Source organism: Dasypus novemcinctus, chromosome 29, assembly GCF_030445035.2.
Source record: "Dasypus novemcinctus isolate mDasNov1 chromosome 29, mDasNov1.1.hap2, whole genome shotgun sequence".
Lineage (NCBI taxonomy): Eukaryota > Metazoa > Chordata > Mammalia > Cingulata > Dasypodidae > Dasypus > Dasypus novemcinctus.
Genome location: NC_080701.1, coordinates 11059787 through 11131875, shown reverse-complemented (window position 1 = coordinate 11131875; position 72089 = coordinate 11059787). Strand labels below are relative to the sequence as shown.

The following is a 72089-nucleotide window of genomic DNA, read 5'->3' as shown; positions in this document are numbered from 1 at the left end:
TCAGTAAGGTGTTCCTTGACCATCCTAGTAAATATCGCCACGTGTACCAGCCCCCTGTGCTCTCAAGAGTCTCCTACTTGCCTCGCCTTTTTTCCATGGCACTTAGACCTCCTCATTTACTAAGTCACAGAGTTATGATCTTTGCTTTCCTTATGCCTCTCCTCACAAGATTGTGCACACCCCAAAGGGAGGGATTTTACCTGTTATTTTTCACTGAAACAGTGCCCAGTATGTCACAGGCACTCAAAATGAGTTGTTGAATGAATGAATGAATACAGACATTTACCCCTTGTTTTGCAAACTGCAAGCTAGTTAACCAGCATAGTTCTAAGCATGGACCTGAAGAGTCACTGGATCCCTAAGCTGGGTCTTCTAACTGACAAGTCAATTTCTTTGCAGCTATTGTTCATCTCTGCCTCAGCATTCTTTGACCTCATTCTGCAGCTGGAAGTTGATGGGGGAAGAACATTCCAGAGCTGAGCAATGTATACAAAAAGAAGAAATAAACTGCTACCAGGCCCATGGGGAAAAATGTTTACCTTCAAGAGTAATCAAAGAAATATAAATCAAAGCAAGGGGAGTGTTTTTTAGCTACTACATTAGCAAATGATAATACTCAAAGCTGGCAAAGGAGCAGAGGAAAATGCACTTTGGGACATCACCTTTTAGAAATAGAGCCCTTTTGGAAAATTATTTGGAATATGTGCTCAAAAGTCTTTAAAGGGGATTGTGGGTCAAGTGGGTAGACAGATAAAGCTTAGCTCTTACTGAAACGACTGGGAGGAAGTCTAGGGCTGCCTTGGTGACCTGCTTTGGAGTTCAGCAGACCAGGAAACTGCTTCACAACTAACAGGAGAGCTGCGGACAGAAAGGAGGAAGCCAAAACAGCAAACTGGAACACAAGCAATGGCAAGAAAATAGAAGAAGAGGAATAAAGTGTCAAAGTGAAACCTTACCACACTCAGAAACAACAAAATAAAACCGTACAGCAAAGAGAGAAGCCAATCAACACACCAAGATAAACAGATGACTACATACCAACAAAAAAATACAAGCCATCCTAAGAAACAGGAAGACATGGCCCAGTCCAATGAACAAACTAAAAACCAAAAGGAGATGCAGAACATGGAACAACTAATCAGAGCTGTTGAAACAAATATCATGAATCAACTAAATGAAGTGAAGGAAGAGATTAAGGCTATTAAGAAGACACTGGGAGAACATGCTGAAGAAATTGTAACATTTAAAAAGATAATGATATGATGGTGATGAATGGCACAATCCAAGAAATCAAAAATACACTGAAAGCACACAACAGCAGATTTGAACAGGCAGAGGAAAGAATTAGTGATGTGCAAGACAGTACATCTGAAATCAAACAGGTAATAGAACAGATAGATAAAAAGATAGAAAAAATCCAGCAGGAACTCAGGGACTTGAACAACAACATGAAAAGCAAAAATATATGCATTATGGGCATCCCAGAGGAAGAAGAGAAGGGAAAGGGGACAGAAGGCGTGTTGGAGGAAATAATGGCTGAAGACTTCCCAACCCGAGATGGATGTACATGTCCAAGAAAAACAGCGCATCCCAAAACAGCATAAATCCCAGCAAGCCTACTCTAAGACATACTTGTCAAATTGTCCAATACTCAAGACAATGAGAGAATACTGAATGCAGCAAGAGAAAAGAGAACCATCACATACAAGGGAAGCACAATAAGATCAAACGCTGATTTCTCATCTGAAACAATGGAGGCAAGAAAGCAGTGGTATGTATTTAAAAGAAAAATACTTCCAGCCAAGAATTCTCTAACCAGCAAAACTGGAATTTAAAAATGAGGGAGAGTTCAAAATATTCACAGACAGGGAAGCAGACTTGGCCCAATGAATAGGGCATCTGCCTACCACATGGGAGGTCCGCAGTTCAAACCCCGGGCCTCCATGACCCATGTGGAGCTGGCCCATGTGCAGTGCTGATGCTCTCAAGGAGTGTCTTGCCACACAGGGGTGTCCCCTGTGTAGGGGAGCCCCATGCACAAGGAGTGTGCCCCATAAGGAGAGCTGCCCAGAGTGAAAGAAAGTGCAGCCTGCCCAAGAATGGCGCCTCACACACGGAGAGCTGACACAAGATGACGCAACAATAAGAAACACAGATTCCCGGTGCCGCTGATAAGGATAGAAGCGGACACAGAAGAACACACAGCGAATGGACACAGAGAGTAGACAATTGGGGGGGAGGGGTGGGGGAAGAAGAGAGAAATAAATAAAAAAAAGAAAAAACATATATTCACAAACAGAATCTAAGAGAGTATTGCGACGGTTTGCTCGGTTGGTAGAGGTGGGGTCTGGCTGCGGACAAGGGGTCGGTCCAGCTCTGGACGAGGGGTCGGTCCTGCTTGGGACGAAGGGTCGGTCCCATTTGGGACGAGGGGTCGGTCTGGCAGCAGACGAGGGATTGGTCTCACAAGGGGTTGCGCGGTTTGGCTGACGGGGTCGCCCGGTGAAGCCGGCGACGAAGGGGTCGCCCAGAGAAGCAGGCGACGAACTGGGGACAAGGGAGGCCAGGCCCTTGTCGGGGGCTCTCAGGAATGGAGGGCGCACGGCAGAAGAACTACCGCGGAGACAAGGTAAACACGCAAGTCCACTTTATTGAGGGAGAGGCAACAGTTTTATAGGGGCTGGGGAAGGCTGATTGGTCGAAGCCATGCCCTGTTCTGATTGGTTGCCAGAGAAAGGTCAGTGGGCGGTGCTGGATGGGGGAGGGGTGGTGGTTAGGGATTGGCTGTTGCTGTTGCTGGGGGAAGGGGCAGGGTTTAGGGATTGGTGGCTGCTGTTGCTGGGGTGGAGGGCAGACTGGATTTTCCCGCCCACGCCTGGCTGTTGCTGCTGTCGGGGGGAGTGAAAAGGGCAGACTGGATTTCTCCTCCCACGCCTGGCTGTTGCTGCTGTCGGGGGAGGGGAAAAGGGCAGACTGGAATTTTCCGCCCTGCGCCTGCGCAGGGAGAAAGAAGAAGAAGGGTGCTGCCCCACAGGCATCGTGTGGCGCCATCCGGGAGGAGGGGCGGCCGTGGAAGCATGGCTGCCGAGAAGGGGAGACCCGAGGGCACTCTGCGCCCATGCCAAGCTCCCTTCAGGGGTGGCGGTGAGTCCGACCAGCCACCCTATTATGGGGGCAGCGGCTTGGCCTGCCGCGGCTGCTCCCCCGCCAGGCCAGCAAACCACACTTCAGCCCGAGGGGTGACCGCAGAGTATATTAATAAGAAACCTGCACTTTAAGAAATCCTAAAGGGCGCTCTACAGGTTGAAAGGAAAAAACAGGAGACAGAGAGATGGACAAAAGTGTAAGAACAACTAAAAAGACAAAAAGAGAAATAAAAACAATATATAACATACATAAACCCAAAGAAAATATGGCTAATTCAAGTAATTCATGATTGTAATAGCATTGAATGTTAATAGACTAAACTCACCAGTCAAGAGACAACGACTGGTAGAACGGATAAGGAAACATGACCCACTTATATGCTCTCTGCAAGAAAGCCACCTTAGACCCAGCGATTCAAGGAGGCTGCAAGTGAATGGTTGGAAAACAATTTTACAAGCAAATAATAACCAAAAAAGGGCAGGAGTAGCTATAGCAATATCAGACAAAATAGATTTTAAATGCAAAACTATTGTAAGAGACAAAGACAGACACTATGTATTAATAAAAGAGGTAATCGTTCAAGAAGAAGGAACAATCATAAACATTTATGCACCTAACCAGGGAGCCTCAAAAAACATGAGGCAAACACTGGAAAAACAAAGTGCAGAAATAGATGCCTCGACAATTACACTGGGGGATTTTAAAAGTCTTTAAAACATTCAGGAATTCGTTTGTGGGAATGTATTCTAAATGTGGAAAAAGCCTTATGGACAAAGATTTTTTAAAATTACAGCTCAATTTATAAAGGCATGATAGGGAAGCATCCTAAATGCGAGACAATAAGAAAATGTTAAAGGGAACTATATATGGCCCATTGACAGGGCTCCGTTTTAAATGACTCGTTGATAGTTTAACGGTCGGGAGGAAATGCTAGCATAACGCAATAACCCCTCACCCCAGGCTGTTAGGGAATAGCATTGGAAGGAGGTGGGCCCGATAGGAGGAGCCGGCTGCCAGGCGGTGTCCCAGCACAGACTCCAGCCCCTCTGACCGCAGGGAGAGCCCGACGCCCCAGGGACTCATGGCGACATCCTCCCTCTCGTGTATAAGACAGTCTTGCTCTGCAGAAACCCATCAACTTCCAGACTCTAGACACTTTCTCCTTGGGGCTCCGGAACCCTCAGGCACAGAGGACCCAATGTCCCGCCCTGACACCCCGTTGGTCCTGAGGTACACGTAGCCATCAGGCCCCGGCTGACCCTCGCTCCCTTTTTTTTTCCTGTTCACGGCAAAAGGATCTATTGACTCTCGAGCTCTGTCATCAAGGGGTTAGAAGTGCTTTTCTGCACCAACTGGTGATGTAACTAGAAAGAGTCCTTGAAGAAAAGGGTCAAGTCAGACCAGCAGAAGATCCCAGCCCACATGTAGGATCAGGTGTTAAAAACTGCTTTTTGACTTTGAATAAAAGAGGGAAGTGGCAAAGTCAAATGAGTTTAAATGGCTAAGAGTCTTCAAAAAAGAGTCAGGAGGTCATAAGAGGGGTCACGCTTACGCACTCTTCAGGAGGACCCCAGAAACAGCCAAAGTGGATACAAGCCCAGGTACTGGTTCTCCGGAGGGCTACGGAGGCCCACAGAGATGTGGTCATGACAGATGGCTCTGGAGCTCAGTACCATGTCAGTGGGCCCTACTTTAGAATTTGTGTCCCTGAGTGTGATAGAGCTGAACTCAGATGGGACCTTCCTACACATGTCTCTTCTGTCACTTTTACTGAACCTGTGGTTGGTGCTAGGGATGGTGTATGCTCAGGAGACTTGAATCTCTGGACTGTGCATGTGCCAGCTGGGCCCTGAGCCTCAGCAGAGTGGCGACTCCTACTCTCTGGTTCGTTGGACTTATGCAGGTCAGCTAACAGGGAGGTGAAGATGGTCAACCACCACACAAGGGAACTGAGAGGACCTACAACTGAGAGCAGGAGAATGGCATCCATCATCCATGTGGAATCTAAGCCCCCTCTTGATTTAGAGGTGGAGTGGACATAACCATCCCACAACCCACAGAATGGAGGAATAAAATATGAATTAGAGTGGACTTACTGATATTCTACTATAAAACTTTTGTGACTGCTAATAGAAGAAATTGTAGCATTGATGTGGAGAAAAGGGCCACAGTAGTTGCTGAGGGCAGGGAGAGGGAAGAAGAGATGTGATGAGGGGGCATTTTTGGGACTTGGAGATTGTCCTAAATGATATTGCAGGGTCAGATGCTGGACATTATATATCCTGCCATAACCCACTGAATGTACTGGGGGAGAGTGTGAACTACAGAGTAAACTATTATCCACGTGGGGCAGCAGTGCTCCAAAATGTGTTCACCAAGTGAAATGAGTGTGCCACAATGATGAGGAGGTTGTTGGTGTAGGAGGAGTGGGGTGAGAGGTGGGGGATATACAGGAACTCCTTATATTTTTATAATGTAACCTTTTTCGTGATGTATGTATCTTCAAAAAAATACAATTTACAAAAATGATTGGGGTAGAGAAGTGGGGTGTGGGTTATATGGGAACCTCTTATTTTTTTTTAATGTAATGTTCTATGTGATCTATTAACTTTAATTTTAAAAGTTTTATTTAAAAAATAAAATAAAAAACAAAAAATAACTATAAAAATAAAAGTGCTTTTCTGGGGGCAACAGAGGACTGAGTGCTGGGCTACTTTTCAGAAGAGGGTTCTTTAAGCCAAGTCTTCCAAAATTCTGAAATGCGTTTTCTGGGTAAATCTCTTTACTTCAGTATTCCACATGTTAGCTAAAGTTAACAGATTTAACCCCTTGACAGCTGTGCCCCGGCGTCCACTCTGGACCTGCCCAAATGCTTAAGGCAGTTCTTCGCGGGAAGAACGCACTCGAAGTGTCCGCGCTCAAGATGTTTGACTGAGGCTGCTGCTACGTGCCACTCCGGCCAGACTGCTGCCGGGGCTGGTGACAGCACCTGCCAGCCTCCTAGGGGACAAAGGCTCAGGACACGAGTCCAGTTCGATTAAGAACAGAAGGAGGGTCTTGCACACTCAAGATGTGATTCTGGATTCTGTTGGTAGCAAGTGACAGAAAGCCAACTCTAGCTGGCTTAAACATAAAGGGTGTTTTACTGAAAAAATATAGGGGTAGCTCCCAGAATAAGAGGAAGAGCTCTCTGTTCAATCACAGTCAGAAAGAGAGGTAAGAAGCCCTGCTCCAGCCCCACTGTCAGCTCTGGCTCTCTCTCTCCCTTTGTCTCTCTCTCCCTGTCTCCTCCTCCCTCCCTCCCTCTCTCTCTCTTCCTCTCTGTCCGTCTGTCTCTCTCTCTGCCTGCCTCCCTCCCCCCCTTTCTCTCCCCCCTGTCCTCCTCTCTTCCTTCCTCCTCTCCCACTGTTTGCTTCTGTGGGCTCCTCCTTCTCCCCAGCTGCCGACTGGCTGCCTCCTGACCCTGCAGCAACAGCACAGAGCTGCCAGCTCACACGCTCACAGCTTTGGAACTACAGAAAGAAGCGTCTGCCCACCACGCCATCCCATTTAGAAACGTCCAAGCTCCGGAGTGCACATTCAGACCCCTCCATCCACCACGGTGGGTGGCAATGTGAGGTGGGGGCACAGAAATGGAAGATAAGCTTTAAAAAGTTAACATGTACTGAAACTTACTCTGTGCTGCGCACTGTTCCACTCTTTGGCTAGCAAACGCTGGCCTAGCTCTACTTTAGGTGCGTTCTAGATAGTAACAATTTAATCCTCACAGCAGCCCTCTAGGCAGGTGCTATGCAATTCCCATTTTACAGAGGAGCCAACTGAGGCAGGAGGAGTCCAAGAAGCTTGTCAAGTTGGCATGGCTGGTCCGTGGAAGAGCTGGGACGTGACCCCGGCAGCTGGTTCCTAAGTCCCATGGTTCAGCCTGTACTGGGTCCCCCTTTGCACGTCTCACTCCACTGTACGGTAAGAAGTAAAAGGATGTCCATTTCATAGAGGGAGAAGGAGGCACAGAAGGTGGTGGCCACGTGCCCCGGATCACACAGCCACCAGCGGTGGAGGCAGGCTTCCGGTCCCTCAGCTGGGCTGCAGGTGGGGCCCTGGAGAAGGGAGAGCACAGAAGTAAGCGGCCACTCGTCCTGCACCCAGCGGAGGGCCAGAGCCAGCCACTCTCAGGGACTGTGTGTAGCCCCCACCCTGAGCTGGGGACTCGGGCGGTGCTCGGCGGAATGAGAGCCAGGGTGGGGAGCAGGGGAGAGAGCCGAGGGCTAGGGTTAGCGGCCGCCAGAAAGAGGCTGCCTGGGGACGGCCACTTCTCCGTGCGGTCCCCACAAGGACAGAAGGTCACGCTGGGGAAACAGCTGGGCTGCCTTCCCAGTTCTTGCAGGGCTAGGTCCTTGCCCAAGAAAACCCCAGAACTGTGTTCACATAGAGTCCCTCTGAAATGCCTTCCTTGCCTTATGGTTGAATGTCCTGCTTTTGTGACGGATGTAGAGAAGACACGGCCGCTCAAGCAACGTTTTGCGGGTCTTCAGAAAATCTGCTTTACCTCTTACCCAAGGAACATGATAACCGCCCGGAACTTAGAGCCAAAGAATATGTGTCTCTCCAGACAAACGTGTAAGCTTCCTTTAGACAGACAAGAACAACGAAGCACGGCATGTGGTCCTTTTTCGCACTGGCCCCTGTGAACCCTAAGTTAACTTTAGTGCTTAATTATTGCAATATCACCCCACATTCTTGATGTAGTTATGTCATGCCTCCTAATTGATTCGGATTTACCCTTTTGTCCTGGACTATCTTGCATTTATTTTAAACTTATTTTAACTGTGAAGTACGGCACACACACAAAGGAGTGCCCAAACCAAAAATGTCAAGTCCTGTGATTATCTCAAGATAAATACCCACATGACCAAGACTCAGGGCAAAAAGCTGACATTACAGCGCCCCAGTTCTTTCATTTTCCTCCCAAACATCATGCACCCCCCTCTCCATTACCCCCACCCCTCATTATTCTTCAATCACTGCCTTGCCTCTCTCTGTATTTCTACTACTAAGTGTGTATCCCTTAATATTATGCTTTGGTTTTGCATTTTTCCTTTTAAAAGCATAAGATGAAATCATGTAATATATGTCTTTTATGACTGGCTAATTTCACTCAATATTATATTCAAATATCTGTACACCATGTCATTATATATTTTTTCGGTTCATTCATTTTCATATCTGTATAGTATGCCAATACATGACGACCACAATTTATTTATCCATTCTACTATTGATAGACATAGGGTTGTTTCCAGTTTGAATCTACTACAAATAAAGCTAGACAAGTACACACGTTTCTGCTGGCTACACGCCTAGAAGTTGTGTTGTTTATCCATCAGGTACGTTCGACGTTAGTGGGCAATGCCATATTCTTCTATAGCAGTGGTACCGATTTAAATTTTCCACCAGCAGTGTATTTTCTCTCCCATTGTTCCACATCGTCACCAGCACATGAGATTGTTACTTGATAAAGTTTTTTTTCTAACTTTCTGGCGAGTATGTGGAGGTATTGGTTTCTCGTTGTGTTTTTGTATTTGAATTGTCCTGATTACCAATGTGGCAGAGCATCTTTCCATGTCTTTATGGGCCATTTGGAAATTCTTCTTTAAACCATCTTGCTTTATACTTGTTTTAACCTTCTAGTCCACCAAATCTGTTTGTCTGTTTGGAAAGGAAATGGCAATTAAACAAACATTTATATGTTTCAGTGTTTTGTACTGTTGTCCTTCTTAATGATCTGCTAGGTACTAGAGAATCCTGAAGCTTTTCAATTGCTGGGTCTAAGCGCTGGTATCTAACAAAGGAAGAAGGAATTTGGGTTGGATATCTGCGTAAGCCCAGTTAGACCTAAGCACCCTGGCTCGGTGAAATGGTGACAGTCAACAAGGTAGGAATCCTGGGTCCATTACTCAAAGAGTTTTCTGAAACATGGACAATTCCATGAGGAAGGAGACAAGTTATAGCCTGAAGAGTGGAGCCAAAAAGTCAAGAACAGGGGCAGAGCATTAAAATGGCAGGTTTCCAGATATCCAGAAAAAAATCAGAAAGAGCTGAAGAAGCAGGCAATATGGGGTTGGACCAGAATAGAAGAATCAGCATTTATTTTAAAATGAGGTGTGGGAGACAAAACAACAGTCCCCCAAAGATGTCGACCTCCTTATCTCTAGAACCCGTGAGTTTGTTAGGTTACCCAGCAAAGGGGAATTAAGATGGCGAACAGTTAAGGTTGACAAGGAGCTGACCTTGAGATGGGGAGAGTAGCCAGGATTATCCCGAGGGACCCAGTCTAATCACAAGAGCCCCCTAATGTGGTGTGGGGAGGCAGAAGAGTCAGTGTGCTAGCGAAGCAGCATGAGGAAGAAGCAATGGGCCACTGCTGGCTTGGAAGATGAAAGTGTGGGACCATGAGCCAAGGGGCATCTAGAAGCTGGAAACAGCAAGGAAGCACCTTCTCCCTCGAGCCTCCGGAAGGAACGCAGTCCTTCCACACCTTGCATTCAGCCTAGTGAGATCCATTTCTGACCTCTGACCTCCAGAAGGATAAAGTAACATGTTCATTTTGTTTCAAGCCACCAAGTGTGTAGTAATTTGTTACAGCAGCAGTAGGAAACTCATACACAGGAAAGGGAGGATGTCTGCTTAGATAACGCAAATAGTGCATATTAAAAAAAATTAAATAATGTAATGGCGTTTGAAGAACCAAGACAGTAGTTAAGATATTTAGCAACCCTGAGTACATGAATTTTGTACTTTCTAGGAACCTCGAAACATTGCAAATATCTCATTCTAAAGTTGACATTATTAGGGTATTAGATCATTGCCCATTTTCCATATCTTGGTAGAAAAATTATTTTTTAAACTGAGGTATAATTTACATGCAGTGATATGCACATATCTTAAGTGTAGAGCTTAATGAGTTTTCACAAATGCTCACATCTTTGCAATCAATATCCAAATCAAGAGAGAAAACATTTACCATTACTCCAGAAAGTTCCGTGGAGTGTGGAGCAGACTTTTCAGTGATTCTCCAACTCCTCTACAATCCCTCCCAAGGCAATCACTGATTTCATTTCTATTCCTAGACATTAGTTTTGCCTCTTCTAGATAATATCAAACAAATGGAATTACACGGAATCTACTCTTCTGTGCCTAGCAAGCAGGCTAACTTTGAAGTTAAAAACCCTAGTACAAATCCTCACCAATTTAGTGAGTTTGGCAAAGTGCTAGCCTTTCGGAGAAAATAAGAGTCTATCTACTTCTCAGAACTATTGTAATATAGGAAATATGATGAAAGCACCTAGTCATTTACTAAATGATGATAATGATAATGCACTTTTAAATACTCATTTTCAACTCAAAACGGAAATTGGATGCTAGCCATCTCTGAGTGTTAGGAAAATTATTGATTACTTTTTAAAATACTTTTGTATATTTCTCAAGTTTCTACATTAACACATATTCCTTTTAAAATAAAAAAGTCATTTTAAAATAAATTAGCACAAGAGTATCAACTATATCACAAGTTATTTTCCTTATTAATTTTAAAATAAAAATTTCTCCTCATATTGTTTTAATTAATATTTACAATCATCAAATACATATTTATGCAAACTATGGGTAGAGTTATATTCACCCCTACAGGAAAATCAGCAGAAAGTGAAGATAGTAAGAATACTCGACTGCTTTCTAATTTTCTAAACCTAAGGAATGACCACCATGGCATGAAATTGTCGTGATACCACACTTAGGGACAAGCCACATCATTGAGTGCACTACACCTAACTAATCAGATCCTATTCCAGGGGCAAGGTCTGTTACCTAGTCTTGTTTGTACCTCCAAGGGTTTAGATCCATAGCCAGCACATAGCAGGTGCTCAATAAAGGTTGGATAAATGGTTTTTCGATACCAGCTGTGATGTCACACTTCTCACTGGTCATCCTGTCATCAGCATGCACAAAATGTTCAGGTTCCGATACACTAGAACTGCACAACAACTGTTCTCTCTACTCATTGAATAAAAGTTAGGATTATTTTTAGATGTGAGTACTAACCATTTCAGTTTATAAAAACGATTTAACGTAAATCAGTTGCACAGATAATTGAATATTAACGATACCAATAAAATGTGAGTTATTTTATTAGAACTTTATTCTTGGTAGTTTACAAAATGCTGTTGCAGATCACCCACAATGTCGAGCCAGAGTGGACACAGAACTGCCAGATGATGTAACTGTCAGAGGCTGCAACCAGTGAGGGAACTGGGAGGGAAGAGGAGAGGAGGTTTTATGTGTTTGTTTGTTTGTCAAGTACTGGGGCAGGGGATTGAACCTGGGACCTCGTGTGTGGGAAGCCAGTGCTCAACCACTGAGCCACATCGGCCCCCCTAACCTGGTTTTATCACTTGTTTGCTTGTTGTTTTGCTTCTTTGTTTTAGGAGGCACCAGGAACTGAACCTGGGACTTCCCATGTGGGAAGCAGGTGCTCAACCGCTTGAGCCACATCCACGTCCCCCACCCCCCAAGAGGAGAGGTGTTTAATGTTATGAACTGAGAGGAAAAAGCTTCCCGTATGTGGTCTGTGTACACTGTCCTTCCCACTGCCACTGTCAAGGAGGAAGAAACCAGAGAATCTGAACAGAGAACGACCAAACATTGCCAGGAAGTCTTTTCGTTTCCTGGGCTGCCATAACAAAGTACCATAAACCAGGGGGCTTAATATAACAGAAATGTCTAGGCTCAGGAGGTGGGTTCTGGGGACGAGGATCTGACCCCAGGCGCCAGCAGGGCCCTGCTCCATCTGAGGCCACAGGCAGAGCCCTCCCTGCACCCTGGGGCCGCCCCCTCCCTCCTCACGTGGCCCGCCCCCCTTGTCCGCGTCCACTCTCCCCTTCTTATAAGGACCCCAGTCACCTGGCCAGGCCCATCCTAACCCAGTACGGCCTCAGCTTAGCTCATGCCATCTTCTAAGACCCTCCTTCCAAGGACGGCCACATGCCTGGGACCAGGTTAGGAGGTGGGCGTGTCTTTTCGGGAGACACAGTACAAGCTGTAAGAAAGAAATCTTCTGGAAGAAAATAAGGCTCACCCAATTGTGGAGAAGAAAAGAAATTATTCTCAATCTTGCAAGAAGTGGCGCATAACCGGAAAACGTGGCTGGCGCCCCGAACAAAGAAGAATGACACAGTTTATACCCCTAAGCCTAGCGCGCAAGTCCTTCCTCTGTTTCTCTATAGATTGGATACTTCAGAGGTGACAGCCTATCCAAGAAGGTCTAACTTTCCCACACAGTTTGTGATTAACCGCTTCCCCCATCACATTCCAACCATTTTAGCTTTTACCTGCTCCCCTTTGCCAAACAAGGAATGGAATTTAGGGCTGAATTGGTATTGACTTAGCTCTTTCTTGGGCATCTTTTTTACTGCCTATAGGACTGGCTTAAGCTGGTTTCCTTCGTTTCTGCTTAACCCGGGAGTGGGAGACTGAGGCAGTAGGTTGCCAGGTGACATTAATTGATATTTTCTTCCTTTACGTGAAAACTAAACTAATTTCTGTTTCTTATAAAACCGTAACCAAGTGCCATAGGCAGGAGTAGTTAGGATTCACTACGGCCCATGGCCCGAGCTTCCAGCCCCAGTGTTGCACGATATGTGTAACAGCTAGCACGGCCAGGGACTGACACAGTCCAGGCCACCGTCCATCGAGTGGACACCACTCCCTCGGCACTACCGGGAGCACTTGGCACACGCCCACTCCTTGCTCCAGCCCTAGGGTCACCCTTCCTCGGCGGCACATCTGGAGCTGAGCCCTGGCCGCCTGGCCTCAGAGCCCAGCTCGCCATCCCCCACGACACGGACTCGCCAACAGCGGCGGAAAGATGCCTCTGCATTCAAAGTCTGGGTTTTAAGTGGCTGAAGTCCAAGGCCTGAGGATTCTCATGAACTGGTGCATCAGCCTGGGGTAAAGGACGAGAAGGTTCAAACAGGTCCTCGGGGAGAATGTGCACCAACGTGGAACCCTGAGGAAGACAGAAAGATGCTCAACCTAAGGTCACAAAAGAAGTAGCTCTGGGTAGGAAGGGGCAGGGCGCAGGGCGCTCCCCTACTCCGCTTCTTCATTGGGGAAGTGATAGAGTTAACACCAGGACTAATATCTGCTTTAGCTACTTTAACAATTCAGCAACTAAGAGTTCACCCCATAGGCCAAGTTCAGGCATTCTCAAGTAATCCATTGCCAAAGATTTTTAAGTTTGGTATCAGGACCAGGTGAATGGGCCCAGACAAGGAAAGGAGCCCACCTGAACGATCACACTGTAGCCAGGCACAGTCCCAGCTGAATGGGCTACCACCAGCCGCTCTGCACCCATCATCTCTTTTGAGCCCCACAACAGAGAGCAATAGAACGATGCTATGATTATCCTAATTCTATGAGCAAGGACTAAAGAGGCCCAGGATGTAAAAGAAGCTACCTGGGAAGGGGATGTGGTTCAAGCAGTTGGGTGTCCACCCACCACATGGGAGGTCCTTGCTTCAATTCCCAGTCCCTCCTAAAGAAGACGAGCAAGACAGTGAGCTGACGCAACAAGATGATGCCATGAGATGATGCAACAAAGAGACACAAAGAGGAAACACAATGAAAAACACAATAAGCAGGAGCCAAGGTGGCTCAAGCCATTGGGTGCCTCCCTCCCACACGGGAGGACCTGGGTTCAGTTCCTGGTGTCTACAAAAAAAAAAAAAAGACTAGCACACAATGAACAGACACATAGAGCAGACAGCAAGCGCAAACAGTGAGGGGAGAGAAGAAAGAAATAAAAATAAATCTTTGTTTTTTTAAAGGAGTTACCTAAGCTCACATGGCTAACAAGTCCTAAAGCTGAGGCTAAAATCCAAGCTTTGCCATGCCTTCTCTAGTCCCGACCCATTTTAGTAACAATTATCCAGATTGATTAATAAGCAATTAAACTGATTGGGCCTGCCCTCTGGTGAGTAATCAGTGAGCAGTGAAACAGTCCAAAAGAGGACTGAGATTAGAAAGTAGAGCTTCTACGGCAGGCAGAAAATTAAATATTAATGTCATAAAAGCTGCCTCTTTTGTATGTTTGTGTATGTGTGTGTGTGTGTACTTGGACTGTATCAGGCACTGTGCAAAGTGCTTCATACATATATATTACTTAATTCATCCTTAAAATGTCCTTGAGAGAGTATATTAGTCAGTCAAAGGGGTGCTGATGCAAAGTACCAGAAACTGGTTGGTTTCTATAAAGTATGTTTACTTGGGGTAGGAGCTTACAGATACCAGGCATAAAGCATAAGTTACTTCCCTCACCAAAGTCTATTTCCACGTGTTGGAGCAAGATGGCTTCCTGGGTTCCTCTCTTCCCAGGGCTTGCTTCTCTCCAGACTCAGGGTTCCTCTATTCCTGGGGTTTGCTCCTCTCCAGGATCAGGGTTCCTCTACTCCTGGGGCTTGCTTCTCTTTCCTCTGTGTGCTTATTTACTCGGGCTCCAGCTTAAGGATTCAGCATAAAACTCCAACACAAAAACTCCAGCATCAAAAAGTTCGCATTCTGTCCTTTGCCATGCCTTTTATCTGTGAGTCCCCACCCCTTAGTGGGAGGGGACATGGCCCAATCAAAGCCCTAATCGTAACTTAATCATGCCCAGGTCCAGACCAGATTACAAACATAATCCAATATATCTATTTTTGGAATTCATAACCATATCAAACTGCTACAGAGGGGTATACTAGCTCTGTTTTTACAAATGAAGGAACTGAAGTGCAAACAGATTAATTTGCCTGGGAAACAGCTAGTAATTCATGCCTGCCTAATGGAGAGTTGTGTGTAAAGTTCCCCACCGCAGCCCAGGTAAGGAACCAACTGAGCTGGGCTGCCATGCTGCCTCGGTTTAGCCTCTCTGTGCTGTTTCCAGGCCTTGCCTCTTCTCACCTGCAGACTCTACACAGTTCAGTCAGTCCATGAAAGTCTTCACTTTGATACAAGCAATCCTCATCGGGCCTTGGAGAGGCCTAGCATTTTTCCTCTGATCCTTTGTCAAGGGCGTGCTTTTGTCTATTCAGATGGATCTGAAAAACAAAAAAGTTGTTTCCGCCACTGTGGGAGCTGAGACAAGGGGCGGAGCGCAAAATTTAAGATAAATAACACTTTCATGCAATATTTTAAAAAATCAACACGAATGCAAAAAAAATCCATTCTAAGTAGAGGCAGTGCCCCAGCCTACACCTGTTCAACTCGCCTCCTTCCTCTCCCCCTTATTCTGGCCCGGTCGGACCTTGCCTGTATCTAAATTTGGGACATTTTGTTCATCATGGATTTGGGGGGCATTAATTGAGATATTAAAAATATGTACACACAGCACATTAAAAATGCTATGTATCTTGATTACATAAAACTACATAAAAACCAGAATCATGGACGGCGGGTCCCAATTTCCAGTTTGTAGCTGCCCCGTCCTTCTCTGCCTCCCCCACCGTGTCCACTGTTCTTTGTGTCCCCCTTACCAAGTAAGTGGCTGCGAGGTGCGCACAAGTTCATGGCTGAGCAGACACCTCCCATGCCTTCCCTTCACCCCGGCCACGGGGGAGGAGGAGGAAAGAGAAAAATCCTCTTCACCTGGTACAGAGATAAAGGCATTTTGCCCTCTCTTGCTTTTTCACTTTTTATACCATCTGGTGAGTGCATTTGCCTGGAGGGAAATTCCCATCTTTGACACCCTCCCATCAGTGCTGACATGTAATTTCACGTATTGGATTCCCATCACCGTTTCTCTTATGCAGTCATTCTCGATCTGCAGGAATGAAGCCCCTTTGGCCAGGCGGCCTCCCAGATCGATGAAACCAGTACCTTCCAAGGTACGGGCTGGCATCCGGAATCCGATGGGCAGCCAAGGGTGAGACCGATTGCTTTTGTGCAAGGCTGGTAGGTTTTTTCCCTCACTTGGATGGGTCCTTCCCAGAGAACAGTGCCAGTTAGGGCTCTAGCGTCCAAGGGAAATCAGTGCCTGGCTTTCCCACTTAGAACTTTCTGACCTCGGACAAGATACTTCGTTTCCTCAACTGTGCTGCGGACTTGCTTTAAGGAATAAAATGCGAAGCTCTCATTATTATTAAAACAAAATGATGGCAAGTCCAATAAATAAAAAGATAAAGATGGGCCTCGGTGTGAAGCTGGGGGCATGGGAGAGGGGCAGACCCCACATCACTTTCTAAGGGTGCCCTGCAGAAGCCTTGGGGGGCTTGGGAAATGACTGAAGACCCCTGCTAGGGGACAAATGACACTGCAGGGCCTGTTTTATGGAGGTTTGGGTGAGCTTCTCTGCCTGGGAACTGCTCTGGCCGAAAGACTGCCATCTGCTGCCCAGCTAAGCTGGCTGGCTGGGTGCGGGGCTGCTCTGTGGCCACAGGAATGGGCAGGGGTGCCTGGCCCGAGTGGCATCTCTGGCCTCAGGCATCTTCGTGGGGTGATGCAGCTACTAACGGAATTGTCCAAGCCGTTGGGAGCCCACGCAACTGACAGACGCTGTGATAAAATCACAGTTCCTGAGCTGGAAGCACGCCTGTGTGGGTTTTTAGGTGTGCGGGGGGTGGCTGGAGGCCCGGACATGCTTTCTGTTCAAGAGCAGGAGGATATTTACATGTCCTGTGCAGGAAGAACCGAAGGGCACCCTGGCTTGGCAAGGGTTGCGGCCCCTTCAGGACAGTCGATGGCCCATATTTCCTTCCTGGCCCAGCTGTGCTCCATTTGTGTCTCGGCCAGCGTTGACTGTTTCAACCACAAGGCAAACGCCACTGGCCAACAATCCCAGCCTGGTTCAGAGATCTCCGTAAGCCTCAGGCTGATCCAGAGAGGACGAACTAGAAGGTCCAGAGGGGGGTCAGCAGGCCGGAGTTGACTCTGCCTCATGGGTCCTGGGTGCCACCGACCGCCACGTGTCCTGCCCCTTTGGGAGGCACGTCTGAGCCTGGCCCCGCGTGTGCCGGCACTGCCTCTAGTTTCTGCCAATCGGTACAGCATCCTTTCCCTCCATTTCTTTTTTCCTAAAGGGGTACTCTTTGTACCAAGTTAAGAGCTGAATAAGCTATTCAGTAGTAAGAGTGTTGTGTTTGTTTCCTCCCCCAAGCAGGGGCCGATTTCCTTCTCCGACGTGTTGGGGAGAGAGCTGCCAGCTCCTGCCGTGTGTGATATACAAGGCTACAGAGTGTCCTAAAGCGCCAGCCTTGGCTGCACTCTGGGCAAGCTATTTGTAGTTAGATGCCAACTTGAGTTGCCAGCAACAGAAGCCAACATGTGCGAGCCTTCCTGGCCGAGGGACCAAGTGCGAGAATAAGACAGCAGCTCCTAGAAGCAAGCAGAGGCATGTGGCCAGGCCGCAGGCGGCAGCTGGGCCTGGAGAGCCGGCGAGGGGAGGGGTCTCCCGTTGCTAACTGGCTCTTACTGCCGGTCTGCACAGTCCCTCACGAGGCAGCGCCCGTCATTTTCCCTCAAGACATCTCCTCGGAGTGACTAGTCTTTCAGGACCAATTCTTGGGAAAACTAACCCACCTGGTCAGATTCAACCAGGGGAAGGGAAGTGGGGAGGGGAAGTGGGAGTCACTGCTTGACGGTTGTGGAGCTTCTATTTGAGGTGGTGGGAAAGTTGGGGAAAGAGGATGGCAGTGATAGTGGTAGAGTATTTTGAACGTAATTAACACCCTGAATTGTACACATGGAAATGGCCGAAATGGGAAGTTGTGAGTTGTATATATGTTACTAAAGTAATAAGTTAAAAGAAGGTCTCCCATGATAAAATAGGCCTGAGAGTCACTGAACCCAGCTCTTGGGTTCCCACAAACCTTTCTAGGGTCTTTGAAGCCGTCTGCTGCTCGGTGGAGGCTGTTACTCCAGGGCGATAGCAAGCAAATCATCTCCGTGCCAAGTGGGGTGGGGACTCCCCACCCGACAGTGCTGGCTGGGGAACCAGTCTGGCGGAAATCTGAGAACCTGCTCAGGGTTCACTCGAGTGTCACTGCTCCTGAGGCTTCGCGGTCTTGGAGACAAGCTTCCAAGGACAGTTGTCGCCGGTGTTAGCCAAGCACACGATGCAGACGTGGTGGGTCAGCGCAGGGGTCAAGGACAGACCCACAAGAGGGGGGTTTAGAACCGGGACCCACGCCCTGAGGAAAAGCAGAACTCCATTGGGAAAGCACTACCTGAGAATCTGTCTCTTCCACATCCTGTTGTGCTGCTTGGTAAACGATTGTCCTTCTCTTTCCCATGCCGGCTTGTTCTTCAGGCCTCAGCTAGTGTCTCCACTTACAGGAAGCCATCTCTGGTTTCCTAGCCCACTAATCTTTGCTTCTGCTCCCATAACTTCCTCTGTGTACCCTGACCATATCGTGTATTATAATTATTTTTCCTCCCCATCACATCTACTTTGGTAACTCAATCTGCTTGTACGAGGCCAGTGTGCAACCACCTTCTACTGAACTGGCACAGCACTCTGCTCCAGGCTTCCTGCCTGTCTCACGCCCCCGTATCCCCAGAGCCAGAGCCAGAGCGATTTTGCCAATAATCTCAATACCATCCCAGGTCCTGGCATCACTCATGCCTTTTTTTTTTTTTTTTTAAGATTTATTTTTATTTATTTCTCTCCCCTTCCCTGCCCTCCCCCCCACCCCAGTTGTCCACGCTGTGTTCTTCTGTATCTGCCTGCATTCTTGTCAGTGGCACTGGGAATCTGTGTTTCTTTTTTGTTGCGTCATCTTGTTGCGTCCGCTCTCCGTGTCTGCAGCGCCACTCCTGGGCAGGCAGCACTTTTTTTGCACAGGGCGGCTCTCCTTGCGGGGCGCACTCCTTGAGCACGGGGCTCCCCTGCGCGGGGGACAGACACCCCTGCGTGGCACACACTCCTTGTGCACATCAGCACTGTGCATGGGCCAGCTCATCACACAGGCCAGAAAGCCCTGAGTTTGAACCCTGGACCTCCCATGTGGTAGGCAGACGCTCTACCCGTTGAGCCAAATCCGCTTCCCTCACTCATACCTTAATCATGGAACATCTAAGGACCCATAGGCCTGCAGCTCCTCAGCCAGGATGCTCTGTTAGCTGGAATATCCTTTGGCACCATGATGAATTCTAACAATGTTTTATTTCTGTTTTACTGCAAGATTCTCCGGCCACATCAGCCATTATCCACCAGGCATTTATCTTACAACTACTGTATAAAGAACGTTTTATAGGGAAAACTGGGAGTTGAGAAAGATTTAGCAACTTGCCTGGGCCATGCCACAGTTAAGTGTCAAAGGTTTTGGCCCACACCTGACCCCAGAGCCTAACGCTCAACCCCTGGCTGTGGGCAAGGCCCCTCCTGGAGCCTGCTTCACATCGTTAGCCATCTCTCCCTGCGTATGCCTCACTGACTATAAGGTGCAGAGGCAAGGGCTTTGCTTAAAACATATACTTAAAAGCTTTCGATAGAATGTGAGCCTTGGCCCATTGGCATTTTGTCCATCACAGGTGAGGAAAAGCCTTCTCCAGAGTTATCTTCATTTTCCATAACAGACGTTCTTGAACTTCAAGGAAGCCCTGTTTTCAATGGGCTCTTTGTTGTAGGGATGGCCCCGACATGGCAGGGCCTGAGGAAGCACAAAGAATATTGTACCAGTACAAGATAATGAGGTGTCAGCCACCGCTCTCCAAGATTTAATAACTGAGTCACAAAGGAGACACACGAGCAGGGCTTGAAACTGGGCAGCTGGGGGAGGGCACTGGGTACACAGGTGTCCCAGTGTACCATGTGTATATGTGAATGGACCCACAGTGAGAATTCATTCAGCATTTGTCTTAGGGGGGAGATTTAAGAAGACAGAGTTCTAGGGGATATCAGAAATAGTTCTGCACATTATAAGTGAGGATATAGAATGAAACTTTAAAAAAATCAGAATTAAGCATCCCCTCCACTCTCAAGCAGGATTCAAAGGCAAGGAGCGTCAAGAGACAGACCAACAAGGTAACTAATTAATTAATTTAAAAAGAGACATATTTAGACTTAAGAGCAAAGTCAAACGCAACTATTCCAACAGAAGAGATGGAAAGCAGATGAAGGAGGCAAGAGCCGAGTCTTTCTCTCCAGTCCAGAGGCTCATGAGACACAGAGCGTGCCCCAGGGAGCCCTGGAACCCTGCACTTGGGAGCAGCAGCTCTCTGCCACCTCCTGGAAAGCCTAACCCTCTCCTCCAGCTTCATCAGCAAACCCCGGTTCCGTCTAGATGCAGAGGGGACCAGTATCTTGGCCTCCTGGGAGGGCAGAACAGCACAGCCTGTCTGCAGTGTGACAAATGAAGCATCCTCAAAGAACAGAAACCGGCAGCTTTTGCTATAGATTCTGATCATCTTTGTGGCTTGCTTTTTACTGCATTAAGCTGAGATGAAGAAACAGTTCAATTTTTTAAAATAGGCTTTTAGGTCTTTCAGAGGGTCTTCAGTGTTTGGACAGGATTGGTTAAATAGCAGGTGCCTGCTGATCAAAGCACTAACCAAGCATACCCAACACATGACCCGTCATCCCACCCCAACCTGCTTTGTAAGTTTTAAAAAATACTAGAGAAGAACCTGCTAGGGTCAGGGGCAATCCAAAAGAAGTATTTGCTTCCAAGGCCATGTCCACAATAATCCTACATTCCCTCCTCACAAAAACTTATCGACTAAATAGCTCGCTTTTCCTCCTGTGAGGACCTGAACTGAACTTGTACTCAGCATGTGTCTGAGCTTTGTGGACATCTAATGAAGGTTTGATGCCTGCACCCTTAGTTTTTTATCTTCTTCAAATATCTACAATAACTGCTCCTGACTTTGTATTTTTCAGCTGAACATGAATTACAGCTCAGTTATCTGTCAAGTTTACCAAAACGACTGGTTTGAGGAGATACTGCCTGAAATGAATGTGCTCTAGGGGTGAATGATATGCATTTTCTGCTCTATCAACAGTCCACAAAGCTTTTCTCAGTACCCACCATGTCCAAGGTGTTGCGCTAGGTGCTCCAGGGGCTACAAGGGCAGGAAAATAGCTATTTGTACTCCAGAAATGGAAAATAGGGTGTGTTGGCTAGATGTACACTCAGCTTAAGTGTTCTAATACAACACAGTCTATGAGAATTCAAGGAAGAAACGGTTAATTTCAGGTAGAAAAGAAGAGGAAAGGAGAGTTGAGGTAGTCACTCTTCACCAAATGGCAAAGGGGAGAAAGGGCATTGCGATGTAAGTGGAGAGCAGAATGTGTGGAGGGGATAAAAGGCCCAGGCTGTAAAGGATTTGGAGTCTCACGTCGGGCAGATCCCACTAGTGGACCACTAAACACTTTCTGAGGACAATCATCTGATCTGACAGATGCTTTGGACATTTATAGCTTTAGGTTTCCCTCTGAGCACAGCTTTCACTGCAACCCCTAAGTTTTGGTGTGTTGTGTTTTCATTTCCATTCATCTTCAAGTGTTTTCTAATTTCCCTTATGATGCTTCTTTGATCCACTGGCTATTTAGGAGTATGTTATTTTCCACATATTTGTGAATTCCCCAAATTTCCTGACCCATAATTCAGGTCATGGTATAAAAGATGGTAGAGTATTCAAACAAGAAAATACTTAACATGTCAAGTAAGGGATGATAAGGATTAAAATTGTGGCAATGATAATGGAAAAGAGAGACTAGCAATGGAAAGTACTGTGGAGAAAGAATAAAGCTTGGTGACCGTGGACGTATGAGATGTGAGGGATGGAGCTTGGGTGACAGAAGCTAAGTCTGGGGAATGGGGTGCAGGGATAATCATGTGTTTGTTTTTTAATGTATGAAATTAAAGATGCTGGTAGCACCAATGAAATATCCAGTAAGCTGGTTGAGATAAACTTCTGGAACTCAGGGCAACAGATGTGGACTTTAAGGAATCCTTTTCAGAGAAGAGATAAATAAAACTTTGTGCATCAAAGGAAGAAAGTAAACTAAGAGGACCAAGGACACAAGATTAGGGAACACATTCGTTTGGATGAGGCATTCCAGTTGCACAGTCCCCAAGTTCTTCCTCTTCTTTGTTCAGAGACTTGTTTGGCGGAAAAATTCCTAAGGCTTATCTTAGTCTGTTCCCCTCTACTTTGAACATGAGTAATAAAATTTCTCCCCAAAGATGACCTTCAAATACAGCCTGGAAATAAATGACTTTACTTAGCGAAGTCATAAAGAATGTGATAGAGGGAGATCTTTAAATAAAATAATAACCTTTCTCAAGGATAAAGAACTGTGATACCTAAAACAGCATAAGATTCTTATTGCATACCATCCGTCCATATTAATATAGTTAAGTCAAATTCACTTATAAGAATGTTTTAAATTGTGTTAAATTGGAACTTTCCTACATACAATTTCTTCTTTCCGCCCGTATCTCTAACTTTAGAGCACAAGGAAGTTGCCTGTTGTAAGGAATGTAGGGTTTAACATAAATTTTATGACTAAAGGTTCATTTATATTTTACCTGTCTCTCCTGAATATCCTGAATGATCACTGATAAGTTAGTTTGGAGTTCCTACATTTTCTCCCTGCACACACAAGAATGAACAAAAGTCACGGTCATTGCTCCCTGCAGTGCTCTTTAAACATTTTAAGCAAGCTAAGAGAAGTGCAGTGTAATCACTGAAAGCTCAGAGGGGCAAGTGATTGTGTTGCAGCTGTCTGTACTGAAAACTGTTTGGTAACACTCCTTGTCTGTGTGTGATTTCAACATGGCTCAGCACTGAAGGAGCACGAGAGTGAGGTGGAACTAATGCTAAGCCAGGTGTTCCTGACGTTAACAGACAAGGGGAACTCAAAAGGCCTGGTGCTGGCGGTGGATGGATAGGCTCTATGACATTTAAGAGGCAGGGGCAGCTTAGTTGGTTGTTCACTCTCTACAAAATCTTAACCCAGTTTTCTCAGTGCTTTTTCTAAAGAAGTCCTCAATAAGAACCTTTATCAAATGTGAACTCAAAAAAAAGCATATTATAATATCATTAACAAAAGCATTTTATAATCACCAAGATTTAAGGGCAAAGTTTCAACACTCCATCAGAAGTCTTACTATGGGTACTAGGGGTACCTGAAGACTTTTCAAGAGGTCCCTGGGCAAGGGTAATTTTAAAGGAATCTTCCTCCACATTCTCTCCTTTCATACACACCCATTCTTTAAACTGAACAAAAGAGAAAAGAGAAAAAGGGAAAACACCCCACCGGCACCCACATAGTTCTTCCACTTTATAAGACCAAGACACTGCACTCACCCACCCAACCTGTTCTAGACTGTACTGCCCTAGGCCATTCAAGACTACAGGGTTCAAAATGGAAGCCTCCTTTAAATTTTTCTCAAGACAGCCTAAGTCCTCAGGGCTTCTGGACTTGCCCTGGCTTATATTTCTCCTACAAGGATTTAGAATCGGGAATTTTGGGACTTGATAGCATGTTCAAAATTTGGATAGGTGGTTAAGCAGGGTAAAGTGGCAGTAAAAGTAATTTTTATTTAACAGATTGGCCTCTTCCATCCCCAAATTCTTGCCAAGGAAATTTATCACTCTTGATGGAAATCCCATCAGCAAAGCAACAAGCATCTGTAGGAAATACTGAATGCTGCAAACAACTTTTCTAAGTAATTTTTTCAACTATTTTAAATACTCATCCTTAGAACGAGTCATTGACTGGAAAGAAAAGCACCTTTGAACAAGTCAGAACAAAAATAATTTAGTGATACTGATAATTGTAACGATATCATTTTCAGGACTCACAATGCAAAATAAAACCTACAGACAAAACTTCACAAGCTTTTCATGAAGTATTTATTCTACATACAGTCGTACCTCTATTTAATCTTATGCAATGATTATTTCCTATGCTGATGGAAAGTAGGTATTAGTTGCCAGACTAGTTTGTCAACATATACCATTCTATAGGAAATAGTTTCCTAATTTTACCAGCCATATACCTTCAATATATGCACATCCCTCTACTGAAAGAATATCTTGCCTTTTATCAAATTACTTGCTTCCTAATTTACACTTTTAGTGACAAATTACGTTGTACAATTTAAATGAGAAACAGTAATTGATTTATACTTTTTTTCTTAATTACGGAAAAGACAAATTGTATCAAATCTACTTAATTTTAAATCTTGGCTGCTTTTAGTAGCCTCTTACAAAAGGTGTTCTGTAACTTATCTCTTAATGACTTACATAATAATATTCTTCAAAACTCATTAACACAAGCATCTGAATTTTTATATGATTATCTGATATTACAATGACAGGGTGGACATTTAGCAACAATTAAATGATTATATCTGTAGCTCCAAGTTTTTTGTTTCTTAGTTTTGTTTTTATTTTTAGCTCCAAGGTTTGAACAAAAATCTATTTTAGGTACATAAGACTAATTGTATCCAAAGTATTGTATCAGAAAAAGTGTTCTGAAAAGGAGCAAGTTTGATTTTCCCAACCCTTTCTGAATATGCTGGATTAAACAAAGTTTCCCTAATTGAAGGAGTAACAGGTGCAATTCATAATCATTGGGTTAGCCTCCAAATCTGATGAATAATTCCAAGGTAATGTAATCTTCTAAAAGTCAGGAAACTACCAATTCTCTACTTTCAACAAAAATGAATAAGAAACTAATGATGTTGTCAGCTAAAGGATGATTAAAAAATCACTTCTGATGATAGATCATAATGCAATTTTTGGTATGGAGTTTAAAGGAAATGAATAAATTGCTTTAACAAAGCTCCCTCCAGTTCCATCTATTTACTGTATTTAGGAGCTGCTTTTCACTACTTATATAAATAGAAAGGAAAGGCCGGAGACTTGGCCCAGTGGTTAGGGCGCCGTCTACCACATGGGAGGTCCGCAGTTCAAACCCCGGGCCTCCTTGACCCGTGTGCAGCTGGCCCATGCGCAGTGCTGATGCGCGCAAGGAGTGCCCTGCCACGCAGGGGTGTCCCCCATGTAGGGGAGCCCCACATGCAAGGAATGCACCCCGTAAGGAGAGCCGCCCAGCACGAAAGAAAGTGCAGCCTGCCCAGGAATGGTGCCACACACATGGAGAGCTGACACAACAAGATGACGCAACAAAAAGAAACAGATTCCCGTGCAGCTGACAACAACAGAAGCGGAGAAAGAAGATGCAGCAAACAGACACAGAGAACAGACAACCAGGGTGGGGTGGGGGGGTAAGGGGAGAGAAATAAATAAATAAATCTTATATGTAAAATTGAAAAAATTAATCTCATTGAAAGGATTTCCAAAAAGTCCACATTTTATTTAATAAGTATCAAAATGTTAATATATTTATATTTTGATCAATTACACAAGTTTTCATAACTCAGAAAAACTTGAACATATCCTTAAGATCACAATAAATAAAATTTTAAAGTTTTAATTTACTTATTTTTATTGCAGAGATGTACAACAGCATGATCAATACAACTTTCAGCCGTAAAACACATAATAAGATCCTTTGATAACAAACTCCAAGAATACAAAAATCAGCTCTAATGGAATTGGTCCTCTCCATCCTAGACCCCTACTCCCAAACAAGAGGGATGAAAGTTCTAATAGTCTAGAGTGGGGGCAGATGGTGGTAGTTAGAAAATGACTGCCTTGTGGTCAGTTTACTGAATGGGCAGTTTGTATAGTGAAAGTTTCACCTTTTTACTTTTGGGCTTTTTGTGTCAGTACAGGCTAAAACATACATTTTGCGGGGGCAATAACATGATCCCACATTTTCAATTCTTGGAGTCCCACTTGGACATAATGGTAGGATTTTACTGTATCACATTAGGATAAAATCTTATGGGAGAAGTGCATAAAAGAAGTAAAAATTTAAGTATCTATGTATTTTTCATATTGATGATAGTATCAAATTTCCATGGTATGTAACTTCAATTTGGATATATTTGAGTGGTGAAAGTTTTAAATGTCAAAATTTATATTATGCTGAAAATTATGACCTTTGCCAATATTTAAACTTATGAATAGTTTTCAAATGTGCAAAGGAGTTCTGCTGCAGTTTTTTTAACTTTTTTTTTTTTCAACTATTAGGGAGTACTTTAACCAAAAAGTTTGAAAATCACTGCTCCAGAGGAATAGTAAGCAGTGGCCATCTTCAAGGCCAGAGATGCTGAGGGCAGATTTTCTATGAGCGAGCTATAAACTGAACAAGGAAGAACAAGCTTCACGTGAGCTTGCTTGTTCTGGCATCTAGTGGTAAAGCCAAGCACAGACAGCAATTATGCTGTTCTGCTCATCAGACGTTCTCTTAAAATGTATTTATGGTGCATAGGATCCAGGCAAAGCAACAGGTCATATCTATAACTCTGACCAAGAAGCAGCTCCTTTATGAAGTGGTCAAGACTGATGCTCTCCACCCTTTGCAATTTCAGAAAAAGTTATTGGCCTTATGGAAGACATTTTACCATCGCAACTTATTTTGAACTGAGTATCCACTATGTGGTACGTTCTGGGAACGCAACATGCCACAATCTACACTTGAAGAATTTATAATATCCTTGGGCAAACAGAAAAAACATGGGTAAAATATGAATCTGTCTAGTCCAAATTAAGGGTCCACTGAATACAAGAAATAGCTGCCAAAAGCCAGGAACAGGGGGAAGAAGGCAGCTAGAATCAGTGGATCTTAAAAACCAGAATCCAGAGAACAAGACTGAAGGCTAATTTGATAGGGACAGAAGATGGCACAGGTGTGATACACGTATGACAGTGAGGGGGAAAGTGACTAGCCCCAAAAAGATGGCTGCTATGAAAGCTGGAAGACAGCCAGAAACCAGACTCCAGAGCATCTTAAATACTAAGTGAGAGCTAGGTTTTCTCCAAAGAGAATCGTGAAGGTTTCTAAGATTAATGTGCAAAATCACATTTCAAGATTTTTATGACTATGGTATACAGGAAGAGAGAGCGAGACAGTCTGAGTAGCCAGGATGAAAGCAGAGGCTGGGGTCAGGATGTGACTAGACAATAATCAAAGGACACTGTTTTAATGGGTGAGGAAGCCATGAGTAATTCTAAAGTTTCGAGCCTATGTGACTTTGAGAATCATGGTCCCACTGACAAAAATGAATGTGAAGAAAGCCAGCCAGGATTACGGGCAAGGGAGCAGGGTCAGCAAGCAACAATGGATGTTTGAAGGGGAAGGTCCAATCTTCAAGGCATTGCCATTACTAACTACGCTGTACTAGCTTGAGCTTTCTCTGAATTTATTCTCTTGCTCAATTAAACAAAGGACTAGCACTCTAAACTTGTTACTGATCATATTATATGACTCCACAATGGTTTATTAGTAATAAAATCTACAGAAAGCTTCCTTGAGAACACTCTTTTAGAAGGGCAAGAGCAGACTGAGCCAAAAGCCTCAGAATCGGCCCTTTCCCCAAGCCTTGATAGAGGATCCAGAACATTCACCTCCACCCCTCATCAGCCAAGCTTATTAGCCCTGTGACCTCTATGCCTCAATTCAGCCTCATGATACCAACATTACTCACCTCAAGAACACTGGGAATAATCCTTTTCCTTCCCCATTTATCCCCACCCCCAACAAGCTTTATAGCTTGTAACTTTAATTTCTTTATGTAACATTTACAATCAGACATCAAAAATGTCTAAACTGCAGCAAGATGTCATTTACATTATGCAGGACAAGCAATCTGTTCTCAAAATACCGAATCAGACTATGGCCTGGAGTCTCTGAGGGAGGCAGCACAGCACTGGGGTGAAGAGCAAAGGCTCGTCAGGCTGTCTTGAGTTTGAAACTCCCACTACTTACACACTTTGGCAAGTTGACCTCTCTGTACCTCAATTTATTTCAATCTGTAAAATGAAGATGATAATGTCTACCTCACAGGATTCTAATTGAACAACGAATTTAAGTGCTTATGTACCTAACATTAGGTACAATTATCATCCCTTAACATTCAGTTCTAGGTTCTCCCGTTACCACAGTTGATTTCTTATTTATTGATGGAACTTACAGGTTGCTCTAGATCAGGGTCAGCAAACTTTGTAAAGGGCAAGATAGTAATATTTTCAACTTTGGTGGCCAGAGGTTCTCTGTCACCACTACTCAACTCAGCTGTTGCAGCACAAGAGTAGCCAGAGATGCTATGTAAACAAATGAGCACTGTGGTTGTGTCCCAATTAAACTTTGCTTATGGGAATTGAAATTTAATTTCATGTAATTTTCATCGGTCATGAAATATTAAGCTTTTGACTTTTTTTTCAAAGCTTGAAAGTATAGAAACCATCCTTAGCTCACACAAAATGAAAATAGGGTTTGTCTTCTGGGTTGCCAGCCCCTGCTCTAGATGAACTAGTTTATGGACTTAGGAAGATGTGAGGGGTAGAAAAGACTTGAAACACAGACTGATGGAGCAGAGGAAAGAGGAAACTCAAGTATAAAGGGAATAAAGGTAACTTAAAAAGTTGAGCAGACTCAACTATGTGTAAAACACTTTATCACACACTATACCAAAGATGTAGAAGCCATGGTTCTTGCTCTCAAGGAGCTTTCACTTCTCCACAGTAGCTTAGAACTGAGGTCCGTCTTCAAAACACAACACTTCTAGACTTCTACAATGCATACAAGCAGCTCATACAAGAGGCAGGTAGTTTTTTTCAGCAACCCTATCTACACCCTAGGCCAACATGACTTACTATCTTGACCACCCACGCTCCCTCTTCTTCCCAGTACTTTTACTACCAGTTCTTTCCCTCTCCTCCAAATTATTCTGTCTTCCACTGTCATTTCTGGGGTAACATTCAGGATGATGTATTAAAGAACAAGTACACTGGATCCACCTTAAGAAAAAATGACCATCTAAGCTAGTTTTCAGAGATACCATCTCCCTTTTAATATTAGTGACTCCTATTGTTTTTCATTTCAATCCAGGTAGAAACCTGTTTCCAGAAGGCAGGCTAAATAGGTGTATCTTTATGCAAAAAGATACTTCAGAAAAAGATTTTTTTCAGAGCAAAGGCTTTAAATATTTTGCCCAAAAGACACAAAATATAAATTTTAGAAGGACAAAATACAGTACTCTGATATATATTTCAGTTGGCTCTAAAGACTGTGGATTTGAATTAAAAGAGCAGAAACCCAATATATCAGAGCAAGTAGAAAAGAAAAGTAAGGGACGAAACGGGGTCCCTGTTGTGGGACGAGTGGGGTCCCGTTGTGGGACGAGCAGGGTCCCTGTTAAGGGACGAGTGGGGTCCCGTTGTGGGACGAGCGGGGTCCCTGTTACGGGATGAGTGGGGTCCCGTTGTGGGACAAGAGGGGTCCCGTTGTGGGACAAGCGGGGTCCCTGTTAAGGGACGAGAGGGGTCCCTGGCGTGGGGAAGAAAGCCTTGTACGGCCGCTGAGGCTTCCCTCGGGGGCTCCGAAGGCGTGGAGGGCGCACGACCCAGGAAGAAGTCGCGGAGACAGACTGATGGCTCAAGTCTGGTCTATTGCGGAGGGGGATGCAGATTTATAGGATTAGGGAGTGGTGTGGCGGGGTCTGATTGGCTAGGGCAAATGCTGTTTCCATATAAGGCAATGTTCTGGCATTGGGCTAGTGATTGGCCAGTAGAGTATGTGCTAACTCTTGATAGGCTGAAGCTGTTGCTGGGCAAACAGCGTACTAAGAGATTAGGTTTAAGGGAGGGGGGAGGGGAAGTGAGAGCTGGGCTAGGTGGGAGATAGGAAGGGGGAGGGCGGTGCCGGCTAGCCGTTAGCAGCAAAGGCCTAGTCAGGCGTGGTCACCTTGTCTAGGCCCAGAGGGCAGAGGCGGTGTCAGCTCTTGCCGCACTGTCTGCCACTGAGGCAAGCCGGGTGCCCCTCCTCCCACATCTCCCCCTTTGTTTTTAATATGCCGGGGCTCTCGACGTTGGGGGGGGAGGCAGAGGTGAAGGCAGGGGTGGAGGTGCTCAGGCACGCGCTCCTGAGAGTTTTATTGGTGCCTCTTGATCATAGCGGGTCACTATAAGCCCCCGACATGGAAGGAGAAAGCCATCCAGAGATTCTCCCAGACCGCCGTTGATCGTATGAGGTCGCCAAGGTTCAGGAGCAGCAATGCAGAGCGAAAAGATAGGGGTGAGAAGAGAGGAGGTGGGGGGCCGCCAGGTTATGGAGTGAGGCGGCGGAGGTTCTCGGGGCCCTTACCCTCGGAGCGGTGCAGTGGTGGGGTTGCTTTGGCCCCACGTTGTGCTGTGGTGGGGTTGCTTTGCCCCACGTTGGGTGCCAGTTGAGGGACGAAACGGGGGTCCCTGTTAAGGGACGAGCGGGGGTCCCTGTTGCGGGACGAGTGGGGTCCCGTTGTGGGATGAGCGGGGTCCCTGTTAAGGGACGAGTGGGGTCCCGTTGTGGGACGAGCGGGGTCCCTGTTACGGGACAAGTGGGGTCCCGTTGTGGGACGAGCGGGGTCCCTGTTAAGGGACGAGAGGGGTCCCTGGCGTGGGGAAGAAAGCCTTGTACGGCCGCTGAGGCTTCCCTCGGGGGCTCCGAAGGCGTGGAGGGAGCACGACCCAGGAAGAAGTCGCGAAGACAGGCTGATGGCTCAAGTCTGGTCTATTGCGGAGGGGGATGCAGATTTATAGGATTGGGGAGTGGTGTGGCGGGTTCTGATTGGCTAGGGCAAATGCTGTTTCCATATAAGGCAATGTTCTGGCATTGGGCTAGTGATTGGCCAGTAGAGTATGTGCTAACTCTTGATAGGCTGACACTGTTACTAAGCTGATAGGTGGTTGTAAGCTGTTGCTGGGCAAACAGCGTACTAAGAGATTAGGTTTAAGGGAGGGGGGAGGGGAAGTGAGAGCTGGGCTAGGTGGGAGATAGGAAGGGGGAGGGCGGTGCCGGCTAGCCGTTAGCAGCAAAGGCCTAGTCAGGCGTGGTCACCTTGTCTAGGCCCAGTGGGCAGAGGCGGTGTCACCTCTTGCCGCTCTGTTTGCCACTGAGGCAAGCCGGGTGCCCCTCCTCCCACAGAAAAGGAATTTGACATAGGAAAAAACAAAGGATTCTTTATATTATTTATAAGGTTAACAAGAGTAAAATACTACTACTATTGTCTTGACTGGAATACTACAATGGCATTTGTCTTAAGCACTTTTCTTGCAAAAATTATCAGTACTGCAAACCTAAAAGACAGCAAAACACACAAAAAAATCAAAGAGTAGAGAGCAGTACTCCGATGTTTAAGAGCATCTCCTCAGAACAGGCCAGACTGGTCTCAGCACAATCCCAAAATGGTCCGTTTTATAAAATGGAAATGAAATTTTGGGGGGAGAAATTATGGGGAGCGGGACAGAGACTCAACCAGAATGATTAAAAATTATTTAGGATAGTAAAACATCACCAGATAAAATATTTGGTTGAGCCAACAGGGTATTGAGAACTTAAAATGTTGAAGGACTTAAAAAAAGAAATACAAAATGTGCTTCAAGCAGCTGGGCTCCCATTTACCATATGGGAGGTCCAGGATTCGATGCTCAGGGCCTCTTGGTGAAGGCGAGCTGGCCCATGCAGAGTGCCAGCCCACACAGGAGTAGAGCCCCACGTGGGAGTGACCTCCATGCAGAAGTGCTGCCCTGCGCAGGAGTGCCAGACGACACAGAGAGCTGGAGCAAGATGACGTAACAAGAGACACAGAGGAGAGACAATAAGAGATGTAGCAGAAAATGGGAGCTGAGGTGGCATAAGAGAATGATCGCCTCTCTCCCACTCTGGAAGGTCCTGGGATGGGTTTCCGGAACCGCCTAAATGAGAAGACAAGTGGACACAGAAGAACACACAGCAAATGGACAAAGAAAGCAGACACGGGGGGGGGGGGGGGGTGATAAAAAAAATCTTTAAACAAAATACAAAACTTGTTATACTTGAAAAAAGACAGACAAGAAATAAGCAGCTTCACCTTAAAAAAAAACGAACAGAAAAGAATGGGGGAGGACAATGCCCTATTTCCTGGCCACTCTCAGAAGCCTCAATTGCAGTTTCAACTACTGATGAGCAACTCTGGAAATCAATGACAGGTAACCAATTTTGCCATGACATGAATTTGAATCATACTGTAAGGAAGGGGAGCTATGTGAAAAAATCACCTTAGCAGTATGCCTCGTTGACCTCCTGGCATCTACCTCTCAACAATGATTTTCTATTCTTACCCCTTTTTTCCTGCCAAGGTTATACAGTATAAACTTGAAATACCTAGATTTTCATTGTTTTAATATAATCCACACCAGTTTTCCTAAGATCACATTCCCTATTGCCTTCTCTTACACAAATGTCATTTTTATTATGCTGACGGTACAACTATTAGTCAAAGAAAGAAATTCATCCATGTATGAAACATATAGTACTGTGCAGAGAATTCTCAGGCCAAGAAAAATGTCTACTTTCCTACTATTTCTCCCATGGATCAGGGTTGGAAAATATGAAATTCCTGATAGTATTACATAAATCATTAAAATAAAGTAAAATCACAATTATTATTAGACAGGAAAAGAAGTAGGCAATGCCAATGAAATTATTCCATGAAAGCTACAGAGGGAAATTTAATTCTGAGAATACATAATTTTAGCCTCTAGATTACTTTATCAACCCTACAAATGCATTAAAAAAAAAATTAGTTAAGAAACTATTCAACATTTAGTGGTCACTTACAATGGCCAGATTAAGCAGGTATTGACCAACTTCACTGATGGCCAGAAGTACTTTTACTTTTAATAATAAATACATAAGATTTGGTAGAAAGCATTATTTGACTTTATTTACCTAATTAATAATGTTGAATACAAATGCAGAATTAAGTGGTGGCCCTTCATTTTAAGTCTATTTCAAAGCATGGTCTCTTATGACTTAAGCATTGGGACAAATATATTCAAAAGGAGGGGAACCAGGAAAAAAAATTCCAAAAACCCCACTGATTTATCTATGCATTTTAAAGTTCAAGCTACAGACCTTGTGATATTGCTTTAAGAGGTATTTTCTTCTGACTATTCATTAATTTCATCAGTAACTGAATTTTCAACCAGAACCCCTATAATTTATCACAAGTCTTCCAATTATGAGTTGAAAAGTAACGTAGGCAGATACGTATACCAAGAATGTTATGAAATTCGCCACATACAGCTGAACTTCACATATTAACTTCAAAAATCAAGAGGACTATGATATTCTTAAAACCCATAGCAGGAGCCTGCCTTCTAATCTTCTGAATTTTAAGAAATGATTTGAACTAATGATGTTAAAGTAAAATACATTATAAATTTTAACATAAGAAATGACAAGAGGACAGCTAATAAAACTTTGCATTTTAAAACCAAAAAGAACACATCCTGGACACCTTAAATTAAAAAATTCAATTCTAAGCAGGAACTGTTACTGTGTAACAAATACTGCTCATTATCAAAAGTGCTGGTGACAAAGAATTCAATATGACCTCACCACAAAATCTGTTCACATACCTATATATATATTTGTCTATATCTGTAACTGCAATAAGATTTGAAGTATTTAAGGTGCTTGCATTTTGCACTGCAGGACTAATTCAATGAGCATACACCTGCTACCTCTTCGCAGCAACTCCAGTTAGAGTGTATGGTCCTTGGACAAAAAATGCTGTTATTTTCTAGAATGTGGCATTTGTGGAGCAGGAGTGCCCTCTATCGGTATGGAAGAGGACACATTCATCAGCTGTCCTGCATGCATTTTCTCATTAATTCGGAGTTCACATCCGTCCTGAAGCATTCGAACTGCTATTCGGGCAATGTTCTTAGAGTCATCGAGTCCACTGTGAGGCCGCCCATCATAATTCATTCCGAGTTTTTCAAGCATTACTGTCAATTTGGTCTGGCCTCGAGGAACCTGAAAAATAAACAGTAAATAATCTTCGTATTTGCTAAACTATAAGTTAGTTAAAAATAAGGAACTGAAAATTAACAGTAATATAAAATAAAGTTAGGCAAAGGACAATGCTCCTAGTCAAATGAAGCAAATAGATAAATCAAACTTTCAGAACATTAAAAATCTTAGAATTTTACCAACAGATGGAATCCTCAGACATCTAAACCTTTGCAGTTTTTAAAATTTAATAAATCATTTATTAAATGGCATATGTTGTTCTCAACATCTAAGTTGCAAAACTACCTTTGTAACACAAACTAATTCTTATGCATGGTATTTTTCTTTATTACATTAGTTATTCACTTACTCAGATATACTCCAAAATAGTTAGCCTCTCTAGATGAGTAAAGGGAATGAAAATTAAGAACACAAGATGATATAGTGTGATATTTTTAAACCATTTAAATATCCGATCCATTTTGATAAATTCAGAAATCTCACACACTGCCCAAATTCCAAAAGGCCTCTCCCATCTTTCAGAATCACTGTTCCTTTTTCTGAATATTCCAAAAGAAAGACTTAAATTTCACATTCTGTAATATGTATAGCCATGTCACCTACACCTCCCTTAAGGCCCAGAGCCTTGATGTGGCAGTAACAATTAAATTGTTAATTCACTGAGTTTCAGGGAGAATCAAAAAGCTAATGATGTAAAAGAACCACTGTAAACATCAATAATTATCTTAGGCTGTAATGCTGCAGTGTGCTTAGGACCTTCCACTAAATATCACCTAGGAAATGTGCTTTTAAAAATAACTTTTATATCTTCTTTTAATTCTCAAAACTTTATCATCTCATCTGCATTTCCCACCTCCTACTATTAATTGAGTATATAGGCAGGATAATGGCTAACCAAGTTTATTCAAACTAGGTGAAATTTAAGAGAAAAAGGTCTCTGAGGCAATTTCTTAGGTATAAAGTAAAAGCTTCATACCTATACTATAAGACTGGCTTTCATTGTGACCAAGTCTTTTGGTACTCAGTTCTCAAATGTTTTAGATAAAGGTAGCAGCATGATAGGAAGTTACTGTACTTAATACTAAATCGCTTTTTAAAAATATTTTTGATTTGAAATAATTTCAGACTTATACGACAGGGTTGTGTAACCATCACCGCAATCTAATTTTAGAACATTTTTCGTCCACCCTAAAACAAACTCTATACCTATTAGCAATCACTACCCATTTCCTCTCTAATTCCCCTCCCTCATATACCCTGGCAACTACTTATCTACTTTATGTCCCTATAGATTTGCCTATTACGAACATTTCATGTAAATAGAATCATACAATATGTGGCTTTTGGGGAGTAGCTTCTTTCAGTTAACAATGTTTTCAAGGGTCACCTATGTTGTACTAGATATACTTTATTTCCTTTTAGTGCTGTGTATCACATTTTGTTTATCCATTCTTCAGTTAATGAACATGTGTTTCCATTTGTTGGCTACTATGAATAATATTCATGTACAACTTTTTGTGTGGACACTGCTTTTCATTTCTTTTGCATATACACCTCAGAATGAAATGGCTAGGTCATATGATAACTCTATATCTAACTTTTTGAGGAACTGCCAAACTGTTTTCCAAAGATGCCATTTTATGTTCTCACCAGCAATGTATAAGGGTTCAAATTTCTCCGCATTCTCACCAACATGTTTTGGTAAATCCAATAGTCCTATTCCACTGTGCACCATCTGAGGTAAATAACTCAAAACGCATAGCCCAAGGTAGGTCTTAATCCTCTTACTGGAGTCCTTTATAAATGAGATGAATACAGAGAGAGGAGGACCCGAGACAGAAGCCTCCAGAATCTGAGAAAGGAAGTCCCAGAAGCCACAAGCTGAAATCAACAGAACCTGGGATCGAGAAAATCACAGGAGCAGAGAGAAGGCCAGAGGAGAACAGAACACTGGGAGAGTCTTTATAAGGAGAGTGTCATCTGATGCCTTGATGTAGACACTCTTTCAGCCTCACAACTGTAAGTTTCTAAGCTAAATAAATGCCCACTGTAAAAGCCAGCCCATTTCTGGTATATTGCTTTGGGCAGGTTTTAGTAAACTAAAACACTGTTCCAGCAAAATTAAAAGATACTTAACTACAAATCATAGCTAACCAACAAGCAAATGTGGTTATTTTAAAAGCAAGTGGAATAACAAAGTAAAAAAAGTAAAGCGCATGTAAAAAAAAAATCACACTTAGTGAAAATGTTCAGGAAGCAAGTTAAGAGTAAAATTTATTGTCCATGAAAGGAAAAATCAAAAGATGGTAAGAACCTAATAATACCAGCAAGTAAAATGATCTGAGTAGAATGTTAGGACAAGAAGCAATGGGAAAAAGTGAAGTTTTCATTTTTAAACTATATGATAAGTTAACATATTGATGACATGTCACAATACTGAAGAGGTTTTATGTAATAAATGGAAAATAACAGCTTTTCTATCCAGGCCAAATGAGTTAATAGACTGTACTAATAATGGCATGCTATAGCATTTGAAAAAAAGCTAAATGGTGAAATTAAAAAAATATTTTCTGCAGAAAGAGGGCAAGATATATTTATGCCCCATCAATCATAAGCAGTCTTGAAAAAAAAAAAAAGCCTGATGGTGTCACAACGTACTGCTCTCTTCAGAGAGACAGGGTGTCCAAATCTTGTGATAAAATGAAAAGTCCTGGATAATGCCTGAAAATATGTTTTACTTTCTTAAACAGAGGCTAGTTCATGCAATTATGTTATGAAAACCAACAAAGAGCACATAAACCTCCAGCTTCCTTTGGCTAAGCAAGGAAAAGTCTCAAAGTATCTGAGCTGTGAGGTAATCAGTAGGAAAATAAGAGTCTAGATTGAAAAAGAGCTACACAACTAGCCTATTTAGCAGACATTTTCCATCACATAAACCAGTCAAACAAGTCCCTGTAAAACCCTGAAGAAAATATTTTGACTTTGAGTGAAAAGATTCTTGGATTTTAAAGGATACTGAGAGTCTTTGGAAACATTACGTAGCAAAAGGAAATCTCGAAATGTTCGAACTTTTGCTTAGGCTTGATAGAGAGGAAAGATATAGCAAGTTTCAATTATTGAAAGCCATTTGGAAAAATTGTAGGAGGAAATAACTAGGTGAGGGCTACTTCCTCTAAACCATCTGCTCAGCCTGAGAATATGACTTAGAGAGAACTTTGTAGGCACAGTTGGATGGTACATTAGAGAGAAGATTTACTGATCTGTCCTAGGAAATTTGTGGATTTCTAGAAATCCTATGTTAGTCATAGGAAAGCAATGAACATGTCACTATAGTTTTCAACTTTTTATATGTGTAAGCAAACATGTTCTGGTTTAATGGTCATACGAACAATAGCAGAAATGATCTAATTTCAGTAGAAATTGAAACCAAGCTTCCTTCTCTCAAATCCACCATAAATTAAAGTATTTATATAAAGAAGAGAAAAAAATGGAACAAAAACAAGCACAGGTTTCAAATCAAAGAGATATGTTCCATTGTTTACTTTTACTTTAAAACCAGCATTTAATACATATATAGTCCTATGGAAGAAATGATTTAACATGTTTGCATAATAATTTTACAAAAGTTAAGTGCAGATACTCTACTATTCAGAGAGCACATTGGTACAACCCCTTAGGAAAAGAATTTTTGCATTATCTGTGATATCAAAGATGCACATACCCACTGACCCAGCAATTCTACCCCTAGGTTTACAATCTATAGAAATGAGGGCACAAAGAAACCAGAAGACGTGTACAAGAATGTTTACAGCAGCACTGGTCAAAAGCCCAAAAACTGAAATAATCTAAATGGCCATTCAAAGTACTGAAGATAAACAAATTGTGGTATAGTCACACAATGGAATTCTACACAGCAATAAAATGAATTACAGCTATATACACAACATGTATGAATCTCAAACATAATGTTGAGAAAAAAAGCAAATAATATAGCCATTATGATGGCTTTTCATTTCATTATGTCATGTTCAAAAACAGATAAAACTATCTGGTATAAGGATATACATATAAATATTAAAGCTAAAAAGAAAAACAAGAAAATGATTACCATGCAAGTATGAATTATGGTTTGCTCTGGAAGGAAGGAGGAGGTTAAAATGGGTAAAAGCGGGAAACGGACTTTGGCCCAGTGGTTAGGGCGTCTGTCTACCACATGGGAGGTCCGCGGTTCAAGCCCCGGGCCTCCTTGACCCGTGTGGAGCTGGCCCATGCACAGCGCTGATGCGCGCAAGGAGTGCCGTGCCACACAGGGGTGTCCCCCGCGTAGGGGAGCCCCACGCGCAAGGAGTGCACCCATAAGGAGAGCCGCCCAGCGCGAAGGAGGGAGCAGCCTGCCGAGGAATGGCGCCGCCCACACTTCCCGTGCCGCTGACCACAACAGAAGCGGACAAAGAAACAAGACGCAGCAAAAAGACACAGAAAAACAGACAACCGGGGGAGGGGAGGGGAATTAAATAAATAAAATAAATAAATCTTTTAAAAAAAAAATGGGTAAAAGCTGAGAGTATTACTTTAAAACAATCTGCTAAACTGCTTTAAAGAGTTAAAACTATATATATATATAAAGCAAAGTACTTTTCCTCATAAAACTATTCTAGGATGTGTTCATCAAAAAAGAAGTAAAGGGAGAAAGAAATTGGCACAGGATCTAATACACAAAGCAGAAGCAAAGGAAACCCTTAGGATGATTTTAGAGAAGGCTGAAGAACAAATTTCTCAGATTAGAACAGAATTAAAGGCTCCAGGAAGGTAGTCCCCGAGGACAGAAGAGAGGAAGGGAAGGGAAAGAGAGAAAGAAAAACAGAGTACTGAAAAGTGATTTACATTTTGAAGTGCAAACAATTAATGAAGTTAAGTATGAAATGTGGAGGAGTGTTATGAATCTCCATAGAAATAAGAATGTAAACACCGAATAATGATTTGACTACCAATGCAACTACATTAGAAAGATACAGGGAGGGGTAGTGATGTGGGAGTGTGGCTTAACAGAGCAAAATCATCTTCTACTGCACAAACTCAATAGATGCCTAAAACACAAAAGTCAAGAAATTTAATATAAACATGTAATTTAGAAATATGAAGATGTAAATATTAGAAGAACGAGCAAAAAAAGAAAGTTGCAAGCATTTGCCTCAAGAGAATAGGAATCAGCACCGGTAAGGATGTAGTGGAAGGCTGCATTCTGATAAAAGCCTTGCAGTCTCATGTGAAAAATTTATACTATATACATGTATTACTTTGAGAGAAAGTAAACTGAAACTGTTTTTTAAAATGTATTTTATAAAAAGCAAAGCCAATTCTAAAGCAGAGTTTACTTGTAAAAAGAGAAAAAGCAAAGCCAATGGGGAGAATTTGTTCCAAAACAAGCAATACATTAAATAGTCCTACAATTTGAAAACCCTATCACTGAAAATCATTTAAATAAACATAATGGGTTGAATGAAAAAAATGGCTTGCCTTTCTCAACTAATTTAAACATAACATTTGAAAAGTATTAACTAATTATATGGTCTTTTGTTGTGAAACACATCTAATAAAATCATAACGATGTTCATAAAAATATAATAAACATATTAAGAGCAGTAAAATCAATAAAATATAGAAATTCTACCTTGTAAAAGTTTCCATATGTCTTTCGAATGTTGATCCACTTTTTAGCAAAAAGAGGATATCTGAGCCTGCTGAGTTGGCACTGAATGTTCAGGAACTTACTCATATCCCATGAACTTAAAAATAAAAATCAGGAAAAAAAATTCATGAAATAAATGGTATACTATTCTTACAAATGATTATTTTAAATTACTCTCCTTGTTTTTATTAACACGTGTCAACTTTCTCACATCACACTTATCATAGGCATAGAAAATTACATTCTCTACAACCTAATTCAAAAATAAACATTAAAGAGCATTTTTAAGAAAAACAGAAGTTAAAATACAATCTGTTCTGCCACAGTACATGTTTCTACATCACCAATCAACTTATGAGACTGAAGAGAAGAATATGACTGAATATCGTGGAAAGTCTGTTGGTTCATACAAGGAGTTTCCTAAGCAAGGAGAATTAGAAAAACAGCAGTAAAAATTACACCTTTAGTGAGAAAGAAAAAAGTCCTGAACTCAGCTGCTATATTGGTAGCAGGAGCACTTCCAACTGTATTTTAGGTATATTAACATCTACTGCATGTCCCCACGAATCTATTGCTTCTGTACATTTTTAATATCCTCTGAGGCAGCTTCTATCTATTCTGAGGTGCCTCCTTGGCCAAATTATTTGTGGAGGTAGCAATTATTATTTTTGTTAATATCTGGTTACAAAACTGCATAGGTTTTAAAGGATCTGACCCAGAATGTGAGGTTTTTACAGAATTGCATTACTGTGCTATGACTACAACATTTCTCATCTCACCTAACAAGGTTCATCAATATCTTCCAAACCTTCTTCTAAACAAACACAATTATATGTGATTCAATTCAATTTGTTCTTCTTATTGTATCTGAGGGTCTCTAAACACTGTCTATAGGTGACATCTCAGCCTTAGGGTACAATCTGTCCATAATTTGAAAGACAAGTCTTCAGGACTTTCTACTTGAATCTTAAATGGCATAATAGTAAAGATGTTGCTTTGACACAAAGCCTATAATCCTTGTTTTAATCTTTTGGATCTTTCCTCTAGCCTTTCATTTTAACACATGCTTACTGAACATATTCTTCAAATTAGCATTATGGAAGACTATCAGGTAGCAAAAGTCTTTACAAGGATCTGTAAACTTCTTGAAAAAATATTTCTTAAATACATAAAGTTTAAATATCAGAATTTCCAAGAGAAAAGATGAACATGAGCTGCAGTATCGGAGATGAAACACAAGGTGGGCTTTGAATAGTGATAAAGAAGTAGTGGAGGAAGAGAGCCTTTCAGCAGAGAGGAAAGTGTGAATAGGTACATAGAGAAAGGATAAAACCATGGTGATGCATGGGCCAGCCTCAAGGGAGTTAAAAAGAATAATGGCAGTTGGATTAAATTAAATGGGTAGGGTGGGACTGGAGAAGAGAATCTTGAAATCCAGACTGAAGAGTTTGGGAATTTTTTGAGCAATAAAGTGTCATGATAAAAACAAGCATTTAGAAAAGTCCTTTTATTTTTACATGTTAATATTTACTTTCTCTAGTCTTGGATTAGACTTTCCCTCATTAAGTAGAAATAAGAATGTGAAAGGAAAAATATAGTCTCCCATGGGGTGACTCTAGGGTCCTTCAACAAATAATACGTTTGCGGTTATTTTTAAAAGTAAATGGATAAGAGAATCTTTAATCTTAAAAGGTAGATTTAAAAAAAAAAGATATTCAAAATGCGTCCATCAATTATAACAAATATACCACACTAATGAAAGATGCTATTAATGGGGGAAAGTGGGAGAGAGGGGTTGGGGTTTGTGGGAATCCCCTATATTTTTGATGTAACATTTATGTAATCTAAAGCTTCTTTAAATATTAAAAAAAAATCTGTTTTAAATAATTTTCTTAAATACTTACCCATCAGTTAATATGGAATATTTATACTTTGTTCCTAATTCCTTCAATTTCATCCAGTCAATTACTTTTTTTAGTACCTGAGGGAAGGTATCAGCTCTGTCTACCTGATCCTGAGGACATGAAAGTAATATATGAGAACAGGGCAGCTACATGTGGTCCTATATTCCCTCTGTCTTTTCATCATACCTGGATTAAACAGTGATTTGTCAGTCTTCCTAACCGTATTGCAACCACAGGTTTATTCTGTCTGTCTTTCTGACTTCTAGACTGTAAGTGTGCTGAGGACAGAGAATGACCTGTCTTTGCATCCTACCTCAGCAAGTGTTATAATAAACACTCAAATATTTGTTGAATCAATGACTGAGGAACTAAAAAAATGATCAAGTGATCAGAATACAGAGATCTAAAAATTAGTCAGGATATAAACAGACACACTTTAACATTTTATCTAAAAGTCAGCATGGTAACGTTTTACTAATGCTCACTACCTTGAGACTGATCATTACATCTCCTTGAAAAAGCTGAGAACAATTTTTAGAGAGGTGGTAAAATTTGCTTTTCAATTTTTTAAAATATTTCGATATGAAAGATCCTTACCAAATAAGGAAGGCATCACATTAAACTGCTTAAAATAATTTTTAAAAAACTATCTATAAAATAAATCCCAAATTTCAAACCCCCTTTCAAATTCCAGAAAAAAATAACATAGAACTATAACCTGAGTAATTCCAGTAAGATTGATGCAGAAATCAGACAGTTGTGTGTTAATCTCTGGCCTCACATATTGCTGAAATGTATCTTCCTATTAGGGAAAGAGGAAAGATAAGTTAAAATATTTTAATAATAAAGAGTTAAGACATATTACATATGATAAATGACAAATTCAGTCATAAGAGGCTGTAATTTTATATGGTCTTACAGAATGAACATTTTCAGAGTTTTAACAACTGACAATCCCCCACCCCCAAAGTACACATATTAATAATTCTTTAACTGTCTCAATTTTTTAAAATTTTAAGATGAAGCAAATCTTTGAAAGCAAGCTTTCAAACCAAAATTTGAATAAACATTTCCTAAGGAACAAAATATTGATTTTGGTAATATTTTCATTAAAAAATTCTATTGAATGAATTCTGAACAGTCAAATTTTGACTATGTGATACACAGTAGTTTAAGAATCAATAATACAACTATATTTTGCATTAAGAAACTTTCATGTTTGCCTTCTTATTTTAGTCTCACAACAAATCTGTGAGCTAAATAGGGTCAATATTGTTATTATCATCACAATCAGATCTCTACCCCTCACTGATGTGAAATAATCAGGCTAAGTAAACTCAGAGTTGGAATCTAAAACATAAATTACAAGAGGATGGGATAGGAGTACAGAATGAGAGGTAAATGCTTAAATTGTACAGTTTCCATTTGGGTTGGTTGTAAAGTTTTGGTAATGAATGGTGGTAATGGGAGCACAACATTGTGAATGTAATTAACAGTGCTGCATTATTTATGCGAATGCTGTTAAAAGGAAAAATTTTTGGTTGTATATATGTTATAATAAACATTTAAAAAACAAAACACGGGACTGTATAACACAAAGAGTAAACCCTATTGTAAATGATGGATTATAATTATTAGTACAGTTATAAAAATGACCTTTTATGAATTGTAACAAATGTACCACACTAATGCAAGGTGTTAAAATAATGTGGTATACGAGAAGTCTGTATTTTATGCATGATTTTTCTGTAAAAATATAACTTCTCTAATCATCATCATCCCATCTAAGTGCTTTTTCCTTTTTCCTCTAGTCTAATATGGCCTACCTAAACCAGAAACACTAAGTCATTTTTTAAAAATTAAGGACAATTTCAAAGTCTAAATATATATAGCAATTGTTAACCCTAGGCAGATAAGGAGAAAAGTACAAAGAATACTCCTTAGAAGATTAAAATATTAAGGAAAGTAAATGTTTATACTATTTAAGAATAAATTCTTTCTTCACACTAATTTTTTAAGCAAGATAAATGTAAATGGATACCAACAATTGCAAAAGAGCAAAAACAATGGAATAGGGAAAGGGTCCTTGAATGTCAAAAGTGAGATGCTCTTTACTTATCAGACATATTGCAGAAGGAAGTATTCCACCTAACTGAATTTTATAGATAAATGAAGTCTACATTCTTTTAAGTATCAATATATTTTAAAATTTTAAATAAAAATTTTACAAAAGCATACCACAACTTTCCTTACCATTACAAGCAGGTAACATGAAATAGAGCAATAATAAAATTTTATACTTTATTTAATGCTCTTAATAGAATGATGCTACAGAGACTATTCATTCTTTGACCAAATATTTAATAAACACCTAAGTAAATTACATAGCAAGTTAAAAGGCAATAAAGGTTATTTTTGAAAAAGAAGAGAGCAGGTAAAGGAGATTTTATAAATCAGGGATATAAGAGTGTTTAAGAGACATACAAAATAGGATAATCAAGTAGGTTTCACTGAGATGAGATTTAAGGAAGAAAATTAGCAAGCAAGATTATCTTGAAGAAGAGAACAAATGCTAAAGCCATGTACAGTGGAGGGGGAGGAGATTTTCTGAAAAACAGCAAGGAGGCTGAATTAGGTTTCTCTAGGGAAACAGAGTTGATAGGAATGTATGTATTAGATAAGTACGGTGGGATTTTTTAATAGTAATTAGCTCACAAGAATGTGGGGATCGGTAAGTCCAAATTCCACAGAGCAGGCCGCAAGCTGGATATTTCAATGAAGGCATTTGATAAATTCCCCAGGAGAAGCTGGCTGGCTGCAGTAGAGAACAAAATTCTCCCTTCTGCTTGCTGAAATCCTCACTTCTTCTTTTAAGGCCTTCAACTGATTGGATGAGACTCCTCTCACTACTGCAGGCAGTCTCCTCAGTTGATGGTGGATGTAACCCGCCACAGAGGCAATCAACTGACTGATGATTTAAATCCATGAAGTATCCTCACAGTAACAATCAGGCCAGTGCTTGCCTGAACAAACAAATGGATGCCATAACCCGGCCAAGGTGACACCTGAACTTTTAACCATCTCAGAAGCCAATATGGCTGGAGAATAATAAGTGAGAAAAAGAGTAGTAAGATAAGCAGCGACAGGTAACAAGAAATCAGATCGTATAAGGCATACAGCCTTTACTCTCTTTTACGCTCAGTTAAATAATTATTCTGCACTATGTTGAGAACTGGCTGTAGGCAGACAAGGACAGAAACACAAGGAGTAGTGAGTAATCCCAGACAAGAAATGAATGGCTCAGACTAAAGTCACAACAATGTGACTGAGTTCTGGATACATTTTGAAGGCAAAGCCAAACAGCAGTTACCTTTGGTCTAAATGTATAATGTGAAAGAAACATAGGACTCAAGGATGACTTCAAGGTTTCCGAACTGAGCAATTTTAAAGAAGCTGTCATCACCTAAACTAGGGAAGGTTGAAGACAGGCAAGGTTAGGGCTAGGTTCAGTTTCGTACATGTTGAGTTTAAGATGTCTGTTCAGATGTACAAGTAGAGATTGTCAAGAAAGCAGTATGGGTTTGGGACAGAGGTCCAGGATGGAGTCAAATACTTGAAAGTTATCAGCATGCTTCTAAAAACTATGGAACTATATGAGACCATCAAGCATGGGTAGTTCTAAAGCTATGGAACTAGATGAGACCATCAAGGGAGAAGAGGTATATAGATCAGAGAAAATGCCCTAGAACTGAGCCCTAGGGCATCTGATACTGGGAAGTTTGGAAGAAAAAGAGAAATCAGCATAGGAGACTGAGAAGGGGAATCCAGTGAGGTTGGAGAAAAATCAAGATCTATTACAAACAGCCTTATTTTGGAAAATTGTTGCTATGAATTCCTGAACTAATAACGCATTGACATCAAATATCTATAGCATACATATCATAGAGCTTAGAAGCCAGGGGTTGATTCTATAAAGATGGCCTGTTCTAGGTGTAAAGGTGATTTTTGTAATTTACCATTCTTACAGATTAGAATTCACACTGGTCTATAGCAGTGGTTCTCAGTTCTGACCGCATATTTAAACCAACTGAGGTTAAAAAAAAAAAAAAAGTGCTGACTGTCAGAGGCTCCACAGTAGAACAATTAAATCAGAATCTCTGGGACCGGAATTGGGCACCAGTATTTTATTGTTTTTTTTTTTTTAACTCCCCCTGAGATTCTGATGTCCAGCCAAATGTGTATTCTAAGTAAACAGAAAAAAACATTGTAATTTTAGCTACTGGAAAAGTATGAACCTGAAACTATCTTATTACAGCTTTTCTATTAATCAAGTTGATACAACAGGGCCCCCAATCCGCAGGGGTTAGTTCCAAGTCCTACCCTGGATAGCTGAAACCATGGACAGAAATGAACACCAACCCTATCATGCACTGCAGCATGTTCCTCTGCAGGCTGAGGTGCAACAGAAAAACCAGCATGAATTTTGTCTCTATCTTGCATCACTTCACGAAGCAAAGATGGTTCTTGCCATACACCCTGGCAATCTCCACATATGATTTTCTTTCTTTTTTCAAGCATATTGAGAACTTTTACTTTTGCACCAACAGCTAAAATTTTCCTTAAACTTTTACTATTTTCACTTCAAAGTTCTCTTAGGCTTAGAACCACACACCAGCACCAATACCCTTGCACTTTGGGGTGCAATTACAGTAAATAAGGACTTTCTTAAACCAAGGCACTATGATAACATAACAACAAACGCGACCATATCAGCAAGAACACGAGAGGCAGGCGGGAGGAAAGTTTCACATGTGAATGTGGGTACGGGGACAAAGAGCGCTGAGTCATGAACTGGACTGGCAGACTTCACTGTGTACAGTTTATACTTGCTTGCCAGGTGGTTCGAAACTTTTGAACCCTTTATTTTCTGAACTTTTCCAACTTTTTTCATTTTTTCCCTATGGTTAACCATAGGCAAGCAGATACAGGAGCACAACTGTACATGTTAAGAACAAAAACCTCCATTTCAGAGTTCTAATTCTAAGTAAAACAGCAAATTAACTAATGAACACCAAAACAGTTCCTGCTAAAAATAAATGAAAATATAATGATTCACTTACTATTTCTAAGGTATGAGTGTTCAGTAAAACAACAGGAAATTCAATTATTTCATGTATGAACTCAGGTGGGTTACCCTCTTCACACGTTGCTTCAAAGTCGATAATACAAATGTAGTCGTAGTAACTGTCAGCACAATTGTTCTCTTTCAACATCAGCTTCTGCTTCTTATAGTAGTTTTTTAGCCTCTTCTTTAACACATCCTTTACTCCTCTGAAGAAAAATAAGAATAAAATCTACTTTTGGATAAACTTTACAGCCAATAATCTAAACTCTTAACAGTCATTTTACTGGAATGATTGTCTTAAGAGGTAAATTTAAGAAAAGCCTTCATATATAGGAGAAACATCGAAGTTTTTCTTTGCAAATAATTTCAAACCATTAGCCTTATCACATAACCCTCTGACACAGATATACTACTTTAGATATTAAGATGGCATGCATGAGACAAAAACTGAAATTAATGCTGAATGATTCTAGTGACCAAATACAAATTTCAAAGAATGAAAATTCAAGTAAATTGAACATATTATGCCATCTCTTTCCTTTCTTTGGCCTCTTGTAAGTCAAACTAAAATACATCCATATGAAAGCCTTATGAGCCTAACATAGAAAGTTGAATAGGAAAACTAACTGAGAAGACATGGTAGAACAAATTGTGGCTTCTTAAGTGGAAGGTTTATTAATTTACCAAAGGTAGAATACAGTTTAGGGGATTTCAGTACTACAGGGCTCTTTAAAAAATATGTTCAACAAATGGAGCAGGGACAGGGAAAGGGCCTTCTAAATAGGTGTCAATGGTTGGTAATTGCAGTCATGCTCTTCAAACAGTTGGTAATTTTTTTAAAATAAAAGCTACAACTAGTGATTAGACTTCCTTCAGTGTTATTTGGTTGAATCCTAATGATGACCTGCAAAAACAAAATAGTAGTAAAAATAAGAAGAACTAGGCCAGCCAAGAGGACAACCATCAAGATGGTGAGATGGTGACGGAGTAAGGAGCTCTTAGAGTCAGCTCCTACAGGGCAGTTAGTAAACACCCAGAGCTATCTGGAGCTGCTGAAGCACCTGTCTGGGGAACAAGATAAGCCTCCAGATGACATAAAGGAGTTGAGACAACTAATCATAGATGTTCAAACAAATCTCCTTAATAAATTCAATGAGATGGCTAAAGAGATCAAGGATATTAAGAAGACACTGGATGAGGACAAAGAAGAATTTGAAAGCATACACAGAAAAATAGATCTTATGGGAATGAAAGATGCAATCAATGAAATTTAAAAAACACTGGAATCATATAATAGATTTGAGGAGGCAGAAGAAAGGATTGGGAAGCTTGAAGAAATGGTCTTTGAAAGTGAACATACAAAAGAAGAGATGAAGAAAAGTATGGAAAAAATCAAACAAGGTCTCAGGGAACTAAATGACAGCAAAAGGTGTGCAAACATAGGTGTCATGGGTGTCCCAGAAGGAGAAGAGAAAGGAAAAAGGGCAGAAGAAATACCTGAAGAAATAATGGTAGAAAATATCCCAACCCTATTGAAGGACACAGATATCCATGTCCAGGAAGCACAGCGTACCCCCATCCAAAAAAATTCGAACAGACCAACTCCAAGACACATACTAATCAGAATGTCAAATGACAAAGACAAAGAGAGAATTCTGAGAGCAGCAAGAGAAAAGCAATGCATAACATATAAGGAATTCCCAATAAGATTAAGTAATGATTTCTCACCAGAAACCATGAAGGCAAGAAGACAATCATCTGATATAGCTAAGATACTACAAGAAAATAACTTCCTGCCAAGAATCTTATAACCAGGAAGGCTGTCTTTCAAAACTGAGGGCGAGATTAGAATAGTCACAGATAAACAGAAACTGAGAGAATTTCTAAGCAAGAGGCCAGATTTTCAGGAAATACTAAAGGGTATGCAAGAGCCTGAAAAGAAAAGACAGGAGAGAGAGGCCTGGAAAAGAGTCTATAAATGAAGATTATAACAATAAAAGTAACTAAAAGTGTCATCTTTGAGTGGTGAAAATAAAATATGACAGATAAACTCAAATAGACAGGAATAAACTTAACCAATGAGGTAAAGCACTTGTATTCAGAAAATTGCAACTCCATGTTAAAAGAAATTTTAAAAGGCCTAAATAACTGGAAGAGCATTCCATACTCATGGATTGGATGACTAAATAGCATTAAGATGTCAATTCTACTCAAACTGATATACAGATTCAATGCAATCCCGATAAAAATTCCACCAGCATTTTTTTAAAAAAATAGAAAACAAGATTAAAATTATTTGGAAGGGTAAGGGGTCCTGAATAGCCAGAAACATCATAAAAAGGAAAAGCAAACCCTTATCTCCGGACTTTAATTCATATTATCTAGGTATAGTGGTAAAAACAGCATGGTACTGTCATAAAGACAGACACAAAGACCAATGGAACCAAACTGATGGTTTAGAAACAGACCCTCACATGTATGGTCAAGTGATTTTTGACTAGCCTGTCAAACCCACACAGCTCAGGCAGAACAGTCCATTCCATAAAATGGTGTTGAAAAAACTGGACCTCCATAGCCGACAGAAGGAAAGAGAATCTCTATCTCACACCTTATCCAAAAATTAACTCAAAATGGATTTAAAAAAAAATAAAAATAAAAGCAAAACGATAAAACTTCTAAAAGAAATTGTAGGAAAATATCTTCAAGACCTGGTGGTAGGTGGTAGATTCTTAGAGGAGATAAGAGGACTGAGATGGACTACTGATGTTTAGTGTATGTAGAAGTTTTCATTAGTTTTACTGTAAAAGTGTGGAAATGTATAGAGTGGATGATAACAAATAGTAACAGCTAATTTATAAATGGGGATGTGGCTTAAAATGGTAGTCTAGGGATATAAATGCCAATTAACAGAATTCTGGAGAATAATCTAGGAACTGAATAGCACAGTAAACCAAGAGGACGGTGAGAATTATGGGTGATGGTACCGATGCAACAGTGTCCTTTGTGAGCGTAAGCAAACACACATTACTACAGCAGGGTGTTGGGAAAAATACAACTGGAGTGACCTATGCACTGTGGTTAGTAGTAATAATAAAATATCCTTGCATCTATACGAAAGATGTACTATGTTGATAATGAGGGAGTATGGAAAAGGTGAGCCAAATGGACACTATGGATGTGGTAATAATCGGATGATATTATCTTATCTGTAACAAAAGTTCCATGAGTGTGGTGTGTTGGAAGAGGAGTGTTGTTTGGGAATTCTGCACATGCACGTGATTGTTTTTATAAGTTTACAACTTCTGTCATAAAAAAATCTATTTAAAAAACAATGATAGGGTGGGTTGGGGGAAAAACACAACAAATATAAAATAAGGACAATAATCAGTAATAAGATTTTGACAATATTATTTCATAATTTGTAACAAACGTCTCACGACAATGCAAGGTGTTGGTGGAGGGTTGATGTATGGGACCCTGGTATGATGTTATGCATGTTTGCTTTCTAAGTTCACTACTTTTACTATACACTTAATTGTTTATGTATGTTCATATATAAATGATACAAAGATAATAATAGGGAGGGTTGGGGGAAAATACTTTGGTTAGTAGTAATATTTTGACAATGCTCTTAATCATCAGTTAAAAAGGTTTAACAACAATGCAAGGTGTTGGTGGTAGGGTGAGTAATGAGGGTTTTGTATGGTGTTATATATGTTTGTTTTGTAAGTTCACAACTATTGCTATGCACTTATTATGTATGTCTGTATGTGGGTGATACATTTTAATAAATAAATTTTAAAAGTAAGAGAATCTAAATTGTAAGACATTTTGGTAACATTAGCTAAGCATTATTTAAAAATAATAAAAATTTAAGGAAAAAATTTCTTAACCTTTTGTATTCCTTTCTAAACTACCACTGAAGCACTGAAAAGGAATCCTATCCATGAAAATACCATAATCAAACAGTTGCTTGCTTTTAGACAAAATGTCAATATGTTTATTTCCATGAGATTTTCCAAATTACCAAAACCTCGGAAGAAAAACTCTTATCTCCTTTTATATCAAGGCTTTGTTAGCACCTTTCTGTATCATATAATCACTTCATATTACTCTGCCTTAATTTTTCTTTCTCTTTTATTTTATCCTTCTTTTTTTAATCTTACTATTTTATTAATCTTACTATTTTATTCAAGAAACATTAAAAGAGTGACTTTAGAAACAATTAAGAGTTGTATGCCAAGATTATATATAAGGGTGTTGATTACAACATTAATACAGGAAAACATGGACTGGTTATAAGAATTACATTTCAATGGGGATGTTAAACAGTTATGAAAAAAGACGGTATTAACATGGCAGAAAATCCACACTTGCCTTACCTTTCCTCAGGTTCCCAACTCTCTAAGTGTTCACTCTTCCTTTAGAGAAACTATATTTACTTTAGGGTTTCCTGCAAACCTGATCCTCTTCCCACATTGTCTATGCTGTTAATCGCAACACCAACATATAATCAGTTGCCTAGGCTAGAAGACTGTCAACTTTAACATTTTCCCTGTTCCTCCTCATCTAAATAAGCACCAGTTCTACCCACTGCAACTCTTTTCACCTGCGAAGAATAAATATTCTCAGAAAGTCTTTGGTAGGCTATAGGTTGTACCTGAAAGAGTCAGGGGGAAATGTGGTAAAATTATTCTTCACAATTTATGATGTAGATACTCTAGAAAGGAAAAATATTGATTTGTGCTCTTTTGAAAAGTAATAAAGCTCCACTTTGAAGCAAAGTGGAGGAATACTACTTGTAAGAGAAAAAGGATTCAGGGATGCCCTGAAACATTCACAGTTTTCATCTATTGTATGTAGTCCATTTTGTCTTGATGTCTAGCAATACTACTGTCTAAAAATCTACACATTTTTCTGGAGTCCAAAGGTCAGTCCTGCCCCATGCCCCAAGAAATGAATCTCTGAAAGTACATGTTAAGTCATAACAAAGTGATTTGCAAAAAATAATTAAAAACTTAAGGTATGTGCATATCTAATTAAAAACACGCACACAACACAGGTGGCGGCTAAGCCGCATTGTTTTCTCATTCAATATACACTATTAAACACACAGCGCATGATATCGTTCTGAATATTTTTAGAAACTAAAATGGAAAAATAAATTTGCTGGTAGGTGAATGGTTTTTATTACATAGTTTCAAACAAACCTACTTTACAAAAGCAATAAAATGGCCAAAAGAAAACAAAAACAAAAAATATTCAAATAAGGAAAGAAATGATAAGATAAAATTATCAACCAAATGAGCATTTTAAACACGACCACCACCATAAAATAAAAACACATTTGATTAAGAAAATGAAAAGACCAGAAACAGAATAGGAGAAAATATTACAAAAACACATATCTTACAAAGGACTGGGATTCAAAATATATAAGGAACTCTTAAAACTCAACAATAGGAGACCAACCAACCCAATTTAAAAATGTGTAAAAATCTGAATAGATGCAAAGGTGGCAAGTAAACATGTAAGATGCTCAACATTGTATGTTATAAGGGAAATGCAAATTAAAAAAATAAGATTCTGCTATAAACCTTTTAGAATGACTAAAATGTAAAATTCTGACAATACCAAATGCTGCTGAGAATGTGGAACTCTCCTTCAAGGCTGGTGGGAATGCAAAATGGTACAGCCGCTGTTTCTTACAAAACTAAATACAGGCTTAACATAGGACTCAACAATTATAATCCCAGGTATTTACTCAAATGAGTTGAAAATTTATTTCCACACAAGAACCTGGACACAAATGTTCATAGAAGCGTTACTTATAATTGCCCAAAACTGGAAGCAACCAAGATCAAGAGGGGAATGGATAAACTGTGATAGATTATACAGTGGAACATTATACAGCAACAAAAAGAAATGCTCTATCAAGCCATGAAAAGACATAGAGGAACCTTAAAGGCATACTGCTAAATCAAAGAAGCCAGTTTGAAAAGACTATCTATGGTATGACCCCAACAATACCACATTCTGGAAAAGGCAAATATAAAGATAGTAAAAAGATGAGTGGTTACCAGGGGTCCTGGGAGAGCAGGAGAGTATGAACAGATGGAGCACAGGGCATTTTTAGGGCAACAAAACTATTCTATATGATATAGTAATGGTAGACACACGACATCACACATTTGTCAAAACTCATAAAAGGGTAGACACAAAGAGTGAACCTAATGTAAACTATGGACTTAAGTTAATAATATATCAATACTGGTTCATCAATTATAACAAATGTACCCTACTACTGTTAAGATATTAACAATAGGGGAAACTGAGGGGTCAGGTATATGAGAACTCCACTTTCTGCATAATTTTTCTATAAACCTAAAATAGCTCCAAAAATAAAGTCTACTTAACAGTACAATATACATTTGGTATGAGGAGATAAACACTCCTTCACATTGCTGGTGAAGCTTTACAACTTTCACAGACTTTGACTCAGCAATCCTACTTCTATCATCTAATAGACTGACAGAAATAATCAGAGATGCACACAAGGATTCAGGTATAAGGATGTACAGTGTTATTTTTTAATAATGGTTATCTCTTTATGCTAGAATTACAGATGATTTCTTAATTTTCAGTGTTTTCAAAATTTTCTCAGATGACCATGTATTTTTATAATTTTAAAAAGTTGTTTTTAATTACCTGGTTTCAAGCTTGAATTCGGAAAGTTTAGCTTGGAGTTCTTCCTTACTCATTCTATTAATACAACCATTCGTAATAGCAATCTCTTTGTAAACTGGGTCACTGAAATCACCTGCATTGGAGCTAATAAACTTAGTTCCTTTTGTTTCTTGGCCATCATATCTACATTGTTGCTTTCTCTAAAAAATAAAAATGAAAAAAAAAAAAGGATATAGTTTATAATTAGTACAAACATCTTAGATTTAAAGGTTAACACTGCTGAGGCCTCTTCCTGCTACATGTTAGATGAAAAGTGGTCACTGCAGAAAGAAGGTGTGCTTTGAATACAATCGACCCTGCTCTATTCTGGGTCATGAGGTTCCTCAAAGACTCTGAAGCTAAGTAAAAAGAGCACTGGTGTTTGAGTCAGAGCCACCTCAGAACAACCCCAAGATAATCATTTACTAGCGTGTGACCTTACTACTTATTAACCTCTGATCTTCTGTTTCTTTATCTGTAAAATACAACATAATAATAACTGTCTCAAATGGTATTTGGTAATGGTCAGTTGTATTTGGGCAATATTATTATAAGGAATAAATAAGATTGTATTGGCTCCTAATATCACACTCACAGCAATTATTAAAAATGGTAGCTTTTCTTACCAAAACAGGCTACTGAACAGACTTTTTCACAAACAATATTACAAAGTTTACCAATGAACCATTTTATAAATGAACTTTTAGAACATTATGCATTTACAATTCAGGGATTTCTTGAATATTTTTTAACCTGACTTCATGTCACAAAGTTAACAGAAATTGCCCAATATAAAGACAAACCAATGAATTATAACCAAATACGTGAAAGAGGCAGAATAAAGGTGAAAAGTAAGTAACCCTACAGGTAAGATTTGCACACAGAGGCCTATCATAAAATGTACTGCAAATATAGCTCTAAACTTCCTAGTACCCAAGGCAAAAAAGAAAATGTACTCAGTTTCAAAACTCACGTTTTCTAAAAGTTATGGATATACCAGGTATTCAGGAGAACCATGGAGTCACTGTATTATAAAACTTTTTTCTTAAATCAATATCTGTGTTAAAGCATGACTCAATTCTAATCATGCCACAGGGGGTCCCAAATTACTAATAATGTTAAAGTTTCAAAGAGTCATTTGTAAGTTCATTTTTCCCAATGTTACAAATATTAGCTAAATTCCCAGAATTTTCAAAACTACACTGATACTTACTATTCACCTATGTTAAAGCTTGTTAACTTAGCCACATTTTACCATACTGCCCTATATGAACTTTAATTACAGACTGAGGAGGAATTAACTATGGACAGGCCATAGTCCCTGACTTAGAACTCATCCTGATGGTTCAGGGACTATTTCTCACTCTAAACACTCTTTTACTGGACCTGTACTGTGGACTAGGTACTATACTAGGGTACTTGAGAATTACTTCCATCTGAATTGCCTATAAGTTGAAGAATAAGCATGATGTGGGCTATGGGTGGAAGGCTCTTTGTCTCTTCAGAGATAACTAAGTTGTTTGACTTGTGGGTGTGAAACGGTAAGAGGCTGCAGTCCTGCTCTTAGGGACCAGCAGGCTCCAGTCCCAGGAAATGTTTAACAAAGCAAGGGCTATAAACTTTAAGTATTTAGGGGAAATGCAAAAACCAAGGCTTATCTAAAATGTCTGGAGTCCTTGCTAAAAGCTTACCTAAGATGTGAAAGAGATATATGCTAATTGAAGCCTATTGAGAACTGAAACAAAGGGACCATTTGACCTTTCCTCTCTGTATAAAAGACGTTTGAAAATCTTGTTCGGGGCTCGGGATTCAAACAGAAAGCTCCCGAGTCCGGCCGGCCGTCAATAAACCATTTTTCCTTCTCAAAATCATTCCTGAGTCCTGGCCTCTCTATTCTCAAATAATTGAACTTCTCTTAAATTCCACAACATTAATGGCAACCACGAAGGGATAAAAATGAAGGCCAGAGACGGTAGCATTTTGCTGCCCCTTCCAAATCCCCGAGGAAGCCGGGAGGACTCGGGTGAACCCCAAATCTGGGCGCCCCTGGATTAAATTTAATCCAGAAAAGATGTGGGCTCCACCAGAATCTTCCCGACAAAATCAAGGGGCAATGAAAGGTCTGAAGAGAAAGATTCTGGGAACGAAAAAGAGCTCCGAACAGGGAAGAAGGTAAGACTCCCCGGGTGAGCAGAGTCCGGAAGGCCCTAGCTTTAATTGCTAGGAAGGGGAGGCTGATCACCTCCCGAGAGAACCCTAGTAGCCCCAGAAGGCTGGGGGGAAGCCGTTCTCTCTAGGCTTGGGAAAAGGAGGAAAACCGGGGAAAAGCCCTGGTGTTTTGGGTTTGTCTAACTGCATGTTAGAATCTGGTACTGGTCTTATATCCACTAAAGGAGTGGAGTCTCAATTTTAATAGGAAGGGTATTTATAGGTTCGAGTCCTAATATCCTGGAAATTGGTCTAGATTAAGGAAAACAAAACTTGGTTACAGGAAAATGGATCGGCTTTTCTGGTGGAGCTTGGTCTGGGTGTAAAGTTTAAACAGTGAAAAAGTCTAGCTGAAATCTTTTGTTATGGTGCTAATTTGTGAATGAATTTGCTTTATACCAAATGTTAAGTGTTCTGAGGTTTGTGATGGCTGTGGGGGCAGCCGTGGTGAAAATAAATATATAAACTTGTGAGTCAGATTAGTGACCTTTGTGCTTCTGTCTGTGTCAGCTCAATGTTAGTGTTGGAGTTGTGTCCTTACATGAAGTAGAATTACAGCTGAGCTGGAGCCCTCCCTTGCCATTGGCAAGGGGGTGAAATGATTCTGGGGCAAAAGCTGAGGAGTCTAGATGTTTGTGCATGTTCTGGTGTCTTGTCTCTGATCTGGCCCTTTGCCGGGGCTTGGAGGCCATCTGTGTCCGCGCCAAGCACCCAAGTCTGTTGGGAATGTCCCAGTCAGGGCGGCTGGGTTCCTGGGAGAGTTGCCAAATTTGAGTAGGTTCTGTCTGCCCATTTTGGCTGAAAGCTGGAAAGGGGGGAGCGGCTTGCCCCTTTCCAGTGAGTCCACCCTTCTATTCATAAGCCGCATTCCTGTTTGTTGTGCACCCGACTGCCTGGAAGGGGGGGAAGTGAAGGAGGTGAAAAGCAGAATCAGAATAAATGCAGTAAAGTTCCCTCCTTAGGGTGTCAAAGCCAAAATACGTTTGCATTCTGCTCAGGTTCTTAGAAGGTATTGTAGTAACCTTAAGTAAGAGAATGTGTTCTGTGAAGGTAAACTTTGTATTAAGGGTATAAATAATTATAAAAGTTTTACAAAGCATTGTTTAAGGTATTTAAGTGGCTAATTGCAGAAAGTCATTATTTAACAAAACTGAATTGATAATAATAATAATAAAAGGCAATTTTATAACAAACTTATTCGGCAGCCAATCTCCCCTGCCAACTTGCTTCCAAAAAAACTGTTTCTGGTATTACATGCTACTAAGTATTTAAAGTGAAGAAAAGTTCATTATTTTAACAAACTTGTTTAGTATTAATGGCAATTATATGTTGTAAGAAGTTTGCCTGGTAACTTAGTATGTGGGATATATGGAGTGTGTTTTTATTGTTAAGGTAACAGAAGATGATTTTGTCCTAAGATAAAATGATTGATTATTGGAAAGAGTAGAGTGTGGGACAGAACCTGAATGAATACTGAAAGTGTAGAAGGTTTGTGGAAGGGAAATTTTTATGATTAAATTGAGTAAGATCAATATATAAAGAAAATATTTTATCAATAGCTTCTTGTGCTTTAACCTCATCATATCCTCAATGTTTGAAGAAGAGTCTTACCTCTTTTAAAAGAACATTTTATGTTCTAGAAATCAAATCCTGAAAAGTAGCCTTTTATTTCAAACTAACTGCAAGAGATTTATTCTTTCACTTTAAAGGAAAAATTAAAGTAATGGTTAAGTTCATTTAATATGTTATAAGTTGAATGAAAGGTATTTAAAGGTGTTATAAAATTAATAGGTTTTAAAAAAATTAATAAAAACTGTAACTAAGAGTTAAAATCATTTATAAATGCATTTATATTGTAAAACAGTGGAAAGACAATAACTGAGATTATAGCTGGGTGAATTTAGCCTGAAACTATTATTTAAGTGTAAATTCTACACTAACCTTTCCTTTGTTTATGGTTGCTTCAGGCCTAACCTCGCCCTTTGCCTTTGCCTGTGGTTATTTCATAATTGAGAAGAGCTGGGACATCACTGTCTCCTCTTCTGGTATTAGTAACCCTTTCTCTCATGAATTCAAGTGTAAACTAAATAAATTGCTGCCTGATAGAATAAGGTTAAATGACCACTTGAGTTTTATTATCTCCAAAACCAAAAGGGGGGTGGAGGGGGAGAAGTCTCCTGCCTTGACGGTCAGTGTTCCTAAGAGTGGCAATTCATGAGAGAAAGCAGTCTGTCTCCCTGAGGCTTCAAATAGCCTCAGTAAATATATATAAAACTAATCTTGTTGCTTATCCAAAATTCTGCTAATTTCAAGGTAAAATATAAAGTTCTAAAACAATGGTGCTAAGGCATTGAGAACATTTTGGTTATTACAATCCATTAAGTAAGAAGGAAAATTCTTGTGGTAAACTGCATGGTCATAGTGCAAATTAAGAAGAGTTTCAAAAGTCTTTGAAAAGTTTAAAGTAACTAAAGTCATGTTGTTGTGTCAAACTATTCATGTCTGCCTATTTGCTCAAATTGTTGAGGTTAAATATGCAGTTATATAAGTAATATGTATTTCTGGACCCCTAATTAATTAAGTTAAACAGTATATAAAATAATGCAAATTACAAGTAATATCAATGAGTTGTGTTTGTGTCTAACTCTTTGTGTCTGCCCATTTTTAAAAAAAAAGCTCAATGTATGTCTTCATACATCAGGATAATATCAAATTAACAAATAAAAATTCTTAAAAGAGGTCTATTCAAATTGTTAAAAATTAAATATGCAGTTATATTTATAAATATTCTTAAAGCCCAAATTGAACTAAGCAGGATGAGAAAGTCATAGAAATCTGATTATGGAAACAATTGGGAAAGGGCCTCCTCTTTGCAAGAGCTTTTAAGGCAAGACTAGGTGTGGCAGATTAAACCTATCTACTAGGCTAGGGAATTAAGAATCAGTTTGCCTGGTAATTTCCCAGTTTAAACCTTTGTCAGCCATAAATTGGAAAAAAAAACAAAACAAAACAAAACAAAGATTAGGTTAATTTTCACAGAAGAAAAATGTTGATGTAACCTGGCGGCCTGCTGCCTCAGTCTCCCACTCCCGGGTTGGACAGCAGTGGAGGAGACCAGTTTAGGCCAGTCCTATGGGCAGTGGAAGGATGCCCAAGAAGGAGCTAACTAAGTCGGTGCCATTTCAGCACTAAATTCTATTCCTTATTTGACAAAGGGGGGGAGCAGGTAAAAACTAAAATGGTTGGAATGTGATAGAAGAAGCAGTTAAATCAAACTTTTGCGTGGGAAAGTTAAATCTCAGATAGGCTGTAACTTCTGAAGTATCCAATCTATGGAAAAACAGGAAGAGCTTGCATGCTAGGCTTAGGGGTATAAATTGTGTCATTTTTCTTTGTTCGGGGCACCAGCCATATCTGGCTCTGCGCCCCTTCTTGCAAGATTGAGAATAAAGTATTTTCTTCTCCACAATCTGGTGAGCCTTATTTTCTTCCAGAAGATTTCTTTCCAACAAAATAAGGTAATTAGTGGCTCTATTAACAAATTTCAGTAAGTAAAGGAAAGTCCATAAAAACTATAGAGAGATCTTTCCTGGGTTATGATTTTAAAAAAATTAAGTAATTGTGTAATGTGTTTTGAAACCTGGAAGTCAGTATGCATGTGTTTTAAAACCTGGTAGTCAGTTATGCTTTTAAATTAATAATTTTCATAACTTAAAGAAAAGAAGTTTTTAGCTTCCTGTAAGGGAAAAAGAGAACATTCCTTGCATAAACTATTATGGTTTCAATTTTATTTAACTTGAGTGTAATCTCCCATAGTTAATTTATAAACTAAATTAACATATGTACAAATCTTTACGGTAATGAAAATTGTAAGTGAAAATTGTAAGTTCACATTGGTGAAATTAGGCTAAAGGGAAAAGATTGTAGATATGCTCTCTTAAATAGAGAGTAAATTTCTTTCATTGGTAATTGTAATTTAGTAAGTTTATTTAAACATGAGGTGGCTAGTCAATGTGGTTATAGTCAATTATAAAGAGTTTGTAAAACATCTTCCAAACTGAAAATGTTTAAATAGTTCTAGTTGTAGAAGTTATTGTTAACTAAAGAAACTTAGATTGGTATTGGTAGCAGAAATAACTTCATAATAATAAACCTGTCTGAAGGCCACTGCAAAATACACATTTAAGTAAATGGTAATAAAAAGTTGTCTTGATTCTATTGGAAAAATTGTTTTCATTCTAACAATGAAAAATAATATTTTTCCTCTATTACTAAAGTAAAGCACCTACTGTTATCTTCATAGTAAAATTGTGTAAGTAAATAGTCATTTGATATAGGTATTGCGTTAAGTTGTTTAAAATATATATAAAACAAGGAATAAACTTTAACATTGTCAAACTCTTGTGCATTCGAACCAGGCCTTGTATACATTACAGGTGGCCTCTCCATGTGAGTTATTGGCTAGGCTGGTCACTGACCCCTCAATTAAAAATATGTGCTATATCAGTCTCTGGTTCTGCTCCTGAAGTCGATGGAAACTATATTGCAGTTTCAAGCTCCTGCAGCCAATAATGACTCGGTACAAGTGTACAATGGATATCGCCTCCAGACTGGCACTGTTCCATGGTGCCAGAGAGCACTATGCACCAGGCTAGTAGAATACTGGAAAATCTCTGGAATACTGGAAGGATGCTGCAACTTGCTCACTGCGTTGAAGAACATGCTAAGTGGAGCCATGATACCAGGAGACTGTAAGTAAAACTTAAACACAATTGGCATTATGGCCTGCTTTCATGGAGAGATAACATGTAAAGTATTACAAACCTGAAACTCAAAACTAATAATGGCAACTCTGAATCCTTATGCATTAAGTAATACATTAGTTAATATTAAGTGCTGTACTTTTATCCTGTACTAAATATATGCCTAATAATTGTAATGTTATCTTTTCTATTTTGGATCAAGTGCAGAAGTATATTAGACATGTTAAATTCCTGGTAAAATCATTTTCTAAACAGTTAATAACATGTCTATAGAATAAGGTGGCAGTCTCAGCCAGTCTCAGTTAGCAAAAGTGAGGCTTGCTTGCTGATGGTGAGTCACCTATTGAACAAGTCAAAATTGCTAGAAATTGTACAATGAAAACCAAGGTGTAAAAATCTTTATTCTGTAGTTCTGATCACTCTCACAGGTGAAAACTAAGAGTATTTCCAAATTAGTGTTCTAATCCTGAGTGAAGCCAGTTGCCCAAGGAGTGCCAGTTCACCAGGAGCATCTGACAGAGCGAATGAGTGTCAATCATTGAACAGCTTGGAATGTGTCTTCAGACAAAGCTAAGTGTCTGTTGCAATTTCTCTCTAAAGATGGATAACTTAAAAAAAGAATATATATGCTGTTCCCACCAGCTTTTAAGGAATGCCATCTTTATAGGCATCTAATCTTGTCTATCTCTGTAATCCAATGTGTCCTCTTTTAAAAACGGGTATTCCAAATTTTTAATTAAGTTTGTTTCTTTCAGAGTGAACATCTTATTAACCATATGAAAACTTCATCCAACTTCGTACAGAATGCCAGATCCATCTTCCTCCAGTTAGAATAAATTAAAGAGTTTTACACCTTATTAGGCAATGACTACAGCCCATGGCCAGCAGGAAGCAGTTACAGAAAAGAGATCGTCTCCCTTCAGCACCCCTTTTAAATTAAAGGTGTAAACTCTTTAAGAGTAAAATAAAAGTAATAGATGGATCTGGAACCTGACTGGAAATCCACGTGAGTGCCAGTGGCAACAGAATAACTGCAGGAGGCCCCTGCCCAAGATTCTGCTGTCCAGAATGAAAAGCTCTAAACTTCTAAAAACGGTCCTTGATGCTGTACTAAAGACTGATAAATAATCAGTCAAGACAACAAACAGTCATCCACCTCATAGCTACAACAATAATTATGCCAAAGCTTAGCAAGTAAACTTTGACAAAGGGGGGGAATGATGTGGGCTATGGGTGGAAGGCTCTTTGTCTCTTCAGAGATAACTAAGTTGTTTGACTTGTGGGTGTGAAACGGTAAGAGGCTGCAGTCCTGCTCTTAGGGACCAGCAGGCTCCAGTCCCAGGAAATGTTTAACAAAGCAAGGGCTATAAACTTTAAGTATTTAGGGGAAATGCAAAAACCAAGGCTTATCTAAAATGTCTGGAGTCCTTGCTAAAAGCTTACCTAAGATGTGAAAGAGATATATGCTAATTGAAGCCTATTGAGAACTGAAACAAAGGGACCATTTGACCTTTCCTCTCTGTATAAAAGACGTTTGAAAATCTTGTTCGGGGCTCGGGATTCAAACAGAAAGCTCCCGAGTCCGGCCGGCCGTCAATAAACCATTTTTCCTTCTCAAAATCATTCCTGAGTCCTGGCCTCTCTATTCTCAAATAATTGAACTTCTCTTAAATTCCACAACAAGCATATAGAGGTTTCATGGTCAACAAATATTTTTAATACATTACAACACTGATTGCTGACCAAGAAAATAATTAGCTTTCAATAAAATATTAAATTTACAATACATACCTGGCTACCTACCAAATCATTAGAATTTAATCAAGGTAATTTATCCTTTATCTTTAAGCTTGTATTGAATTTTAAGTTTTATTTTCAGTCAGGTTAAAATTTAAGCCAAAAGTAAGTAACAAGCTTGTCCACCAAAAAACAGGTATCTCAGATAAGTTAAGCAAATTTTCTCTTTGGCTAAATCCTCCCTGATTCATTTGGTTGGTTCTTACCTAAAACTAGAGCTACAAAAATTACCCAAGAGTAAACCCTTAGGCCTCTTCTCAATATGCTATAAATCATGACTTCTATGAAGACCCTATAATGTTCTCTTTGCTTGTCAGGCTCCTTCCCTTTCTTTTGATATATTTAAAGCCTCTACTTCCTCTCCTTGGCCAACTGTTCTAGCCTCTTCCTTTACTGAAGTTCTCCCTGACATAGGCAAGGTCCCAGTTCTCACTGATCAGCGTCTCCTCGCAAACTTCAGAAGTCTACACAATAAATGATTTCCAAAGGATGCTCAAGTCAATCCACTAAGGAACAGAAAGAGATTAAAAATCCTATATATATTTTTAATTTATAAAAACACAATATTAGTTTACTAAATTGATAACAAAGAGACTGACACTGGCTTCCTCTCCAGTCTCCATGTCCATCTATCACGTCACACACAGTACTGATCATATAATGAGAAAAGTGGGGACAGATTCCACAACCTAAAGAGAAATATTCTCCTTCATGGTACTGTACCGTTCTGCAATTTACATGTGTCCACTTAAGCAAGAGGATGTATGGATTATCCATCTCAAATAGGAGGCTCTTTACATTATAAAAATAGACCATAAAGATCTTTTTTAACAGGTTTGCTGACTATCCTATGGCCTAGTACTTAAAAGCGTTGTTGACCTTCAAGATGTATTATGTATTTTCTTTTACAGAAAGACATGACTTAAAAACTGCTGTCCTTTTCTGTGTGTAGAAGAGGATAGCTTGATCCTTAGAACTTTTACTTTTTTTTTCTTTTAAATGAACACACTCGATCAAGATGAAAGAAAATTTTTAGTAAGCCAGAAAGTAATGGCTTATCAAAAGTAATGTTCTCTGCAGTAAGAACATTTTAAGAACAGAAGTTTCCATTATTTTATTACCCCAACTGTGAATTACCTAAAACAAATCTCTGCATCTGCACCCGGAAAAAAACTTAGAAAACAGAAGAGTTCTGAAGACTTTTAAACCTGAGTATTAAAATAATAAAAATGCAACTCCCTTCCATTAGTTTACATAACTGACATTAGAGTTAATGGAAATTTACTAGCTGAACTCAAACAAAAAAAGCGTGCTTAACTGAAATTGAAAAAAAAAATACTATATCATTATTTATTAATAGATGCTACAATCCCCCAATTTTTTCACTGGGATCTACATATCTGCATGCCATTTTTTCCCAACTGTGACAGTCACTAAAACCAAATATGGAAAATACATCCAGGCTTTAAGTTGCTGTGTCTCAAAGTTTCAATATTTTTCAAATATAACAAAATACATTCGCCCATATTTCTCTTATTCAAAAATAACCCTTTAAAAATGATACAACTCACCCATCTAATGATGTTACGGGCAGTATCTCGGGCCAAAGGAGGTAGGGTGGAAGAGCTGGTTCTTTAGAAAGGGAAGACATGGAAGTCCCCTTTGAAAGTAACATTTTAAGAAGGAGAATGAGAACTATGCAAAGACCCAGATGAAGACCATTCAGGGTAAAGGGCAAATACAAAAAAAATCTTAACAAGTGCCCACAGGAAAGGAACACAAGGAACACTGGGAAGCAGAGAAAAGAACTGTGTGAGATGCACTTAGCAATGGAGTAAGAGCCAGATCCTCCAGGGCCACAAACTGAACACTAAGGAGATTACCGCTGTAACTGTTCAGATAGACACATGTTAATAAACCATCTGCATGTTAATAAACTCTGCCTGCACACGGGGAACTGACTGTAACGGAAGGAGCAAAAGGTAGGAAGCCTCTTGCAAGTACCCACTATACAAGGTGCCCAACATTTGCTCATTAATAAAAATATATATATATATTGGTATTAGATTGTTGACAATCGCCAGTCAACAATAATATTCGTTAACGAAGATAAATATGTTCTAAGGTCATTTTACAATTTTGCCAGTGTAACTAGGATCTACCAGTGAGGTATCAAAACCATTAAGAAAACCAGCCATATACTATGTCTATTTGAGAGAGGAGTAAATGGAGAGAAAGAAAGTCAGAGAGAAGCTCCAGTCAACAGACACGATCACATTCTGTCACGGCTGTGAGAGGGGGTGGGCTGGTGAGCGCTGTTTTGGGTTTTTGTTGTTGTTTGCTAAACTAAAAAATACTGAAGTGACACTCCTAGGGTATCGTGCGTCTTTAAAAACTTAAGCTACCAAACCGGCCACAAGGAACCCGGCAGAATGACACTAGCAACAGGGAGCACAGAACGTTCACAGCAGAATTCCCACCCAGAACCGACACACACAGTTCACGCCACCCTGGACCGTCCACCCCCACCCAGGGGTAAGCCGGGCCTCCGGAGGCGCAGTGACAACCACCCCGAGGAGAGGCCCCTGAAGCCGGGCCAGGCTCGGCGGCGGGGGTCGGAGGGCCCGCAGGCGGCACTTCCCGCGCGACACCTAGCGAGAGGGGTGCAAGCCAGCCCCGCGGGGCGCGCGCGGGCTCCCGGCCGCCGCCTCCTCACCTCAGGACGCGGGCGCGGACGCTCCTCCCCACCCTCCCGCCCCGGCGACGCCAGCCGTGCGGGAGCCACGGCCTCGCCGCCGCGCGGTTTCGTCTTCTCATCGCCCATGGCGGGGGCCCGAGAGAAGACAGGTGTCGGCGCGGGCCGCGCGCTCACTCCCCGCCGGCCGAACGCCTCCGCCTTTCCCCGCGGAAAACTCTCCGCGCCCGCCTTCCCGCGGCCGCGGCCACACAAACTGCAGCGAACACCGCCCACTTCCGGGAGCGCGTGGCGTCCACACGCCGCGCAGGCGCAGTGAGCCCGCGCGCGCGCGGCGGCCCCCCGCGGGAGGGACGGGGCAGGGCGCGGGGCGCGAGGGGGCGCGGGGCGTTCCCTGTGGAAGGTCCGCGAGGCCCTGGGCGCCGGCCTCTGGAAGACGTCACCGGGGCCCACGAGCCCGTCGTCATTTCCTGAGAAGAAAAACGAGTACAATGAAAGACAATTTTTAACCATAACAAATAGCGTTTATAAAGCAATTTCCATTCTCCTAGGGAGTTTAAGATCTCTATTTCTGGACAAAAAGGGGACGCGGTTCGGGATCTAGTGTCCCGGAGTAAACTCTTTGAAAACTGAACAAAATAAATGCAATGATTCTAAAGACATTGGACAACAGCCAAGTCTAGACTGTGTAAGGGAAGGTTAAGAATTAACAATTAAATAAAAAATAAAGATTTTTTAAAAAGACGAAGATTTTTTAAAAAGAACAAACAAAAAAACGAAAACACTAAACAAAAAACAAAAAAGAATTACTGCTGAAACATTATATAGTTTTTTAAAAATAATAGCCAAAAAGGTTAATACCTGAAATTAACTGAAACTGGCTAGGCAGACTTCACACTTTATATATGGCCATTCCTAACTAAAAACCTCCCATTGTGATATTATTCTAGACGCATTTTATCCTCCTATGTGGTTACTTGTACCTGCTGTTATGATTATTCCAGACATGTTACCTTTGCATGTGAACAATTCTATTGAAAGGGTAACCACTGCACCTTCCTCTGTTTGATATCCATAAGAAAAATCTTGTTACTGACCTTATTTTGGTATCCCCTTCACCTGGGTGCCTTGATCTCTGGTGATTGTAACTTTGAGACTCACCCCAGTTCAGTACCCAACCCCATCCTGTTCAACCACTTAATGTTAATTACTGAAAGCATGTCTCAATTCCACCCTAGTTGCTCATTAGCATCCTAATAGCACAAAATATTAGAATTTCTGCATACTGGGGAGGCAGTTTTGGGGCAGTCTAAGGTGGACTGACCTTTGCTTGCACAAACTCTCTCTTTGAAATCTTGGTGTCTCAGAAATTGGTCTTTATAGGCATCCGAAAGCAAAGAACCCACCTTTTGCTCAGTATTAATAGTTATCCCTGAGAGAATAGAAACCAAAGGAGCCCAAGATTACCCTGGCTTTCTGCTTGAAGGCAATTTCCAGAGTGCAGGGAAGGGAAGCTTAGAGACCTAAGATCTCACTGAATTGAGAAGGCAGAGATTGTAGTTTGGGACATCCTGGGAGGTCAAATTGGCTAGAATATGTGGGGCAGAGTTCTGGAGAGAAGGCAGTACCATGGAGAAAGAGCTGCAAAAATCCGTGTGGGAATACCTTTGAATCTTGAGCTGAATAAAAATCCATGCATGGGAAACGGACTTTGGCCCAGTGGTTAGGGCGTCCGTCTACCACAAGGGAGGTCCGCGGTTCAAGCCCCGGGCCTCTTTGACCCATGTGGAGCTGGCCCATGCGCAGTGCTGATGTGTGCAAGGAGTGCCCTGCCACACAGGGGTGTCCCCCGCGTAGGGGAGCCCCACGCACAAGGAGTGCGCCCCATAAGGAGAGCCGCCCAGCGCAAAAGAAAGTGCAGCCTGCCCAGGAATGGCGCCGCCCACACTTCCCGTGCCGCTGAAGGCAACAGAAGCGGACAAAAGAAACAAGACGCAGCAAAAAGACACAGAAAACAAACAACCGAGGGAGGGGAATTAAATAAATAAAAATAAAAAAATCTTAAAAAAAAAAAAAAATCCGTGCATATGTTGTGTGAGATTCCCCAAGCCAACAGAACAATTTCTGGAGTGGGAAGCCCTACAATTCCCAGAGCTCACACAGCCCAGGAATCATTTGAGTTCTCACCCACCAGAGTGGAGGGACATTGTCAACATGCAGTAGATACCGCAGAAGTGTCACCCCTTAGTAGTAGGATAAACTAGACCTGGACTCTAGAGCCTAGAGGAAAAGCCATCTTAGACTCACCCTTTTCAAGCTTAAAAACGAGCCCTGAGAGGACCCAACTGCTCAGCAAGTAAACTAACAGAGTGCTAGAACCAAGTCTAATATTCTAAAAGACTACCATAAAATCCAGGATTCAACAACCTTAAATTCAAAATGTAGGTATCTAATTAAAAGTTGGGGAGCAGATGTAGCTCAAGTGGATGAGCTCCTGCTTCCCACGTATGAGGTCCTGGGTTCAATCCCCAGTACCTCCTAAAAACAAACAAACAAATGAAAAAACCAACTCTCATTGAGGAGCGGATGTAGCTCAGTGGCTGAGCACCTGTTTCCCACCTCCGAGGTCCTGGATTCATCCCCTGTACCTCCTAAAAAAAGAAAAAGTTAATAGACACACCAAGGGTCATGTATCAGAGTCAATAGTCAATACCTAGAAAAGACAAAAAGATGGAATTAACAGATAAGGTCTTTAAACACCTATTATAAATGTTCTCAATATGCTCAAGACTTAGAAGAAAACATGACAGGAGAGAAACTGAAGATATTTAAAAAAATTAGAAGAAAAAAGAAAAAAAGAAAGAAAGAATGAACCAAATAGAATTTCTGGAGAAACAAAATATGTAATATCTGAAATAAAAATTCCTCTGGATGGAACTGATAACTCACTAAACCAGGGGCTCTTAAATTTTTTTGTTCCATCGATCCCTTTGTCAGTCAGGTCAAAACCGTGGACCCCTTACAAAGTCCACACTCTGTGGTGTATTATTTAATAAATCTATCACACCCCCACCAAGACATCCCCACAAGAATAATGGTTTTTAAAAAAATCTTAATTGAAACTCACGGACTCCCTGAAATCTTTCCACGGTCTCCTTGGGGGTCCATGGACCCTGGTTAAGAACCCCTGCATTAGACACTGCTGAAAAAAAGATGAATGAATTCGAAGATGTAGGAGTGGAAACAGTCCAAAATGCCACACACAGAGAAAAAAAAAAAATCAAAAATTAAAAAAAAACAGGGCTGCAGTGACCTATGGGGCAACATAAAGAGGCCTAGCATATATGTAATCGCAATCCCAGAAAGCAGGGTGGGGAGGTGGACAAAAAGTTTGAAAAAAATAGTGAAAAAAGGTTCCAATTTAGTGAAAACTATTGACCCCACATCAAAGAAGATCAAAAAAGTCAAACAAGAAAGAAAACTAGCCAAGAAAACTAAACAAGGAATATAATGATCACATTGCTGAAAAACAGTGATAAAGAGGAAATTTTAAAAGCAGCCAGAGAAAAAGGCACGTTATATACAGAGGAATAATAAGAATTATACAGACTTCTCTTTAGAAACTATGCAAGCCAAAAGAAAATGAAATGAGAGCTTCAAAATGCAAAACAAAACAAAACCCCTGTCAACTTAGAATTCTATATTCAGGAGGATTCAATAAAGACTTTTAGGGAAGCGGCTCAACTGATTGAACATCCACCTACCATATGGAGGGTCCAGCGTTCAATTCCCAGGGCCTCCCTGACCCGTGTGGAGCTGGCCCATGGGCAGTGCTGATGCGCACAAGGAGTGCCGTGCCACGCAGGGGTGTCCCTGTGTAGGGGTGCCCCACGTGCAAGGAGTGTGCCCCACAAGGAGAGCCACCCCACATGAAAAAAAGCACAGCCTGCCCAGGAGTGGCACACATGGAGAGCTGACGCAGCAAGATGACACAACAACAACAACAACAAAGGCGACAGTTTCCCAGTGCCGCGTGACAAGAATGCAAATGGACACAGAAGAACACACAGCAAATGGACACAGAGAGCAGACAATGGGGAGTAAGGGAGAGAAATAAATAAAATAAATCTTGAAAAAAATTTTTTTTTATAAACAAGCCCAGAAAATCCACAGCTTGAAGTAGAGCTGACTCATAGATCTTTGAGGAAAAAAATTAAATGTTTTTTGTTGTAAGCCACTGGGGTGGTTTGTTACTTGGCATTATTGTAAAAGTAGTTAAGTAATACATAATTACTTCAAGTCACATGGCAATGGGTGAGGACATAATTGCCTAATAGAGAAGGGGAAACAATTGGAAATCTACCATAGATGCTCTCCGTCTGATCTCACTTGTGTGTTCCCAGGTAAACTGTGTTTACTCCTTCTTAAGTACAGATTTATCTTTGTGTTTATAAGCCAAACTTTACAGGCTCAGAAATTAGAAAGATATCTGAGGCAAAACTACTGAGCTTATAACCTGTTCCTAGATGTATTCACTTTCTCTACAGATCAAAAAAACTGAGTTCTGGCTCATGACTGCAGAGAAATTAAGCCTCTCATCTCTCTCTCCCCTGGAAGATAAAATTTTCTCCCTCAAAGAAGTAAAAATGCTCCAGCAAACAATACCAGGATCACATGGCAAGCACTTTAATGAGCTTTACTTACAAACTATTCCACCTGAAATTTATGGTTCGGCATGGGTACAACTCTTAGGTAAAGAAGATTCACTACCAAGTTAATCTTCCCTGAAAACGATGGGCGTGTGCCTTAGGACTATTGCCTTGTATCTATGGGAATGCAAAAATACAATAACCATCCATTCACTCAACAAATATTGAGTGCTTCTTGTCCCAGGAATAGAACAGTGAACAAAACAAAAACTCTTCACCCTAGTGGAGCTCACATTTAGCAGGTGGAATACAGACAACAAACAAAAGGAAGACGAAAAACGTTTGTAGTATGTCAAACGGTGAAAAGTGCTATGAAGAAAAAAAAAGCAGGGAAGAGGAATGGGGTACCCGTATGTGGAGGGAACGTGCAATTTTAAATGGGTGGTCATGGAGGCTCTCTCTGATGATGAGCCACTTGGGCAAAGACCTGAGGAGGAGAGGGAGCAAACGCTGAGAATATCTGGAGGAAGAGAATTTCAGATAGAGCGAGCAACACGTGAAAAGGCCCTGAGTTGGGAATGTGCCGGAAATGTTCAAGAAATATCACAGTGACTGTGTGATGTCAGCATGCAGGGGGCCTAAATGTTCTAAAATGTTGACTCTGCTGTCACTTCTCACAACACCGAGGGAGAAATCCCCATTTTGCTGGGGCCTTCTGCCTAAGAAAATATGTGCCATAGTTGGGCAGCTAAAAGGGAAAGCTTCCCTAGATGTTTCAGGTATGGCACAAGCCTAAAAGAAAGGTCTTAGAATTGGTTATTCTCTGAGTCATCCCAGTGGGAAAATGTCCCTGCCTTTCTTTTAGCTATAATGTCCCTGGGTCGGTTTGTTGTCAGTGACCCATCTGTGCATTATTGAATGCCAGAGTTTGTAAATCTCTCTAGGCTGCACAATGTGATCTTTGCAGAGTAGAGTGCCATTTGTATCTATAAGTCCTTCCCCTGGTGCTGCCTGCTGCTACGTGTCGTATGTTTAGCTCCGTATGCTGAGCGTTGTAACTGAGCACTCTGCTCTGTTCCATTGGTCTGTGGTTTCTGTCCTTACACCCATTCCACACAGTTTTATTATGAATTCCTTCTCTTCTGTTTCAAGATTTACTTAGCTATTCGTGGGTATTTGGTCTCTCCCATAAATTTTAGAACAAAGTTGTCTTTAAATATTGGTCCTCAAAAAATTCAGTAACATTTTTGATTAAGGTTGAATTCAATAGATTAATTTGAGAACCAATGTATCATTATCATCCTATTGAAAAGTATAAATTTATTCAGATACTTTTTTATAAGTCTTTAACAAAAATGTTATCATTTTCTCCATAGAGGTTGTGTGCATTCATGGTTAAGTTAATTCCTAGACACATTATAATTTTTGCTGTCATTATGATTAGTGTATTATTTTATACCACTGCGAATATTATTTTTATTAAATTCTTGGCTGGTTATTGTGGTGAGAGAAATACTATTGATTTTTATCATTGCTAAATTTTCTTATTAATTTCAATAGTTTTTGATTCTTTCTTTAAAAAGTTGGGTGATCATATTATCAGCAAATAATCACAGTTGTAGTTCTGCCCTTATTGCCTTCATGCCTCTTATAACTTTTTCTTTTCTTATTGTATTGGCCAGGAACCTTAGTGTGGTCGTTTGAAGCTGGATGTACCCCGGAAAAGCATGTACTTAAGTTTAATCCATTCCTGTGGGTGTGGACCCATTGTAAGTAGGACCTTTTGATGAGGCCACTTCTGTTAAGATGTGGCCCACCTCATTCAGGATGGGTCTAAAGCCTCCTATTGGAGCCTTTTATGAGATAAATGAAATTTAGACAGAGAGAGAGAAAAAGGCAGAGGGAGCATTCAGAAGCTGAAATTCAACAGAACTCAGAAGAGAAGGGAGAGACCAGCAGATGCCACCATGTGCCCTGTCATGTGGCAGAGGAGCCAAGGATCGCCAGCAGTTGGTTTTCAGGAAGAAAGCATCACCTTGATGAGGACTCCATGTGACATCTTCACAGCCTCCAGTTATAAGTTAATAAATCCCCATTGTTTTAACCAATGCATTTAATTAAATCTTCTTTTAGCAGCCTAGGAAACTATAATAGTAATATGTCATTGGTGATGGCACTAATGCTGATCTTACAGAAAATACATATATGGCTTCTCCATTTAATACAATAGTTTCTGCAGGTTCTGAGGTCTTTTCCTTCAATACGTTAAAATTTTACTCTATTTTCTTCTTGTATCCAGTGGTTGTTTTGGAAATTCTGATGTCAAGCTGATTCTTGCTCCTTTGTAGATTATCTCTTTCTCTCTGTAAACTTTGCAGATGTTCTCGTTGTCACTGACATACGTAAATGTCACTATAACGGAGCGAGGTAGGGATTTCCC

General features: G+C 40.7%; 1 protein-coding gene across 2 annotated transcripts; it reads right to left on the bottom strand.

The window, feature by feature from the left end:
* Positions 1-25610: 25610 nt before the first annotated feature.
* Positions 25611-65261, bottom strand: ERI1 (exoribonuclease 1). Of its 2 annotated transcripts, XM_004479662.4 has the most exons (7): positions 65022-65261; positions 53520-53698; positions 46807-47017; positions 42405-42488; positions 41687-41796; positions 39765-39879; positions 30788-34096 (listed from the first exon to the last, which is right to left on the bottom strand). In XM_004479662.4, exons 1-7 carry the CDS (start codon positions 65127-65129, stop codon positions 33854-33856), a joined length of 1050 nt encoding a protein of 349 aa, XP_004479719.1. In that variant the 5' UTR covers positions 65130-65261; the 3' UTR covers positions 30788-33853. The 2 variants fall into 2 exon arrangements, with proteins under 2 accessions (XP_004479720.1, XP_004479719.1); XM_004479663.4 differs by lacking the exon at positions 53520-53698 and having other exon boundaries at positions 25611-34096; positions 65022-65258.
* Positions 65262-72089: the final 6828 nt, after the last annotated feature.

Excerpts from the sequence above, each read along its gene's own strand:
- ERI1 (XM_004479662.4), bottom strand. The coding sequence starts at position 65,129 with ATGGGCGATGAGAAGACGAAACCGCGCGGCGGCGAGGCCGTGGCTCCC. Across the intron at positions 53,699-65,021 it reads GTCCGCGCCCGCGTCCTGAG|AGAAAGCAACAATGTAGATA; the intron begins GTGAGGAGGCGG and ends TTTATTTTTTAG. Across the intron at positions 47,018-53,519 it reads GAATTCAAGCTTGAAACCAG|AGGAGTAAAGGATGTGTTAA; the intron begins GTAATTAAAAAC and ends ATTTTTCTTCAG.